This window comes from Polypterus senegalus, chromosome 16, assembly GCF_016835505.1.
Source record: "Polypterus senegalus isolate Bchr_013 chromosome 16, ASM1683550v1, whole genome shotgun sequence".
In the NCBI taxonomy this organism is placed as follows: domain Eukaryota; kingdom Metazoa; phylum Chordata; class Cladistia; order Polypteriformes; family Polypteridae; genus Polypterus; species Polypterus senegalus.
In genome coordinates this window covers 62,402,156-62,474,244 of record NC_053169.1, presented here as the reverse complement: position 1 = coordinate 62,474,244, position 72,089 = coordinate 62,402,156, and the positions used below count along the sequence as shown (strand labels likewise).

Sequence of the window (72,089 nt, the reverse complement as noted above, 5' to 3'; positions counted from 1 at the left end):
CCTTCCAAGGCGGCACAGAGCATGACTTGGCTACATAAAGCGCTTTGCTTCGCTGTCTAACAACATGCTAACTTTTTCAGCATTCCAAGTTTTTTCTGCGCTCTTTCTAAAGGGTAGGCCATTTCTCTTTTTCTTCCACTACGGCAGACAATGGAAAAATACTTTTGTGATTGTTGGTAAGTGTAGATTATCGAAATATGTGCTGTTAATGATCGTCTCTCTCTTCAAACTGATGAAATGATGTTCTTTTATAAATCCGATTTCTGGCCGGTTGGTTGCTCAAAAAGTGAGTCAATTCTTCTTTCGGCTGTACTTTTAAATCGAAATGTTGTTTATAAGACTGCATAGATTTAATACTTTTAATGTCCTTATGTATGTACAAACATTTCTTTTTTAATGGTAATGTACGTTTCATGCTGATTACTTTTTAATAGTAATGTACAAACTTATTACTTATAAGAACGTTCAGGCAAGTTAATTTTTAAATTAAATGTCTTTTAAGTACGTATATACTGAGGTCTTTATATTTTAATTGTAGAAGAATCGGAGGCTGACCTCTATTCTTCTTTACACTTAATGAGCACGCAATTGGAAGAATTAATAGATACCACAGATTGTCTTTTTCAGACAAAAAATCCTGCCTCGGACAAAAAAACTAAAGAGTCCCCAGAGCTCCATAAGTATTACTTTCACCTGAAGGATTGTGTGTATGGAAAATAAAGAGCTGGGGGTTGAATATATAATTTTTAACAGAAAACTTGACGCTTCCGAAGAGTGGTTATTCTACCGAAAGATCCAGTTAGCCTCTAGAATTGACACAAAGGCACTCGGACAGTCTATTATTGAACGCAACCCGGTAATTTGAGCTAATTGTGTGAGTGCACTGCAGATGTTTATTTTTAAAGAAAACTTAGTCTTGCTTGTTTTTTCAGAACCCGCGTCGCCAGGATTACTGACTCAGATACTCGGGGATTCACCGCCGTTTTGTATCATCACCCGGACTTCTCACCCAGATAGTCGCCGAACCCGAAAGAATTGATCCTGGGGCTAAGGCTGCTGAGCTGAAGGCTGAAATAGAATGAGTGCTGTTGGTTTTTCAAAACTCTTAATCCCTTTCTCCAGATATACGTGAAAAGGTTATTTTATTGTACGCTATTTTAGAAAACTTCTTCCCCAAATAATGTCAGACAATATGAGTGGCGATGGTCAAAGCAGGAAAAGGCGCACAAGTGAGGACTTGGACGCTGAGAGCGGTTCTCAGAATGCTGGTTTATTGAATGATATGGTGAATGAACTTAGCTATTCTATTCGGCCCCCAAAAATGCCTACTCCACCACCCCGATATTTTAATGAATTGGAATATATTAATTGGCAAAATCAAAACATGATCCAAATGAATAATATAATAGCTACCATGAGAGTTCCTTCACCTGTTACCATTCCCATTGATTTTAACCAGCTTAACAGCCTTTTAGAAACCCTGCATCCAGTAGACACCCCCAATGAAATGCAAACATTAAATAACTTGTTAGAAAGGTTTCAGCGGTCTTTGAACGAAAATGTGAATGCTGAAATGGGTCATGGTTTAACAAACACTGTGGGTTCTGTAAATGCTCAACCTTTTGTCTCTCAGCTACCCCTTTGGTTACATCCATTTCAGTTATACCATTTGTACCCTCCACTTCTGTCTCGGTCACTGCAACCTCTGTTCCAGTCACTGTCTCCTCTGTTTCTGTCCCTGTAGCTATCCCTTCTATTCCCTCTGCTTCAGTATGTCCCTCTGCCCCCTTTGCTTCAGTCTTGTCCCCTGTTTCAGTCACGGCTTCCTCAGCCCCTATTGCACAGCCATTTTCGGCTACCCCTTCAACCTCTTCAATTGCACCAGTTATGTCCGGTGGTTCTGTGGTATCTAAACCCTCATCCGCCTCTACTTCAGGCATAACAGGTATGGCCGGGTCCACTGCGGTCTCTAGTGATGACGGTCGGAGCATTTTTCAGCAGATCGACAGACCGGCTTTTAATCATACCGAAATAAGACACCCCTTAAATTTTGCCGACGCCTATGAACTAGAGTCTTACGAGGAGGTATTTAACAGCATTCATGAGACGCTGCAAAGAATTCTGGATAGATTTTCAGGCACTTTAAACCTGCAAGATGTTGTACAGTTAGAATTCCGTGCTGATTCCTTACCTATCAGCGTTTTTATACAGATGACTGGCTCTAATATTAATGTAGACGATTTTCTTCAGCATATAGAGAATCTTCTTCAGAGTCATGTGAGTGTGTTAGCAGATGAGTCTCTGATGCTAGATTGTTCAGTCACCTAGCTGGGGCGCTAGCGGTGCTCGCAAGGTATCAGCTCTACTCAATCATGAAATAGTTGGAAAGAAAATGAGGCATTTAATTATTTCTTTTAATTACAGGAATTAGCTCTGTTTTGCCTTTTGTCTGCTTACCCTAATGGAAGACCAGTACAGGCAAAACCTGCAGTTATGCATGGGTGAAGCGGCCAACCTTCAGAGCAGGGCTGGATTATCTGAGCATGAAAAGGTGTCCTTTGCGGACGTTCATAAATTTGAAAACTTGCTGGATATTAAAATTGCTGTCTGGTACAGGTGCCTGAGAAATGAGAAATTTTTAAAATTTGAAAGCTCCCGAGGTAGAAACCCTAAAACCTATTTTATGTTTTTACACGGCAACCATCACTACGGCATTTTGAATTTAAAGGGGTTTCTGGGGTGAAATATTTGTTTGACTATTGTTACACAAGTTACCACTTAATCCTTAGCCATCGTTGTAACGGCCAGTGCAACGTCTGTTTCTCCCCCGATTGCAGGCCGATCCCCGAAGAACTTATCAAGTGTGGTGATTGCAACCGTTACTGCCAGTCCCAATTTTGTTTTATTCAGCATACGATTCCTAAATTCAATGACAAGACCAATGATATGGAAGCGGTCTGTGACACAGCAAAAATGTGTCCCCAGTGTTACAAAACTTACAGTGAATGCCGGCTCAAAACCCCACAAATGTCGGCCCAAGGAATGCCGTGTTTGTAAAGCAAAAAATGAAAATGATGCAGAAAACCATCAGTGCTTTATAGAAACCTTGAAGTCTGGGGATCGGTGTGAAAAATATGTGTTTTATGATTTTGAAAGTCGGCAAGAAACGGGTGTGCACATTCCAAATTATGCATACTGTAAGTCCTTGCAGGGTAAATCCTGGTTCTGGGCAGGTGAAGATTGTGTACACCAGTTCTTCGCCAAATACCATCGTCCCAAGTATCAAGGCTATACCTTCATAGCTCACAATTCAAAATGTTACGATGGGTACTTTTTAATGAAGTATTTGCTTGAAAATGGTGTGAACCCTCGTGTTACCACTCAAGGAAATAAGTTGATGTGTTTCACAGATGATGGTTATCAATTACGTTTTATAGATTCTTTGAATTTTTTAACAATGAAATTGAGTGCCATGCCTAAAGCCATGGGGTTTGAAGCCGCAAAAGGTTATTTCCCCCATTTCTTCAATACGGCTGAAAATCAGAATTATATTGGCCCCTACCCTGAGCCTGAATGCTACAGTGTCCAGAGCATGATGACCAAACAAAAAGAAGATTTTTTTTACCTTGTACAAGAGTGTCAAGCATGGCGTTTTTAATTTTAAAGAGGGGATGACTTTTTATTGTAAAAGTGACGTTGAAATTCTTAGAACAGCATGCATTAAATTCAGAGACAAGGTCATCAAAATTGGCAATATTGACCCGTTTCAATGCATGACCCTGGCCTCTCTATGTATGGCCATGTACAGGCAAAACTGTATGCTTCCAAAGTCTATCGGTATAATTCCTTCTGACCATTACAATACTACAGAAAAACTATTCGAACGCATCTATTCAATGGTTATTGTATCTCTGTGAAACAGAAAAATTGAACATTCGGCACGCTCTAAACCTTGGGGAAGTAAAGAAGGGTTTCTTTTATCTTGACGGCTATGCCAGAGTTAAAGGTATTCCGACCACCTTTGAATTTGCTGGCTGTTTTTATCACGGCTGTCCAGAATGTTATGATTTAAACAGTACCCATCCTTTAACCGGCATGACTTGTACCTTTATGTACCAAAAGTTTATGTGAAAATTGGAAATACTTAGGACAAAATTTAATCTAGATGTGCATGTGCCCTGGGAGCATTCTTGGGAGACGATGAAAAAACAAGACCTCAGGCTACAAACTTTCTTAAAACACTGTGATTTCCCTCAACGTATAAAACCAAGGGACTCATTGTTTGGCAGCCGTAACAACGCCATAAAATTGTACCACAAGGCTGCGGGCACCGAGCAGATTCACTATTATGATTTCACTAGCTTGTACCGTTTGTGAATAAAACAAAAATGTACCCGGTCGGTCACCCCACTATCATTTTTCAGCAGTTTGGCGATCTCGGGCAGTATTTTGGATTAATTAAAGCCACTGTCCAGCCTCCATGTGGTCTCAATTTTCCAGTCCTACCTCTCAGATTTTGTAGGAAATTAATGTTCACCCTCGGTCGCACCTGCGTGGAGACAGAATCTCAGACTGTGGACTGTCGTCACACAGAGGATGAGACAGCTTTAACCGGTACTTGGTGCAGTGTGGAAATAGCAAAGTTCATTGACAAAGGTTATAAAGTGTCAAAAGTATACGAGATTTGACATTACCCTAAACATACTTCTGAGTTATTCTTGGACTATATCAAGTTTCATCTAAAAGGCAAGCAGGAGGCATCGGGTTATCCTGCCTGGTGTACTGATGAGGCTTCCTGAGACCGATATATTTTAGATTATTATCAGTAGGAAGGTGCATTGGACCGCAATAACATTGCTGTAAATCCAGCCAAGAGACAGATTTCAAAGTTGTTTTTAAATCCTCTTTGTGGTAAATTTGGGCAAAAACCTCTCCATCTCACTACTAGCTTAGCCCCTTATCAAGCGGGGTCATTTTTGCTAAATCGCTTGTAATTTGACCTCTCCAAATTAGAATCATTGCTGTTATTGAACTATCTGGAGTATAAACATGTTTTGTCTCTTTGTAAAGGTAACATTCTCTAGTTTCACCCTTAGTAGTCAGAATCACTGTAGGTGTGACTGATCAAAAGTTATGCACATTAGAACTCACACAAAAAATGATTTTTTTTGTTCTCCCCTAAGTTTTTTTGTGAAAATAAAGGCCTCTATAGCTGCAGTAGGTAGGTGGGGACAGAAACACACTATGTACCAACAGAATAACTTGTTAACTACTCACATTTCAAATTTGAAAAGAATACATGTAAAAATGACATTTTTACACCAATTTTTATGTGGGCATATCCAGGTGCTTTTTAGAGGGACCTATGGTTTATCCATTATCCACATTTTGGAACGTATGGAAAAAGTGCAATAACTTTTGAATGCTTCAACCCACATATATCAATGAGGGCTCTACTGAAAGCTTACACCTAAAGGAATCTATATCTACATACAGTGTCACTCTATTAGTTATGGAAATTCATATTCTATAATAAAAACAATAAAAAATACACATTTCAATATAAAAATAGTCAAAACAAGTCTTATGGGCTAAAAATATATATATACATTTTATTTTTTACCTTTTTTTTAATAAAATGCACACAAACTATATACATTTTTTTACAAACTGTTACAATACAGCTCAGCGTTTTTCCACGTGCCACTGATTGTAGCAATCGTTAGCAGGCAGAAAGCACAAGGGCGTGTCACATGTCGCTCTCTGCCATTAGACGTCTCCTGGTACGATCGATAACTGTCACACCGCGTACATGCATCTATTACTTAATCGAGAGTGTATTTACGTTTATCTGTACTTTTATCCATATTTAAAATGCGAAAAAACTAGGTGAAATCACAATAAACAACCACGCACCAAGTCTGCAGACTGGCACAAATGCCAGCTTCAAGCAAGCAGCTCGATCGGTTTTGTTTACAAGTTGGTATTGCAAGTTACATATCTGCGTGCTCAGCTGCTCATTGGCTGTAAGTTTGGAGTGTCACTGACAGCGTCCAATCAAACTGGTAGATTCTACCAGGGTTTGGAGTTGTGCGTCATCGTTCAGCTGTCTGTGACACTAGTTGGCTATGCGAGGTACCAGACACACCCCAGACCCATCGTAAATGGCCAACTTAGGTGTCAATCAGAAGCTAACACTTCCGTGTAACATGCTTTAGCATGGTTATTGCCGACAGAAACAAATTACGTCTGATATGACCAATAGAAATGAAAAAAAATGTCGGAGCTAGTCTCGAGTTAAAAAACGTTTTCTGGAGTTTTTGTCCCTTTGAGGATCTATCGTGTGTTTTGGACCTAATCGCTTTACTGGATTATATTCCCTGGAGCCTTACGGACAGAATGAGATCAATATTGCTTGGAAATATTGATGTTTGACTTGCAGAGAGCCTTCAAAGGTAGTCAAAGGTAGGAAAAGTCAGCTCTTAAAAGTATTTACTTCTCTGTAAAAAAGGATTTAGTGTCAGTGCTGTGGTTGTTGTGTGTCAAAATGGTTTATATCATCGGAAAGACGAGACAAATTTTCATTTGATGTGTAGTATGTCGAGGTGCATGACAGAGGGGCATGCACACATGATTGTGATGTCGTAAAATCGTCGTTATGTACCGGGACCGGTACATGTGCATGTTAAGGGTTAGTCAAGGACAGTGAGGAATTCTTGCAATATATTTTCTCCAAACAGTATAATGTTTCTTATTTTACATTTATCGGCGATGACATTGCTCAAATACAATGGAAGTACGCTGATGAAAAGTACACCCTACCTGGTAGCGTTAATGTTGTCATTGCTGCTTTCACCAATGCCTTATGCCCGGTTAGAGTTGTATGATTTACTGAACAGTCTGGGGGAAATGGTGTTCTACCACAACACCGACTCAGTCATTTTTACTTCTCAACCTGGTCAGTACAATTCTCCTCTGGGTGACTATTTAGGAGAGCTCACCAGTGAGTTAAATCCTGGTAATTATATTACAGAATTTGCATCAGGCGGCCCAAAGACGTATGGGCATAAAACAGCACAAGGCAAAACATGTATGAAGGTAAAAGGTATCACCATCAATCATGAAACCGGTAAAATTATAAACCTCGAGTCACTAACCAATCTAGTTCAGAATTTTGTGACGTCTCATGAAACCCCTCCTCAAGAGTTACTGGTTCACGGTAAGCAGATCCGTCGAAATAAAAAACACTTTACTTTTGAAAACAGACCACTCAGGAAGAAATTCAGAGTGGTGTATAATAAGAGGGTTCTCCTAAAAGATTACAACACAAGACCTTATGGCTACTAAAAGAGATTTTGATACACGCCTTCAACACCTCTTTGCTAAAATCATCTTGGGTCCCTCTTGTTCCGGTAAATCCTATTATATAAAAAAAATATTGGAACATTCAAATCATGTTGTGTCTCAACCTTTTCAAAATATAATGTGGTTTTATAGTTGCTGGCAGAAAATATATGATGAGTTATCAGATACATTTCAGCAATTAAAATTTATTGAGGGGCTCCCAAAGTCTTTATGCGATGACAAACTTCTCCCTCCTGAGAAAATAAATTTGGTCATTATAGATGATCTGATGGAATCAGCTAGCGAAAGCCAGGAAATAGAAAAAGCTTTCACAAAATATGCTCATCATTGGAATCTGTCTATCATTTACTTGGTTCAAAATTTATTCTTTCAAGGAAAGAAAAGCAGAACGATTAATCTTAACGCCAATTATATTACACTTTTTAAAAACCCTAGGGACAAATTGCAGACTACTACCTTCACCCGCCAAATGTATCCGGGGCGCGTTAAGTTCTTTTTGGAAGCTTATGAAGATCCTACAAAATTACCATATGGCTATTTCTTAGAGGATTTAAAGGCACAGACCCCCGACGAACTGCGATTAAGAACAGGTCTGTTTCTGCCCGATTGGCAGGTCGTGTACACCGTGAAAAGATAAAAGAAGCTGTTCTGAGTCAAAGTTACATATTCTGTCAGCATGTCAGCCAGAATAAGCAGAAACCTGCAGCCTCTCAAGGCCTTACTCCACTTCTCTTGTCCCACCGTAAAAAATTCTTGTAAACGCCTCTTCTGATGATTTAATTAATGCTTTGTCTGCAATAGCCTGTAATACTTTAAAAGGTAATATACCTCTTTCACCCAAACAGTTTCAATTCAAGAAGCATAAAACTAACCTTAAAAAAGAAGAAAGCTATTTTGAACCAGAAAGGAGGCTTTTTGGGGGCTCTTTTAAGTGTTGCCGTGCCCTTCATATCCAGTTTATTAGCTTCTAGAGCATAAATATGGAATACGCTCAAAAAATATATTTGGAACTGCAGCAACAAATGTCTCTTTTTTAGCAAAAGTGCGCTAACCCGAACGATCTCTTCAGCGCCACCGAAACTGAACTGGACAAGGAAATGAGAAATGTCCTGCAACGCTGTGGTATAGGGGCTGACGAGAAGGTGAAGCTTTACACTTCTGTCTTATGAGATATCTGACGCTAGTTGAAAAGGCCAATAAAGAAACTAGTGTTCTGACGCTCGTATTACCAAAAGAAGAAAATGTCGAGGGAGACGTTAGAACAGCCAGTGTGTCTGAGGACAAGGTTTGGCAAGAGGTTTTGAGAAGCGCACCTGTAAAAGCAAAGAAAAATGTTGAATTTGTTTTACATAAAATGTCCGTTAATCCCAATCATGCGTTTTGGAATAATTGTGGAGAGCTGCTGTTAGAAGGTAAACCTTTGGATGACTCCAACATGGTGGATTTGGTAGGTAATCTGACAGCTTCTAATACAATACCCGAGCATAGGAGACCACGTGGTTGGAAGGAATTTGTAAACGCCATGGCCGGTTTGAACATTCCATTTTCTGTCGTACCTAATGATGAAACAAGAGAACTCCTTGAAAGTTTTAAGCTGCCCACCGCCCCCCTCCCTGTTCATCAAACAGAAGTCAGTCCCTACCGACGGAAACCGAGAAAAAAAAGACTGGAATGGATTGCTTATTAATTTGTAAAATTGTTTGTTTATTGAATGCAATTTTATCTCATTACAGAGGATTATCATCATTTAACCGCCTATTGAAATATTTATAGGTCTCTGATCTTTGCACGCAAGGGTACTAATAAAAACAGCGTCCCGGTGAAGGAAGCCAGGAACGAACAAGTTTAGAGACCATACTGTAGCATCATTATTGTTCACTTCCTCAGAATACTTTTTTATTACAGAGGTGTACGGGAGTCCTTTTCCTCTCTGATGCAGATAGAACAGGCAGTGTTGACCGCATTTGTCCGAGAACCAACTTTGAAGCTGACGGTTGTTGTAAATGATTTGTTTACAGTTTTTGCTTAAGAAACGGTAAATGTCATTCGGGAAGTAGATAAAGTCTGGAGGATTTCCATAGGAATCAAAAAACTCCCCATTTCCGTCTTCTGTGAGGTAAATCCCCAGCCAGTGTTCTCTGGGTTGGGTTTGACGGTGAGTATTCACTACAAACATGGCCGGCATGCCATTATTTTTTTCCGGTAGTTGATCACATGCCAGCACACCACGGAAATATCTTTTGGTGTAGGGATCTTGGGACAGTAGTTCTGTTAATTGTTTTGTATTCATGGTGTTTATTAGTAGTCATATGGAACATTACGTCTCTGGTTGATTTCAATGATGTTGTCAAAGACCGTATATATTACTGAGGGAGAGGGATGCAGAAGTGTAATTCAAATCTCATTTTCCAGTTTTAACTAATGAAAAATGATCACCGCATTCTTGATCGGGAGTTAGATCAAAAGCGAAAAGAGCATATCCTTGCAAGAACTCTGAACGGCTGATAGACAAAGCTTGATCCTTCAAATGCTTACCAGTGGCCAATACTAGGTTATAGTATTCTCTGGCACTGTTGCCGCTTGCAAAGTCTGGTTGAAAAGGTTTGGCAGGAATCTGTTCACCGTCCATGCACAGAGCCAGGAACTCTACATCATTGTGTTTGAAATTGAACGGATTCCGTGTATAAGATCCCGAAAAGGCCTCATTATTAACCATGCCAATCACCACATACTTTGGTAGTTGACCCAGAAACAGGTTTTCTTGATTGCATACTCGGATTCCCGTGGGCATACTGAATACTTTCATATTCACCCTTTCCACAGGTTATTTAGCATTGGCTGATGTAAGGGTATGAGCGTGCCCTAATTTCATGGCCGGTGAAACTTTTACCTTTTTTACAAACAGGGAGGCTGATGTTATGATTAGTTTGTAACGTTCGGCATCACCAGACATTAAGCAAAATTCATCTTTGTTCCGAACCATTTTAATTTTTACGTCTATGCCATTCAATATTAGTTTTTCCTGGAAAAAGAGATCTGTATGTATTTGCCCCAGAAGTTCAACTGTCCTGCTACCAGTCGTATAGGTGCTTCTTTTATTAAAACCGATGTTTTCTCCATCGGGATCTGTCTCTTCCAATTTGTTAAGTGTATCTTTGTAAAAAAGTCCTGTAGCAAACTGAGAATGAAGAGTCTCCTGGCCTTCTAAGACAGCTCTGTAAGGATAACAATTTGAACTCTACGATATTGGGCGGTCCCCCAGGGTAACATCAACTTGTGAAAACAAACTGGCTATAGGGTAGTTGACAAATCCGACCTGTGTTGTTAGTCCCGTCAGCATTCACTATCTTTCCCCTTAGGTGTAGAAGAGTGTTATTCAAGTCAAGGTAATCTTCCCCATTTCCGGCTATGAGAAATTCTAGCGGAGCTACTTCAGAGAGGGCAGAGAAAGGTGGGACTTCAACGTAAATACTTTTATCTACACTCGTTTGAGTAAAAGGCACAGTAAACAGGTCCAGTTCAGATTTGACACACTCTTTGGACATTCTGTATACGAAAGCCATCTTCCCTTAAAAAATGTCTCTCTTCTTCTTTCTGCTTGCTTTAGTTAATAGTTCGCCTTGTCTTTTTAGCTGGCGGGGCCTCACACAACCCTGGGGGTCTCTTGCATTTTGTCTTTCTCATTACCATTAATCCTGTTCCCTCCTGCTTTTCTAGGACTCCACCTGCTGCATTGGATATAGCCCCTGTGATCACATCTTTTACAATATTTTTAGCCGCAGATTTTCCAGGAGAGGTAAAGCTCTTCTAAACAATCCTCGAAATATACCTTCAGTCCCCCCACCATACATTACAGGAGATCCAGAGAACCCCAGTAATCCATTACTCGCTTGGGTCTGATAATATTGGATGTAAGGTGTCGGGTCCTGGTAAGACCTCATTGTTTTAGTCGTGCATACAATGCCTGAAGGGTCTGAAATGCAACTTCACTATGGCCTTACCAAACTGAAATGGCACGTTTTTGTTCTGGTCCGTCTTTGTTTCAATAGTCACTGTGTCAAAGTGTTTCTTGCTGGCTGGGGCATAATGCGGTTTTCTCGTATGTGATGGTTGTAATTTTATTCGCCTGATCCTCTATATTAACGCATCTGAAAAAAGGGGTACGTAGCTGTCTCTGACTCTCTGATGAGATACCATGTCCTTATACACGTACAACGTGTAAAAGCCAGCCCTGATGTCTGCGGGGAAGGGAGCCTTGTAAGTTAACCCCTGAGTCTGATCAGGATGCGCTCCTAATATTCGACCCAGCTGTCCTTTTAAGTGTATAGTTTCATCCTTTTTGCCTGGTACCACGTAGACTCTTCTTTCCACAGCATTATAACTGAATTTCGCAGGGTTCTCAGAAGGGACAGTTCCAGCTGCAACATCTGTCAAAGTGGGTAGGCTTAAGGTTGTCGAATTCATTTAAGACAGTAGGTCGTGAATACCTTCGTAATAGCCGCATGGAATGTAGTAATATTTTTTTAACCCCAGAGCTGAAACGCAGAATTCGTTATCCGGTTTGTCTATGGTATTCCCTGTATGTGGGTACTGTATTTCTGCTAGACTGACTTCCCAAGAACCTTCTAATTCTATGGATTTAGCAAGCTTCGTCGTGAAATTGGAAATTGTATTGTTAGGGAAAATGTCTGAGGAAGGGCTGCTTGGTAGAGTCACAAAAAAAAACGTTTGCACTCCATCGTATACCGCTAGAGAATGATGAGTCGATTGGGAGCGTTCTGGATTTTATTGAACATCTTGGGTTTGGCTCTCCGGTATCCAGCTGTTAAATTTTTCTGGCCAGCCGAGCCATTTGACTAAAATGAGTCGTTTTTTATTCTTAACTTTCCTAACCAGTATTTTTTCGATCCTGTAAACGTCTGTGGTTTCGACTTCAATTTTCTGCAATTCAGGGCCGTAAAAGGATCCTACAATCTCTTCACCATCGTAGTCTTTCAGTTTGTACACTGCCGGGTGCCCTTGGTACAAGCTCAGATATGGTAAAGATTTCATCTGAAAATGTTTGTTCATAACCTTTCTCAAAAGGATGTCTGGTTTTAGACACCCTAACTGTATCTCCTACTTTGAACTTAAACAACGGCAGACTCGTGGGTTTGGCTACGCCATATAAGTTTTTGAAACCTTTCCAGGAATTTAACATGTTTACATTGAAAGGAGCCCTTTTTATGCTTCGATGATAACTTTTGTTGTAAGAGTATACAAGATCTGTTGATGTAGGTTCTCGTATTATATGAGCTGAAATGTTTCCACATTTTAGATTTTAGTGTGGCAGTTAAATCTCTCCACCACAGAGGTTTTTAATTCGTTTCCTGTAGTGAAATGTTTAATTCCAATCTTCTTTAACAGCTTTTGAAAATCTTGGTTGAAAAACTCTTTCCCCTTATCGGTCTGGAGCTTCTTTGGAGTTTGACCGGTGCTCAGAATGCCTTGGAAGTCTTGGAAGTTTTGTTCTTTAGGGGCCGTACCCACACATACATCGATACAGGTTAAAAAATATTTATAACCCCGGTTATGCTTGGACACATTTGTCATGTCCGCTAAATCCATCTGCCGTTGCAAATCTATATCAGATGCATAAACCTTATTTCTCCTAAAATGTCTTCTAGCGGGTCTGTGAATTGTATAAGCATATTGACTGGATAACCAATCCACCACCTGTTGGTAATTACTTTTCTGACCCGAAACCTCAAGAGCTCTTTTCAAAGAGTCTTTTCCCCCAAAGCTGCCAGGATTTGCAAGGTTATAATAATTTTTTTTCATGTAACCCTCCATCATCGACGGTGAAATAAAAATGTCAATGGTTTTAAAATCAAATGGTACTTTATTTGTAATTTTCAAAACAGCATGATTAAAAACATTAAAATTTCAAAACAGCATGATTTAAAAACAGACAAAAACATTTTATAGCACAGGCACATTGAGTTCAGACACTTCATCTGATTTTTCTATGTCGTATTCCCCGTAAAACCCCAAAGGTGCATCGGTCATGTCAGGTACAGAAAAATGCCATTTAGAGAAAGCATCGGCTATTTCATGTGTTTTTGAGTAAGAGGGATCATCCATATTGTGAAAGGCTTGTACAATAGCCTTGTTAATAGAATGTTCATTTTCCAGGTCGTCGACAGCATTTTGAACAAATGAATGAATCTTGTGAAAAGGCGGAAAGATGTTGAAGCAACCCAGAGTCGTTTTGACCTCAGGAGCCACGGTTTGCAGAAAACAGTCAGAACCTCTTGAAAGTGACCAACCCGATAAACAGAGTCAGGCTCAAACAGACACGTATGCTTTGTCTGGCTGGGGTGATTTATCAAACAACCTTGACAGGTACTTTTTAGGTCCCGATCGACTATTATGTCCAGCAGAGCCGCAATCAGACTCTTGATCAGTTTCAAAGTCTTTTGAAGTGTTTCACCCAGGGGCCCGTCGGTTTGTTCAAGGTCCATGCCTTCATAATCAGCATCCTTGGGTGATGTCTTCCAAGCGGCCAGAGCCCCCACCAGATCATCCATGGCCTCATCTTGACGCATGTTCTGCATGGCTATCTCCTCAGCACCCGTTAGGCTCACCAGAACATCCTCAGCAGTGACAAAAATGTCAGGTACTGTACGGTTCTCCAGGAGACCGTCTGACCAATACATATCATCAGGGGCGGGTAACTGAGGCTCAGGCCAATAGATCTGGTCAGTTGAAGGCATCAGAAGATCCGGCTAAGACGGTTGGTCTGAAGGAGAGTTGTTAGGAGCAGAGTACCCAGAGTTAGGTACAATGTCGTCGGGCCAAAACAGGCAATCGGTGGGCGCCGTCTGTTCCATAGACCAACATCCCTGATCAGAATCATAGCCAGCGAGGTGCTGGTTGTTATCTGACCAAAACACATCGTTGGTTGTCACCATCTGGTCTGCAGCAGAGTAGCGGGGTTGTAGGTTAGTGTCGGTCATCATCATCTCGTCTGGAGTAGAGTAGGCAGTGTTGGCTTGAGGGTTAGCCGGCCAAAACAGGTAGTCAGCTGCGGACATATGTTCCATACCACTGGAGCTCGGTTCTTCAGAGCGCATCAAAGGGTTGAGGACTTCTGCCACCTCAGAGGCCGAGAGAACAGAGAGACGACCGGCCCAGCTAGCACCAGCTTCGGTAAGATAGTTAGTTGAAAACATCTTGATAATGTTTTAGGTTAATGTAGTCTATGAAAAAGACCTCTGTATTTATCTCCACTCACTTAGGGGTGGTTGTTTCCCAATTTTCTTCCTCATCCTCCGAGCATGAATTATTCAACAGGCTAAACTCCTCCTCCAATTTTTTTTTTGATTTCTTTTCATTTGGTCGGACAGTTTTCCTTGATAAATAGCCTCATCAATATTTGGAATAAGAGCTTTAAAAAAGTCCAGTCTTTTATAGAAAAATGAATTTCTCTCACTTGTTCCTTTATCTCATTTTCTTGATCTTCCTCCCCCTTGTCATAACCGACCTCTTTATATTCAGGAAGGATAGGCTCCTTCTTGGAAAATGCCACCGTGAGATGCCCCTCAGCATTTCTTTTTACTTCTACCCGGCTCAAAGCACAATTAGAATCTTACCAGGCAGAGCTGAAGCGTGGGTCCCGTAACTCACTCCTTCTGGAAACCCTGTTTGTTTTCAGTTTCTTAGGAGCGTTCACAAGACCGTCCATTCTGTTTGCTTTTGTGTGTTGTGGCGTTTTCACTAAATGACTAGAATTTTATACAAGAACTCTTTCGTCTCCCCTCGCAGTCGGAGGTGAGCAGGGGTGGAGCGACACGCCTCTCCCCTAACCCAATAGGCGGTTAGAGAGACGAAGGCATACCTCGTGGGTGTGAGTATTGTTAATGGGGCATGATAAGGGTTCGGTTTATGAAAGAACCACCCTAAAAGGGTTTTGGGCCGGGGCTTAAAGTCATCAATAATATTTGGGGCGGGGCTTATGGTCATCAATCATTCATTTGATAGGACCTATCTGATTAACTACTTGTCTTGTATATAATGCGTACCCCAAGTTTTAGCAAATTGTACATATTATATGTGAAATTTTACAGGTATGCTAGTTCAATGGTGATGTTTTATACAGTACGCATACTGCTATGATGAGCATGACCACCTTTTTAAACTAGAGCACCACCTGACTGATGAGTTAACACAACTATATAGTTCTCAATTACTTTATTTGTTCTGTTATTCCACTGACAAGTATATTGGCTTTATCAAAGGTGTTAACAACATAGTGACTGGGTATAATTGCTATTTCCTAATATATAGGCACCACATAATTCCCCAACAGATGCCAGTTGAATAGCATAAGAGTTAGCCAATATGGCTATCTGGCCACTTTGTCATGACATTCCCTACAAAGAGGTGCTCCTTCTGTATATACATTTGATTTAATGGCTTCTTGACAAGAGAGTTAATCGTAATGTGAGTGTCACTGATAACATTAATCACATTTGGAAACCTCATGAATTACAAATGTTTCATTGTCTGCATTTCACATTCTCTTGTTACTCCTGTACAATGGCTGCCAGCAAACTATAGAGACACACAGGTTATCAAGTGGTTTAGTGAAGACGTCTTTACCTGCCAAAATGTTGCAATAAATTGTGGGCTGACCATTAATTCTTATACCAGAGCATGGTGTTGTCTCACTTCCTTTTTAGAAAAAGGAAGTTTGCATCAAAGTGCTGAACAATGGGGTTTCTTTTTTAAATGATATATTTTCTCTGCTTCCTTATCAATTAGTTTAGGAAACAATTTTTTCATCTTTCTTCTTTCCATTGCTTTTATACTGGCTCTTTGCTTCCATAATCAGATAGTTTGGTGTCTCAAAAACACATTATGGATTAAAACAGCAGTTTTTTTGTCATCAAAAGAAACTGGTACTGTAAAGACTCTCTTATGTGCAAAATGCTTTTATTTGCTTTATTGCTGTATTTATTTTGTACTTCTGTTTTTTTCAGCAGTCCATTATGGTGGCCCAGAATGAAAATACAAACAAAAAACAAAGAAAGCTTAAATAGGAAGATGAAAACACAAAGAAAAAAAATGGAAACGCGAAGAAAAAAGCTCCCCGTTGTACCTGGAGGAAAACACATACATGCATGGAGAGACCATCCATACTGCACACAGCTAGATCCCAAAACCGATTTCAAACACAAGATTATAGATCTGTGAGGGAGCAGTACTTAATATCTTGCCATCCCATTTTAATTTCTGTTTATGCCATTTCTGGAGTGTAAAAATTTAAACTTGACTTTAAAGACCATGTCGTGAAAAATCAGACAAGTGATTGAATATAAACAGCAAAAACAGGGCTGCTGTGTTGGTTAGAAGTGATCACTTGTTTATACCCACAAAAGCTTGGCTGTGTGATACTCTGTTAGTCACTGCAGAACAAATTCCTGAACAAGGTTAACTTTTTATTTGTTATTGTTATGAAAAGGACACATACCCATCACAATGGCAGCTTGAGCTTTTTGAGGTGGCACTGTTGCCCTTTTATAAGCAGAGATTCTTGTAAGCTTGGATGCAGCAGATCAGCACGTTTGCTTTGAAGTCAACCTGAGCCAGACACAAGAATGTAATGCACAGCACCGCTGCTGCCCCTGGCTTACAGGAATGTCTGCATGTGAACAAGAAGCGCTACTGCTCAAAGTTCAAGCTGTAATGTTGAAAAGTCAGGGAAGCTATTTTTAGAAGAGCACTCAAATTCAATGAAACGTTGTCCTAGGATTTTATTCTTTCTTGCTACTATTACACCAACTTCCTTTTTTTCTAGCATTCTCGTTTTTATTTTTTTTTTTTTTTGAGTTTTTGTTTACGCTTTCACTTTTGTTTGCGATTTTATGTGTTCTTTGCCTGTTCGTTTTTATTTTATTTGCATTTTGCTTTTCTGGATCACCATAGTCCATTAGTATTCACTTTAATGTTGCTGTCAGGAAAGACTTAGAAGCGAAACATAGTCTTACATCCATTAGGATAGTTCACTTCTTGGTGTTGCATGAAAACTTTTTATGCATGTATTTTGAGTTATTTCTTGTTTTTTTTTTTGTTAAACGAGAATTCATTATGAGGGTTTTTTTACTCAATCTTGATTTGTTTTGCTGAAGTTTATATTTAGTTTTTTCATTTGGTTCCGTTCTTTGATTACATGTGCTAGTACTGCATCAGATGACTGTCATCACTCAGCCTTTCCATTGGATAAAGAAAACACCTCCTATGTGTTAGTTAATTTCTTCTTCTAAGTTAGTCTAGTGTCAAGTATAATTTTTGGTTTTTGAACTAATTTTCTTCTTTGACTTTGCTCCTCAATTTGCTCATTGAATTTTGTTGTTTCCGTATGGCTTTTTGGCCCTGATTCATCTCCTTGTCAGTTTAGGTTCTTACATCACCCTTCAACACATCTGTATCATAACACTTGGTGTTTGTTTAATCTGGGCGTCAACAAAAGCCACCAGTCATTTTGCATTGTGAAGCATTGCTTTGTGAACTATTGCTTTATTTATTAGGCCAAAAAGTGACCATAGAGAGAAGGGAGACACTCAGAGTTACACACAAACAGAGGCTGGGAGAGTTTAGAAGAAGGCCAGTATGCTCCAAAGTCACAACAGCAGGTAGCATTAACAGCTGAGTAAAAAGTGCAAATCTTGTTCTTCATTTGATGACATTTAGAGCCAGGCTAGGCAAAGTGTAAATACTCTAATTTAAATCAGTGCTCAAAGAAGCCCCTTTCCTCCATAAGCAAAGTTAATTGAAAATAGGTATTGTCTCATTGACTGCCATACTTGAGAGCATAATATATATTTTGTTAGAAATTACATCTAACATATGAAAGCAAACAAAACCCAACAATATTAACGATACAAGACATAAGACATCTTAAGAGCGTGCATTGTTGCTTGGTCCTAAAGTGGTAAGAAGATTGCAAGTTTTCATACAAAGAAACTTACATATCTAGTTTAGAGAAAGCTACAAAAGTTTTGTAGTATATAATGGATCTTCCTCTGATTCGTACACATTACATACTGAAAACTAAAATCTTATGAGAATTTGATACTCTTAAAATGTCTGTTGTTATGGAAGGACAGTAGCTAATTTACCTACTATATCACTTACTATCACTTATAACTCTAAAAACACTTAATTTGATAATGTATAGTTGGGCTGTGAAAAATGTCAACTAAAAATCCTGAAGTCTATTTTTAATGCAACACTGCATGATCTTCTGTTTATGTTATTACATACTGAACTGCCCTTCTGTTGTTTTGAGAATGGTGGTTCAGCTGGGAGTTCTACAGTAGGAAAAAGATAGGTAAATGTAGCTATTGTTTAACATTTCTTCACTTCTAAAGGTTTAGTTCACAAATATTCAACTTGTATTGTTCATTTCTGAAAGATAGCTCTCACTGCCTCTGGCAAATTGGTGCAAGATTCTGTATTGTACAATAGATGGATGGATATTTAAAAAGTGACAAGCATGACGATGAAGAACTACGCATGAACTATAAAAATATATGCACAGAACTGTTCTATTAAAGACCTTGTGGAATAAAGACAAAATCAATTATTTAAAAAAGACAGTTGGGGATGGGGCAATGCTGAGATGGTTTAGAATAAGAGTACCATATTACAGTTAATTCATTTATAATAAAGTTATCTTGTAAAATCAAATTAGCTCATATTATATTCAATTATCATGATTATTATTTCATTAGAAAATATCCTTAGATTTCCCAGTGGTTTTGTCATTAACGCTTCAAAATTCATATCCAATGTGGTTAAGAGTGTAAAATAATAGGGAAAGTATATTGTCTTTGAGTCTGTCAAATTCAGAATGATGAAGAGCAGATGAGATTTTGTAGGAGATTAATAATCTGTTAATGGGTTAATTGGTTATTCAAAGACATGGGAATGCTGCCCTACTGACCCACTTCCCCTGTTCCACTATTCATATCTGCCTATCTCAGCTGTTCACACAGTAATGATTTCAGACCCTTCACCAAATCCAGTTTTCTATTTAATTACCAGTCATTATGCTATTTGTTGTAAGGGCTTCATATCCCATCAAAAAGAAGACTAACATTTTTTTCTCTTCTGGATGTAATTCCACTTACTGTATAGCTTTCTCTTATTAGAATGTCAGCATCTTATTTTTTAGGGTTTAAATATATTAGTAGAAACAGTATATATAATAGTATCTAATTTACAGAAAATGTGTAAGAAGTGGCTGTTGAATATGTTACTAAATTCCTCCAATTTTCAGTAAAAATAAAATAATCACTTTACACTCATTTTGTTCCTTATACCTGACTACTGTTCAAAAAAAGAAGTGACCAAGAAATATATTCTCAATGAAATTCAGGCAAACTGCAGTGTTTGTGTGAAAAAAAAAAACAGTAAAAAATTGCATTAGAAGTTTATTTTTTTCTTCTAGATGCACGGTTTTGCCTTATAAACTGAATACATATTTTCTACAAAACCTTTTTTTGTTGTCTTGATTAATTTCAGACACAGCAACTAATAGTGATGATGAGAAATCCTGTGGTTAACAAAGTGAGCTTCATACATTTACTTTATGTATTGAGAAGACTTCAAAGTGGGAAGAATCGCAACTCACACTTAACAGCACTTTGATTTTTCACATCAATATACAGTAAAAGCTTTATTGACTAAAAGATCCATCTTAGAGATATGTGTTTGCAGTAGTCTAACAAAGCATACTTTATTATTTTCTGAGATGTCAAGTTCAAGCCTTTGTATATATGCAGACAACAACAAGGAATAAGACTAGCAATAAGACATTGGTACATTGTTATTGTTTTGATTTAGTTCTCTCCATGGGGCATTCAGGAATAAGCATAAACCATTAAAATTGTAAAAAGTGTCATTGGCTCTAATATGACAAAATAATAAATGATAATGTTTTGTGCCTGATAGCATGTCACTGGGCCATGGACAGAAATTATAAATGAGTAGAAATTATTTTATCTCTATGAAAAAATAAAATGATATGATTCCAATTATAGTATGCATAAATGTTATTATTTCATTTTAGGATTAAGCATTTTTGTCCTAAATAACTTGAAAGAGGTCCATTGCCTCTGAAGTTGAGGAGGTTAATAACGGCTCACACTTTGACTTTTTGGGATGCTGTTTAAAATTAAAGCTATCATAATATTCTCAGCTCTGTTCAGCTAATTCAAGATTTTCATTGGATTTTGTGCCTGCCCTGGCAGCAATGGAACCAGCCCTGGAATGAGCACCAGTCCACTGCAGGGTTCACTAAATTAGTACTGATCTAGTGTTACCAGTCTATATACCATGTGTGTCATGAGGTATCTGGGAGAAAAACCTATTTAGACAGCCAGCATGTTGGATCTGTGAGACAGTAGCGGTAACCACTCAGTCTCCATACCACCATTAGTTAAAAAGAGAATATATATAAAATTCTAATGTTGCTGCTGAATGCCTTTATGGGCCATTAAATATTTCATAATATAGATGTGGGATGCCCATACCCACCCTGTACCTAGCAATGGTTCCACCATGGGTAATCAAGTATTTCTTCTGAGGATAAACCAGGTGACAAAGAGAAACACAGACAAGAGGTACAAAATTCACAGTTCTTTAATGAAACAATGTGATATCAAAATATCAGTTTTTATCAAAATTTGAAATAAAGCGAGTTATGTGAAAAAAATTACAATAGTAAGTCCATCACAAAATTACAGTACATGGAAATAAATAAATATGATAAAAAACAGAGAAAACTCCATGGATCTAGTCCTGTTCCCCTCTCCCTTTTCAGGCTGATATAAGGGACCACCAAGGACTTTTGGAATCCAAAACAAAAAATCAACTAAAATTCAAGTTCTTTTCCCTTTTCCTTCTTTCTAAGGCTGTTTCAGGAGAAAAACAGTTTATTCCAAAATAAACAAAATACAAATAAAGCAAAAGTCCAGCTCATAATATCACAATGACCCTGGAGGGCTATGGTAAATGCAGGTTTTCATTCTAACAATTTACTAATTAATGACTAGTTTTTGCTACAAAGCAACTTCTTTTGCCTTCATTGTTTCTTTTTTCCTTGATTAGCAGCCAAACAATAATGCGATACAAAACAGAATACATAAGTCTGGCTAACCTGTGTCCATCATACAATATCTGAAAATAAAGAAAAGTGAAGGTCTTAGTAATGTTGATCTGCTCAGGCCCACAAAAAATTCTGATGGGTCTCTTAGTGAGGGCTCTTAGATAAATTAAAATTAACTTCTTTGGAAATGTCTGCTGAGACAGAATGAGAGTACCAACAATCCATGGAAATTAAATAACAAGTTTAATTAACAACAGAATCAGCTTCTAATTAAGAAACGAGCGGGAGTAAAACTGATTGGAGTTTGAGACCCAGACTTAGACTGTCATCTGTTGGCCTCACTTCATATCTCATTTTTTGTTTGGCCGATCTTTAAAAGAAAAAAGGAATGGGTCTTAAAAAACAGATGCAATAACATAACAGGAAAAAGGTAAATTAAGAGCAGTAATTTGTCACTGATGAAGAACGTGGCCAAAAGGAAAATCTGCAGCTACGGTAGCACTCCATGATAGAAAATGGACACACCTGCAAGGAATAAATAAGAGTAAGAGCACCCCTCCTTTCCTTGTTCAGAACTCAAGAGTTCCATGGTGCACCATCCACTAATGACAGACTCCACTGCCAATGAAGTTGACCTTTGCTGTCCATCTTTCCTTTCTTATATAACCCTATATATGCAGTATATAATCTAACATATATATATATATATATATATATTGTCAGGGATGCCAGGGGCCATGACCCGGCCGGGATGACATGAAGGACCGGATGTGGGTCTGCATCCACCCTGGATCACGTGGGGGTCGCCTTCCTGGTTGCTCTGGGGGCCACGGGTACAGGGCATGTTACCCCAGCACTTCTGCCACACCAGGAAGTGCTGGGGGGAAGAGTTAGGACGGCGCCCGGAAAGCTGCCGGGAGGACAGCCGGCACTTCCGCCACGCTGGGGCGTGGCCAGAGGAGGCATGCTGGGAACACCTGGAGCTCATCCGGGGACTGTTTAAAAGGGGCCGTCTCCATTCATTCGAGGCTGGAGTCGGGAGGAGGAAGGACGAAGCACAGAGGAGGTGTTGAGGCGGCCCGAAGACAAGGCATTGTGAGGCCAGGACTGTGTTTGTGGTGTTTGTGCACGTGAGTGGGGTCTGAGTGACCTTTGAACTGGGGTCTTAGTGACCAAGTATTTGTAAATATAGTGTAAATAAACGTGTGGTGGTGTTTTGACAAGATGTCTGTGTCCGGGCTGGGTTCACAATATATATATATATATATATATATATATATATATATATATATATATATATATATATATAAAAGGATGCCTCACCTGGCTTTCTCTAATTACCAAGCACACTTATACATACTCTGTTCTACACGCTGTAACCCAGAATGAAGCTTACAAATCCATACCCGTGCTCATTCATGTGTGAATTTTCATGGACACTACAGCTCCGCAGCCTGGTAACTCGCTCCAGCGTGCCTCCTCATGACCTGAGTGAGTTGACTGGCATAGCGCTCCACTGTTCACATCCACTGAATTGCCGTGGTCTCATGCATCCATGCAGATGCCTTGCGATTTCTGTCTACAGGAGTTTTCATGGCAACACCTTTCTAACCTCAAGGTAAGCCATGCTGTGTAACAATTTTAGCCCAATGAAAAATCTGTAAATAGTCATAAACATGTATATTTCACACAAAGCAAATGTCATTACCATATCATGACCACAAGACAGTATTTAAATAACATACTTTATGGTTATCATTAAGAATATGTGTCCTTAGGTGTATCTGTGGTCTTTCTTTTTCATTCTAAATAAATGCTGTGTATTAGATTATCTTTCTAATGTTTTTGATTTGCTGTTTTTTAAATAATCCATTCCAATGTACAAAAATCAAATTATCTGGAAAAAAGTTGTATATTTAATCTATACTAATAAAAGGCAAAGCCGTCACTGACTGACTGACTGACTGACTGACTGACTGACTCACTGACTCACTCACTCACTCACTGACTCATCACTAATTCTCCAAGTTCCCATGTAGGTAGAAGGCTGAAATTTGGAAGGCTCATTCCTTACAGCTTCCTTACAAAAGTTGGGCAGGTTTCATTTCGAAAATTCTACGCGTAATGGTAATAACTGGAAGCTATTTTTCTCCATTTACTGTAATGGAGTTGAGCTCGAAAGCCGTGGGGGCGGAGTTTCATGTGACATCATCACGCCTCCCACGTAATCAATTGAACTGACTGTCAACGCAGTGCGTAGAAAACCAGGAAGAGCTCAAAAAAGCGCTGAAGAAAACATGCATTATATAATTGAGAAGGCAGCGAAACAATAAGAAGCAAGCGAGTGACATATACAGTACAACCATGAGTGCTGCTACTTCGGAAACAAAGCAAGGTGTAAACCTAAAGTTTAAATTAAGTTCATAGACAGGCTGCCGCTGGCGTTTGTCATGCCCACAGGTAATGCGGGATACAAGCTTAATGAGAGGACGCAGGATATAAACGACAGTTTTGATCACTTTGTAACAAAATTAAAATTGCACGTGAAGGGCTGTGCTTATGCAAATTCCGAGAGACTGTGTTTGTGGGGGATTGACAGTTAAGGCGGGTGGCGGAGTCACGTCATTCCCCTCCCATTCACCTCATTTCGCTCTGAGCTGAGCTCCGCAGCTAACACACGCAGTGTTACGGAAGCGACTTTGTGACGCTGCCACCAAATAATCACAGAAAAATCCACAAAGTAATACACATGCTGTCTCTACAGTTTCTCCACACTGAATCCTCCAGGCACTACTTACAAAAGGTTACATTGACAATCGTGTTACGTTATTTTTAAAATATTTCCTTTTCTTAGCACAAGCACAGCTGAGAAGCTTCGATGCATATGCTCCATAACGCGTTAAATATCACACATTTAATCACACTTTGCAATACAGTAATCCCTCCTCGATCGCGGGGGTTGCGTTCCAGAACCCCCCGCGATAGATGAAAATCCGCGAAGTAGAAACCATATGTTTGTGTAGTTATTTTTATATATTTTAAGCCCTTATAAACTCTCCCACACTGTTAACATTATTAGAGCCCTCTAGACATTAAATATAACACCCTTTAGTCAAAAGTTTAAACTGTGCTCCATGACAAGACAGAGATGACAGTTCTTTCTCACAATTAAAAGAATGGAAATAGATCTTCTCTTCAGGAGCAGAGAATTTCGGAGAGAGAGAGAGCGCTCGCAAAGAAAAGCAAACAATCAAAAAATCAATACTTGTGCTTTTAAGTTTGCCGCGGCATTCTTTAGAGGAGCGTCAGTATCTTCTAAGCAAACAGCCCCTCTGCTCAGATCTCCTCCGTCAGGCGCAGAGAACGTCAGAGAGAGAGAGAGAGCGAGATTAAAGCAAACCATCAAAAAATCAATAAGTGTGCTTAAAGCGATAAAGCGGCATTTCTTAGAGGTGCGTCTGTATCCACTAGGCAAACAGCTTCTGTGCAAACAGCACCTCTGCTCACAGCCCCTCCGTCAGGCGCAGAGAATGTCAGAGAGGGTGAGATAGAGGCAAAGACAAGCAAACAATCAAGCTAAGCGCGGGATGCATATCTTATAGCATTGAGGAGTTTTAGTTAATATGTAATACATGCTCTGATTGGGTAGCTTCTAAGCCATCCACCAATAGCGTCCCTTGTATGAAATCAACAGGGCAAACAAACTGTGGAAGCGTGTAGCATAAATTAAAAGACCCATTGTTCGCAGAAATCAGCGAACCAGCGAAAAATCCGTGATATATATTTAGATGTGCTTACATTTAAAATCTGCGATAGAGTGAATCCGCGAAAGTCGAAGGGTGATATAGCGAGGGATTACTGTACAAGGAAAGGGGAACTTCTGTCAATGCATGATTTCATGGTACACCGATTACATTGATCAGCGCTTCCCGATTCATTTTACCCTCGCACACCCTTGGTTTGAGAAGAAGTATGAAAAAATATGAGGTTAACACAGAAAAACAGATCACCAATTGAAGCTTTATGAATAATCGATTCACCATCAATAATTGTTTTGGTAAAGCCATACTCAGTGTATTCATTAGATGAAAGGTAAAAAAGAGCAAGGGAGGGTGACTTATTGGGGCACGCAGGCAAAACCACAATAGCACGCGGGCTTGATGTAGTGCGTGTCAACTCGATCTGAATTGCAAAATCACATTCGAAAAAATATATCTTTTCAAGTTCTATTTAGTCCATATGTGTCAAACTCAAGGCCCTCGGGCCACATCTGGCCCGGCGTGTAATTATATCCGGCCTACGAGATCATTTTATATATTATTGTTATTAATGGCCCGGGGATATGAAGCGCTGGTAACACAATAAACTACAGATCCCATAATGCAGCGCTTCAGCTGCCTTGCTAACACTTACGCGTTAATCAAGTCTAGCTTATGATGCTGCAAGTTATTGCGAAGCTAGCCCACACGATGCCAAAGAGAAAAGTTGATTCTGAAAATAGAGCCTTTAAAAACCGATGGGAGGCTGAGTATATGTTTACCGACATTGCCGGTAAACCTGTGTGTCTCATTTGTGGAGCTAATGTGGCTAAAATTACAGAATTTAATCTAAGACGACACTATGAGACAAAACATCAGGATAACCTGAAAGACCTGAATGCAATGCAGAAGATACAGAAAGCAGAAGAGTTAAAGAAGAATCTGACACTTCAGCAGACGTTTTTACCCATGCAAAATCACAAAGTGATTTCAAGTGAAGCTGCTTTTGTGGGAGACACAAATGCACCAGTGCAACTTGCCCCACTTTCCCTGTTGCCAAGTAATGTTGAACCAAGTCGGCAACGGTGTTCCCAAATACGCACTTTGCTGATAAACTGAGCGCACTGCGCACTGAGTTCACATGGCGCTTTGGTGACTTTGAAGAACAAAAAAAGAATTTTGAGTTGTTTCGCAACCCATTTGCCGTCGATGTGGACACTGCACCTGTGCAGATTCACATGGAGGTGATTGAGCTGCAGTGTAATGGCACACTGAAGGCAAATTACGATACTGCAGGGCCTGCACAATTTATTCACTCCATTCCCGCAGAAATGCTCCAGCTCCATCTACATGTGGCTCAAACCTTGTGCATGTTTGGTAGCACATATCTTTGTGAGAAGCTCTTCTCAGTGATGAAGACTAACAAAACAGCACACAGGAGTCGCCTCACTGATGAGCACCTGCAGTCCATCCTGAGAATCTCCACAACACAGAACCTCACACCAAACATAAACAAACTTGTTGCCAAAAAAAGATGCCAGGCGTCCAGCTCTGATAAAATGACATATGAGCAAAGACAACTGAATGATTTGATTTGTTATTGCTGAAAACAACACATTTTATTTATATTTCCAGGTTTTGTTATGCAGCATGTTTATATTTGAATTTGTATAATTTTGACAGGATATATTTTTATGGAGAGCAAAATCTTTAGGAATATTTAAAATTTAAGTTTATTTTTTATATAAAATTACATAAGAGTAAAGAAATTTGAATGTTTGTTCTTTTAATGTTTACTTTATTTCTAACTTGTATAATTTAGACAGGATATATTTTTATGGAGAGCAAAATATTATAAGTTATTTAAGGTTTGAGTTGATTTATTCCGGAATAATATTCCTGTCTGTTTTTATTCATGTTCAAAAAAGTTAAGTTTTAAAAGTTTTAAAGTTTTAAAAGTTTAGTTTAAGTGTGCTCAATAAATGTTTATCCTGTTCGGCCCGTGACCTAAAGTGTGTTTTGGATTTTGGCCCCCTGTGCAATTGAGTTTGACACCCCTGATTTAGTCGACACAAATATCTTTGGTAGGAATGTAAGGCGAATTTACTCTTTACATATGTATGGTGAAGAAAAATTTATGCAATGATGCCTACATTTAACTTCCATTCCTACCAAAGATATTTCTGTCGACTAAATAAAAATTCCTTCTATTTAAAATTTAAATAGAACTTGAACAGATATGATAGTTCATAATATCCACGCAGACTTGCGTAAGAGCAGGAGTCACCCGTTTTAACAAACAGCGTATTGCACTGATACGAAATAGCCTGCCCATTTAATTATTTAGGAATGGATAAATAGATTAAGATTTTGTACAAATAATGTTTTTCATTTTTCTTCCTTCATGGATTCTGCCACCCCCAGCAACAGTTGTTCGCACCCCAAAGAGTGTATGTATGTGTATATATATATATATATATATATATATATATATATATGTGTGTGTGTGTGTGTGTGTGTGTGTGTGTGTGTGTGTATATGTATATATGTAGATATGTATGTATATGTATATATATGTTTATATGTGTGTGTGTGTATGTATTATATATATATATATGTATTTGTGTGTGTATATATGTGTGTGTATGTATGTGTGTATATGTGTACTTGTACAGTATATATGTATGGATATGTATATACATATGTTAATATGTGTGTGTGTGTATATATATATATACTGTATATATATTAGGAGTGTGACGCGAGATCAGATTTGTCTGGCGAGATGCGTCTAGTCTCGCGAGAACATTACGATATCCTTGCATTATTGGCATGATGGAGTGTGAGGAAGAAGTAAGGATAGAAGATGCGCCTGCGACATTTAAATCGTTGGTGTGGCAATATTTTGGATTCCTTGTGGAAATAAGAAATGGCGAAAAAATGAAAGACAAGACAAATACAATTTGCAAACACTGTAAGAAATTAATACCATTTTCTGTGGTGGAAAATCTGGGATTTCGGCAACTCATCCACACACTGGAACCAAAGTATGCCATCCCGTCACGCGCACATTTTACTTGCATGGTGGTCCCGACCCTGTACAAGGAGTGCAAGGTAAACATTGTATAGGCTCTGAAAGAGGCAGAAACCATCGCCATAACTACTGACAGTTGGACTTCTAGGTGTACACAGAGCTATATCACAATTACAGCCCACATTATCAACAGTAATTGGGAAATGGTACATTTTGTACTGCAGACGCACCCACTTTTTAAATCACACACAGGGGCAAACGTCGCTGAAGTTTTACAAGAAGCTGTCACACAGTGGGGTCTTAAAAAGCCAAACCATTGCATCGCTATTGTAACAGACAATGTGCGTAATATGGATGTGGCTGTGTGCGAGGCAGGATTTGAGCCACACATCAAATGTTTCGCGCACACAATAAATCTCGCTACACAGGCTGGCCTCAGTGTTGCGCGTGTTGCTCGTTTGCTCGGGCGGGTGAGACGTGTAAGTGCTTTTTTTCACCGGAGTTCGACAGCTGCCGTGGTACTAACATCTAAGCAGAAGCTGCTACAACTGCCAACGCACAAATTAATAATGGACGTCACCACCTGATGGAATTAATCATTGGATATGCTGGTTCGTTACCTGGAGCAGCAGGCTGCTATAGCACCAGCGCTCACCAGCCCAGAAATAAGACAAAATGCCTGAAACATTGACACACTGGATACCTGCGACATTGTCAATGCCGAATTTCTTGTGAAGCTGCTGAATCCTTTAAAGACAGCTACCACTGTCTTGTGTGAAGACAAGAGGCCCACAGTGTCTCTCATCGTGCCACTGAAGAACATGATAGAACAAAACATGTCACCAAATGACAGTGATTCCCCCACTGTGGCCGACACAAAAAGAGCAATTCTCAGCAATATTTCAAGCAGATACAGTGGGGATGTATACAACTACCTGCTGGAGAGCACTGCACTGGACCCAAGATTCCAGTCTCTACCGCAGCTAGACTGAAACCAGCGTGAGGCAGCCTTTCAGAGGATACAGAAAAGGGTGGAACAGTTACAGCAAAACCAGGTATCATTGACTTGATTTTTTTTTCCCTAGAAGATTTATGTTTCCAGTACCAAATTTTAATGGATTTAATAGGTTCATGCTGTATTTGTGTGTGTGTGTTGTAAACATGAGAGCATCAGAGTGAGTGTATTTGTGTTAAAAGAGAGAGGGAGACTGCTTTGCTGCTTGCTAATGTTAAAGCCAGTGTTTCTGCTGCTTAAAGCCCACAGATGAAAAGAGTATGGAGCGCAAGGAAGAGGCATCAGTTCATTTTTCCACACATGGGGGCGAGGGGGCTCTTGAAGCTGAAGGCAGAGCTGAGTCAGAAGAGGAACCTACTTCCAAGAAGACAGCACTTGAGGATCTGCTAGGGGACTCTTTCTCGAAGACAGAACAGCCCAGCAAAGGAATTGAGAGGGAAACTGAACTTTACAGAAGAGAGGCATCTATCCCACTTAGTTACTGCCCTCTGACATGGTGGAGAGAAAACAGCTCCAAATATCCTTTGCTGTCTCCACTTGTCAAAGAATATCTTTCCATTCCTGCGACCTCTGTTCCAAGTGAGCGTGTCTTTTCAACTGCAGGAGACATAGTCACTGCCCAGAGGTCACAATTGCTGCCAGAAAATGTAGACATGCTTATATTCTTAAAAAAGAACATGACCATATCTTAGGCTGTTCTGTATAGGTCATTACCTCATTACCTAGGTCTTAGCTCTTTTTCCATGCTTAAGAAAATTTTGTTCATTGTTTTGCACTCTGAGTTTTAAGACAGCACTACTTTGATAGTTACACTAATTATGGTTAATTGCACGTAAAGGGATATTTGTGTTGTTTATTATTTATTTTTATTTATACTATTTAATTTTATTGTGCAATTAATTGTCTGTCAGTTTGTGGCAAAATATTTTGCAGTGTTTACATGTTATTACTGCATATCATTCATCAAAATAGAAGTTTTATTTCATAAAGTTGATTTCAAAATGGACATGCATTTTTTGTATTTTGTGTTTTTCAGTTAAATAAAAGGCTGTTTTTGCTATATATTTAAACATTGAAGATTTCTTTAAAAAAATGTCTAAAAGTCTCGTCTCGTTCTCATGAACCCAGTCTCGTGTCTCGTCTTGTCTCGTGGGAAAAGCGTCTCATCACACCCCTAATTTATATATATATGCCAGCAACACTCATGACAATGACAACACAATTACATTGTCAATCATGTTACATTATTATTAAAATGTTTCCTTTTCTTTTTCATTACTTTTTTAACAAACTACTTCTCCGCTGCGAAGTGCAGGTATTTTGCTAGTATTTAATAAGACCCAATACCCATATTGCACATAATTGACAGTCCTCTGATTAGAAACTCATTTAGACTAATGCAAGAATTTATGATTATACAATATACAGTTTATTTTCATGCAATACTCTATATAAATATTTTTAATGTTTTCACTTTGGTCTATCTTTTAATGACACAGACACTTAACTATTAGAAATCACATGTTTTCCAAGAAAAGACTTATTATTCATGTTTGAGTTCACAATGGCAAAATATAAAAATGGGCTTATAAAGGCTGAGATAGTTTGCATAATATAGCAAAAAACACATCCTTCCACAGCTTCCATTTATTTATTTATTTTTTTTTTCTCCAGCTTTTGGAGTTTTTTTTTTTTTTTCTGTCCACCCTGGCCATCAGACCTTACTTATTCTATGTTAATTAATGTTGACTTATGTTTATTTTTTATTGTGTCTTCTATTTTTCTATTCATTTTGTAAAGCACTTTGAGCTACATTTTTTTGTATGAATATGTGCTATATAAATAAATGTGGATTGATTGATTGATTGATTGAGCTGTCAAGATTAACGGTTTTGTTTAGTCCATTTCATACCCTTTACTTTGTATGGATAGTAGCTACCTTGTATGTCTAATACAGATAATGAAAGAGTTAGATAATTTAAGAAAAACAACTGCTCATGTGATCTCATCATCTTTATCTTTCAAAGCATTTGCTTCAAACACTTACTGTATAAACATAAAACAATGGAAATTTCCCTTATAATCATATTATCAATTTTCGCATTCTGCATCTGAAACAATTTGATTAATATATTATTTTTAGTTTTCAAAGAAATTTCTGTGTCTGTTTCTGTTTTAATGTCTACTTGTTCTGTTCTGCTTCTCTTTTCTTGTTCATTTAGGTAAAGTTTTTTTTCTTTTTCAGGGCACTTAGGGGTCCTAACAGATTCGGCACCCATGTCCTCTCCAAAAACATCTCTCTTGACTCTGTATAATTACTTCTAACCCTTTCTGTAATGCTTTGCTAGGACACTTCAAAAGTGCACTGCATTAATACTCTAATAACTAACCTCAATGCATGTAAAAAATCTAAACAGTGCAGCATAAATATGAATAATTTAATTACAATTACACCTCTAGATGAACAATGTATTAAAGCTGTAAAAGTAGACTAAAGATTAAATAAAAAATACGCACAGAGTGGCAGTATTACAAATAACTATCTCGAATACCCATAACACTCCTACAATTCAGTCCTGCTCTTCCAAGACATATTAAATGTTAGAGCATTAACAAACAAGACGTTTTTCATCAACAATCTTATTAGTGATAGGAAAATCGATTTTATTACACTAAGTGAAACGTGGCTTAGCTCTGATGTTGCAGCTGTTTTAATCGAATCTGCACCTCCAAATTACAGATTTACTCGTGTGGATCGCCAAGGTAAGAAAGGCGGCGGTTTAGCAAACATTTACTCGAGCCGGTTAAAGTGTAAGCATGTTGACTTTGGTAAATTCAAGTCCTTTGAGTATCTTGCCATTGTTATTCATGGAGTTTCTCAGTCTCTAGCATTGTCCGTGTATAGACCCCCTAAATACAATGCATCATTCTTTGAGGAATTCTCACACTTGGTGTCAATTGTACTTACGAACTATGACGCATTCCGAATAGCTGGTACTTTAAATTTCCTATTGATAATTAGTGTAACCCAAAAGTAAAAGTATTCATGAACCTCCTGGACTCTTTTAATTTGAGTCAACATATTAATCAGCCAACATATAAAGCAGGGCATACATTGGACCTAGTAATTACTAAAGGACTAAAAGTTGATGTGAAGCAGATCATTGATATTGGTTTATCAGACCATTTTATCTTACTGTTTAATATAGAAATAATGATAGAAAAAATTTCACGAGAGGCATATTGCTTCTTTGATACATCAGTAGCTTCAAAGTTTACAAACATTCTAAGCAACCAGTCTGTTTGTAGTGCTTACTACACTAGTGGGCATAATGTGAATTTTATGGTGGAAACTTTTAATACTAAGTTAGAGCTGCTGCTGACATAGTCATATCTGAAATGACAGTTAAAAACCTTCTAGCACTATTATACCATGGAAGACTCAAAGAGTGTCTAATCTAAATAGAACATGCCAAAGAGTGTAAATGGAGAAAAACTAAACTGATTATCCACTATAAGTTATTGTAGGCTAAAATAACAGATGTGGCGAAGGCGCTATGTAGGCGCCAAACCGACACAGACTCACAACAGAAGCACATGAAAATAAACAAAAAGATTTATTTTCTTCAGCCGTGGGGCACGTCTTCCCCGTGTCCCACAGGCCCTACATAGTCCCCAAAAACACACAAAAAGAAAACACCAAAACACTTTTCTTCCTCCACTACTCCTAGGCAGCTTTGTCATTCTCCTCCCGACTCTGGCGCCTAAAGTAGTGGCGGCAGGCTCCTCTTATAGCCCACACATAAGTGCTCCAGGTGCTTTTTGACCTGCTTCAAGCTGCACTTCCGGGTGTGGCTGCATCACAGCCCACATGGGCTCAGGAAGCCGTGCAGCTCCCACTGGCGGTGGCCACAGAGCCCAACAGGACTGAGCTCCAGTGTTCCATGATTGTGGTCCCAGTGTAACCCAACGGGGCTGCCACCAAGCGTTCCTGGGGATGTAGTGTGCAGCCCATGTCTGCTCCCCCGGATTCAGTGCCAAAGGGTGTGCCACACAGAATACAACAATATATTCCATCTTATGGAGTGTTATTTCTCTAGAATTATAAATAACAATGTTAGTAATCCCAGAGTCTTATTTTCTACAACTGATCGTCTGCTAAACCCAGGTCACTCAATAGAATGCCTCCAAAAAATTCCAGCGAAACTTGTGAGGCTTTTGCTGTATTTTTTAATCACAAAATTAATGATATTAGAAATAATATAGTACTTCCCAATACTAATCCTCTTAAACCCCGGTACTCCATTTTAAACAAATTAAATTCTTTCACCAGGATAGACTTACCTGATTTATATAAAATAATTTCTCAACTGAGACCATCTGGCATGCTAATTGATAGTATTCTTGACATATTAAATTCATCATTAGATATGGGGGTTTCCCCAGATTGTCTTAAGACTGCTGTAGTTAAAAAGAAAAATAATCTCAACTCCTCTGCTTTTGAAAATTTTAGACCCATTTCTAACCTGCCTTTCTTAAGTAAAATCCTAGAGAAGGCAGACATTATGCAGCTAAATGACCACCTCAATAAACATGCTATTTTTGATAAGTTTCAGTCTGGTTTTAGAACAAATCACAGTACAGAAACTGGACTCATTAAAGTAGTAAACTTATGGGTAAATTCAGACAGAGGCCATTTATCTGTTCTCATCCTCTTAGATCTGCATTTGATACCATGGACCACAATATTCTTAGAAATCACCTCAGTCAATGGGTGGGCCTCTCTGGCAGTGTCTTAAATTGGTTTGAGTTCTATCTGGTAGAAAATGTTTTGTTAGTTGTGGTAATTATATTTCAAAAACACATGATATTCCATATGGTGTTTCACAAGGCTCTATCCTGCGTTTGCTGCTGTTTTCGATTTACATGCTTCCTTTAGGTCAGACTAGCAAAATACCCACACTTCGCAGCAGAGAAGTAGTGTGTTAAAGAAGTTATGAAAAAGAAAAGGAAACAAATTTAAAAATAACGTAACATTATTGTCAATGTAATTGTTTTGTCATGTGTTATGAGTGTTGCTGTCATATATATATATATATATATATATATATATATATATATACTAGACATTAAGCCTGTTAAAATAACGCATAAACATGCATAAAAATGCATAAACATTTGTATGAACAGTCTATATTAAATGGCAAGGGACCTTGTATGTGGCTGTAATATGTGTCACTGTATTGTGTGCCTTTAATTTTCTCTCTCAGTAATACTGGTTTGTATTTCCGTGAAATGCCTGTAATTTTGCCTGAGAGTAATACAGTGGAACCTCGGTTCATGACCATAATTCGTTCCAAAACTCAATTAATACAATTATACAGTTAATACAAATACAATTAATCCGTTCCAGACCATATGAACTGTACTGTATGTAAATATATATTTTTTTAAGTTTTTAAGCACAAATATAGTTAACTATACCATAGAAAGCACAGCGTAATAGTAAACTAAATGTAAAAACATTGACTAACACTAAGAAAACCTTGAACAACAGAGAAAACTAACAATGCAAGAATTTGCGCTATAGCCTTATGACCCGCTCGCTAAAAACTCTTTTTTTAATTAGTTTTAAGCACAGGGGAAAAAATGAACATTTGAAAAATCTGTAATTTAATAAACAACCAAGAAAAGTAACATTGCAGAAATGCACGCGCGTGCCTGTGTTCGTGTGTCTCTCTCGTGGGCCTGTGTGTGTGTGTCTCTCGCGTGTGTGTCTCTTAAGCACGCGCCTCTGTGTCTGTGTGTGTCTGTCTGTCTGTCTGTCACCTGTGTGTATGTGTGTGTCTGTCTGTCTCTCACCTGTGTGTATGTGTGTGTCTGTCTGTCTGTCGCACGTGCCTGTGTGTGTGTGTGTCTCGCATGTGCGTGTGTGTGTGTGTCTCGTGTGTGTGTGTGTGATGCGCACGTGCCTGTGTGTGTGTGTGTGACGCGCACGCGCCTGTGTGTGTGTGTGTGACTCTCTCTCTGCACAGGGAATGCACAGGAAGAGACTGAACACGTGCTGTGTGGCCCTGCGCATGCGCACTTCTCCAGAAAACACACACACAAGGACACTGGACGCACACAAGGGTTTTATTAAAGAGGATGATATATATACACACACACACACACATATAAATATATACACATATCTACACATAAACATATCTATATATATATACATATACACATCTACATATATATACAAATATATACACATATCAACATATGTATACACATACATATACATACATACATACACACACACATATACATATATACATACATACACACATATATATATATATATACACACATGTATACATATCTACATATATATATATATATACACATACATAAATACATACATACATATATATATACTGTATATAGCAAAATCCCTGCACTTCGCAGCGACGAAGAACTGCTTTTAAATTTTTATTAAGAAGAAAAGAAAACCTTTTTAAACTGAGGGAAAATATACCAATAACTATCTGTTAAGGATCTCTTTGTATACCACGTTGTCAGTTCAGCAGTCCGGTTGTAATATGACCAAGCTGTGTACTGAGATTACTTTTGAGAATGCAACGTATAGTTTTGTCCAGGAGGAAAGCAATGTTGCCTCAAATCAATGGCAACCTTTTGTAGGGTGTGTCCCTGAGACTTATTAATTGTCATCGCGAAGCAGAGCCTTACTGGAAATTTGAGGCATTTGAATTGAAATGGGAGATCAGAGGGTATAACGGTGATACGAGGTGTAGCTGCCTTCACACAGCTTCTCCGCTTCTTTATAAACAAATGCCATATAAGGCCGTCGTTTCTCCTTGCTTCGCAGTTCTGTACTGTTTTATTGTTCGTTTATTACAATTCTTATAGTTATTGTGTAGCTATTCGAGACTTACTCTACTGTTCAGGTACCCATTTCCTTTATTTAATCCAGCGGCATGCGCTATTTTTGATCGTTTATTACGATTATAGATATTTATTGATTCCCTTCTTTAGCTGACTGCCTGCTCATATAAGGCACTCCGCTGTTTTTTTGTGAAGCAGCCTTTACACAGCTTCTCTGCTGTTTTATAAACGAACGATATATAAAGCCATCCTTTTTCCTTGCTTTGCCAAGGAAGCTGCCTTTTTATTTAATCCACGGGTTCTCCGCCTTTTTATTGTTCATTTATTATGATTATTATAATTCTTTTTATATATCACGTTGTCAGTTCAGCACTCTGGTTGTAATATGATGAAGCTGCGCAAGCTCACTCTTGAGAATGCAACGTTTAGTTGTCCAGGAGAAAAGCAATCTTGCCTGAAATCAATGGCATCCTTTTGTAGGGTCTGTCCCTGAGACTTATTACTTGTCATCGCGCAGCAGAGCCTTACTGGAAATTGGAGGCATCTGAATTGAAATGGGAGATCAGAGAGTATAAAGGGGATGCGAGGAATACATTGAGTGTGGAGAAACTCTAGAGACAGTGTGTGTATTAATTTGTGGATTTTTCTGTGAGTATTTGGTGGCAGCGTGACAAAGTTGCGTCTGCAAGACCGCGTTAGCTGTGAAGCTCAACTCAGAGCATATTCTTTTCCTACTTTGTCAATTGTTTAATGCATTTTTTGAACAGGTTTGATACATGGAAGTGATCACTCATACTGCGTTCAGTCAGTTCACGTGAGCTGCTCTCTTGTGTGATGTTGCGATGTCCACGGCTTTATTTAATGTTAGCTAAGACCCGGCACTTAAAAGTTTCTCGCTACAGCAATTTTAACTCCGTTACAAAGTGATCCAAAGTCTTGTTTATACCTTGTGTCTTCTCTTAACACTATCATTAACCATTCTCACCTCTCCGTCAGCCTCCTTTGTCCTGTAAATGTGCTGATAAAAACAAACTGTAAGCAGCCGACTATTCCATCCCCCCACCGACTAAGAACGTGCACGAACTTCTCCGAGCTCATGTCTCGATTATCTGGGAGTGAAGTGGAGTTTTAGAGTGGAAATAGTAGATTGTTACTTGGAACACACGCATTTCGTGTGTGTTCCGTTTCTACAGTAATCTGTGTAAACACAATGTTAAAACAGAAACTTTTTCATATTTTAGTAATAAATGTCACAAAATGTAGACATAAACTATACAATGTGTGAAGCCTGACAGCCAAAGAGCAAATACACTTTCATAAAAGGTTAAAGACTTTTACAACAGCTTCTGTGGCGTACTGATAAGATATTGTCACTTAAAGCGCAGCAGACTTGCTGTACCTTAAGAGATCCGAGTTCGATTCCCCACTGGGGAGAAAATGTATTTATTTTTAACCTTCGCTGTTCTGCCTGCCTGAACTCCCAGTCTATCTATATAGTAATAACAGTAATTTTATTATTATATAGGAGCTTCCCTGTCTGCCTATCATATAGTGCCTTTCCTTCCCACCTATCTATATATCTATCCCCTTAGCTGTTTTATATATCTATTATACAGTGCCTTCCCTGTTTATTTATATATCTAGTGCCTTCTCTGCCTGTCTGTCTGTCTGATTGCATATAGCGCTGAACTTACTGCTCTGTACTATTCTGTCCTCTGCATGTCCTGGAGTACAAAAGAAACACCACCATACAGCAACATGTGCGAACTGGCAAGAAAAAAAACACGCGGCCACTGATTACAAACCGCAAGATGAATGAAAGAGACAATATATGTAAAAACATCATCGCACTAATGCAATATTATTTGAAAATGAACACCGTCAGATCGGGTTTGAATAGGCGCCCAATCTGACGCTGTTCGTTTTCAAATAATATTGCATGTACTGTGCGTTGAAACTGCTGCAGTGAATAAGCTGACACCTTCTGTAACAGCGTCAGCGTGTATTCAAACCCGATCTGACGCTGTTCGTTTTCAAATAATATTGCATGTACTGAACTATTTTAGAATAAAAACATACATTTGATTTCAGTCAGTCTGTAAGAGCCAGTGTAAATGCATGATAATTGTAAAGGTTAGCTTTTTTTTTTAATTCTGTTCCATTCTCTCAGTCGCGTTCACGATCCCCCGAATCTGACAATGCTGTTTTCACATAAAGACGCGCTATAACTCAAATGTGATTTATTTGGAGATGCGCTATACTCGAATGTGATTTATTTGGAGACGCGCTATACTCGAATGTTATTTATATAGGGAAGAAAGTACAATGTCAGGTGCTCATTCAGTGTAATAGGAACCATAACACAGATAGATGTGTACACTGCAACAAGTACACATTTCGTGAATGTAGGAAGGGTGTGTGGGAATTGTTAATATTTAAATGTGATGATTTTGTATAGCACGGTCGTATCAACCGCCTACTGTAACTTGCTTTATTTTTTCTTCACTTATAGTCTAGAATAAAAGTGCACTTGTTTTGTTATACTTGCACACCAACATATGTTCCTGTGTTTGAGCGACACGGGCATGCTCAAAAAAATAGATGTGTAATGCCACGAAAAGTGCACGCGGGCACTTCAGTTTGCAAGCATTGGTACGAGAATGCAGTCACAAGTACACTTTATGTGAAAACAGCATTCTCAGATGGGGGGCGGGTGCGGGGGAAGGATCCTGAACACGACTGAGAGAATGAAAAGTGAATAAAAAAAAAAAACCTAACCTTTACAAGTATCATCGGCTGTTACACACTGAAATCAAAAAATGCATGTTTTTATTCTAAAATAGTAAGAATAAGAGCAGTTTACTTCTCAAAACTGAATCATGTAGAATCAAACTCATGACCTTTGGAATACTAGTCAGCAGCTGATACCATTACACTATCATGGCAACTGTAGAAAGTATGTGTCAATGTGGCATGCTAAGGCGGCTTTTTTCTGCAGTTATAATTTTGAATAAAAGCATGTTTTTCCTGTTATATTTGTACCTTTTGTGAAAGTGTTTGATATTTGGACTTCAGGCTTCATACATTATATAGTTTATGCTTACATTTTGTCATTTACTACTACAATATGAAAAACGTTTCTGTTTTTAACGTGATTACGTGGGAGGCGTGATGATGTCACACACAGCTCCACCCCGAATAAAGTACGCGTTTTTCCATCGAGCTAACATCCATTACAGTATATGGAGAAAAATAGGTTCCAGTTATGACCATTACGCGTAGAATTTCGAAATGAAACCTGCCCAACTTTTGTAAGTAAGCTGTAAGGAATGAGCCTGCCAAATTTCAGCCTTCTACCTACACGGGAAGTTGGAGAATTAGTGATGAGTGACTCAGTCAGTCAGTGAGTCAGTGAGTGAGTGGATGAGTGAGTGAATGAGTCAGTGAGGGCTTTGCCTTTTATTAGTATAGACTAGTAGAATACCCGCACTTCGCAGCGGAGAAGTAGTGTGTTAAAGAAGTTATGAAAAAGAAAAGGAAATATTTTAAAAATAACGTAAGATGATTGTTAATGTAATTGTTTTGTCATTGATATGAGTGTTGCTGGCATATATATATATATATATATACAGTGGAACCTCGGTTTACGAGTAACTTGGTTTACAAGTGTTTTGCAAGACGAGCAAAATTTTTTAATAAATGTCTTGCAATACGAGCAGTATGGATACACTTTGTCTGCTGAGCGTCATGTGATCACAACTGAGCTGATGGTTCTTCTCTCTCTCTCCTTATCTCGCTCGCTTGCCCAGCACCTCTCTCTCCTTATCTTGCTTGCTTGCTCGCCCAGCGCGTCTCTCTGTTTACAGCGCGTCTCTCTCTCTCTCCTTATCTCGCTTGCTCGCCCAGCGCGTCTCTCTGTTTACAGCGCGTCTCTCTCTCTCTCTCCTTATCTCGCTCGCCCAGCGCGTTTCTGTTTACAGCGCGTCTCTCTCTCTCTCCTTATCTTGCTCGCCCAGCGCGTCTCTCTGTTTACTACAGCATTGTGACTGTGTGTGTGTGCTGTGAAGTGCGAGTCCCCATCTTGCTCCCCAAAACACGAAGCTGAGTCTCAGTACTTTAACACTAGTTTTATTCAGCTTGAAACAGCAACAGCGCTGTTATTTATTGCAGCGGGATCTTTATAATGTTCCTTGTATGACCCATTGACGACAGGCGCTTATAGCATGTCTGCGATCTTTTTGGATGCGCTTATCGCGAACTGCTACAGCGCTGGGAGACTGCGATTGCTTTGGGACACTCTTCCGCGTGTCTTCCTGTTGGGTGGAATCCCACATGAGTTTAGATACTCACACCAGCCATGATTCTTTTTAAAGGTAAAGTGCAGGTTAATTTATATTATGTATTTTACTTTATATTTTGTCTTAATCATTTTTATATGAATAGTTTTGGGTTGTGGAACGAATCATCTGAGTATCCATTATTTCTTATGGGGAAATTTGCTTTGATATATGAGTGTTTTGGATTGCGAGCATGTTTCCGGAACGAATTATGCTCGCAAACCGAGGTTCCACTGTATATATATATATATAAATATACACACAGAGACACACACACATATATAAACATATATATACACATCATATATATATATATATACATATATACATATATATATATACACACACACACATATATACATATATATACACATATACATATCTACATATATACTGTATATACACATATATATACAAATCTACATATATATCTACATATATATATTAGGGGTGGGACTCGATTAAAAAAATTAATCCAATTAATTAGAGGCTGTGTAATAATTAATAATTAATCTTGATTAATCGTATGTAATCGCACACGTAAATTTGCCCCAAATCGCAAATGTTTTTTTTATTTAAAAGGGTTTTAGTGGGCGACAGAATCAAATAATAGACATGGACATGAATATTGTAAACTCAAGCTCTTTTAATTTCTAAAAAAAAAAGCTTTTAAACTGCATTTGAATTTAAAACAGAAACAAAAATATCATCCCTGGTTAAAATTGGGCAGACTTAAAAATAAAGTGGTAGTTTAAGTACTTTAAGTACATTTTCAGAATGGTAATGTAAGTTTCAACATAAAGTGCAGTTTTTCTTCTTAAAAAAATAAGTCAGAAACATAAAAGGTAATTTGACCAACTTAATCTTTAAACTCTGAGTAACCTTAGCCAAAATTATTTTGTACATTAGGCTAAAACAGTGTGATCATTGAACATTTTGTAATTAGATGTAATTAGAATTACTAACGGTCACGGAAGTCCAATGATCCCCAGTAAGAGCCACAAAGTCCGCTTTCTGTAATGCATCTAACTTTGCTTGCTTTTCAGTGTGCACAAAACCATGCTTTTATCAAGGCTTCGCTCGGGTAGTGTTTTGAAATGAAATTTTCCTCTGATCAGTCGTAGGAACGCGCTTCATTCCGATTCTAACATTTTTGTAACTGTGATGTGTGCATCAGTGTAATCGATGTACCAGGAAATCATGCATTGACAAAAGTTCCCCTTTGCTTGGAATTGAAAGTGTGATTAAATGCGTTATTTTTTGTTATGGAGTACATGCATCGAAGCTTCTCAGCTGTGCTTGTGCTAAGAAAAGGAAAGATTTTAAAAATAACGTAACATGATTCTGCGTTAACCGCATATTTTTTCATACGTCCCAAACCAAGGAGATGCAAGGTTAAATTGAATTGGGAAGCGCACATACATACTCAGTACATCCCCTCTCCGGAATCGAACCTCGGATGTCGGTGCTAGAGGCGAAGCCTCTACAATTGCACCACGGCATGTGGCTTGTTTATTTGAGAGTATGTAGATCGGAGTATATATATATATATTCGCAGGGGAGAAGTAGTGTGTTAAAGAAGTTATGAAAAAGAAAAGGTAACATTTTAAAAATAACGTAACATGATTGTCAATATACAGTAGTTGTTTTGTGAGTGTTATTGAGTGTTGCTGTCATCAAGGATTTGATTATCATTATTTGTTTCAATCAGGGTCGTATTTGTATGATGTGTTGTGTTCAAGTTACATTCCGTGTTTGTCAATCGTTGTAAAGATAAGAGGTTTCATTCATCGATTCGTTTCTTACTGCATCAATAAACAGCCTGTCTTCCTCTTTATCTGAGATGTGACACACTGCATGCATGGGTTTTCTTTTACACTGTCTTCCTTTAGCGGGACATTCACTTTTTCCACCGTGTGCTTTGTTTCCGCAGTAGCTGCACTTATGAATATGCTTGTATGTATCAGATGCTTCATATTTTTTTGCTGCCTTCTCAATTGTGTAATTCGGTTTTGTTCAGCACTCTTTGGAACTATTGCTTTTTGTCTGTGCACTGCGTCAGTTCACGTGAGCCACTTGGTGTTCTTGCATCGAAGGTTCCCAGCTGTTCTGGTGCCATCTCGTGTGATGTCCACGGCTATATGTAATGTCAGCTAAGACCCGGCACTTAAAAATTTCTCTCGCAGTTTCACTGAGTTTGTGCCAAACACCACCCTGACCATCTCATCTTCCTCTGCATAAGCACAGTCCTTCACCCATAAATATTTAGCGCCAGTGTTTCTATTGAATTGCCGCTGACGGATGGCCTTATATGGACAGGCACTAAATTACAAACACCAGCGGCAGCCTGTCTATGAACTTAATTTAAACTTTAGGTTTACACCGTGCTTTGTTTCCGAAGTAGCAGCACTCATGAATATGGTTGTATATGTCAGTCGCTCGCTTCTTATTGTTTCGCTGCCTTCTCAATTATATAATGCATGTTTTCTTCAGAGCTTTTTTGAGAGTCAGTTCACGTGATTACGTGGGAGGTGTGATGACGTCACACGAAACTCCGTCCCCCATGGCCATCCAGCTCAACTCCATTACAGTATTACAAAATAGATGAGTTGTAATTTCTCAAACTAAATAAAGAGAAAACAGAAATTTTAGTGATTTGCATCCATCCATTATCCAACCTGCTATATCCTAACTACAGGGTAACGGGGGTCTGCTGGAGCCAATTCCAGCCAACACAGGGCGTAAGGCAGGAAACAAACCCCAGGCAGGGACAATTTAGGATCGCCAATGCACCTAACCTTCATGTCTTTGGACTGTGGGAGGAAACCCACGCAGACGCAGGGAGAACATGCACACTCCACGTAGGGAGGACCCGGAAAGCGAACCCGGACCTCTTAATTGCAAGGCAGCAGCGCTACCCACTGCGCTACCACGCCACCTTAGTGATGTGTAAAAATGGATATAATGAGGATATTAGAAATAAACTTGATCCATTAGGATTAAAAGTCAAGACAGAGGTAAAGAATTTTGTGGTAACTATCAACTCTGACCTGAATTTTAAATTGCATATTAATCAGATTACTAGGACAGTATTTTTTCACTTAAGAAATATAGCAAAAGTTAGACCTCTTATAGCACTGTAAGATGCTGAGAAATTAGTTCACACTTTTGTTTTCAGTTGGCTAGATTACTGTAATGCACTCCTCTCAGGACTACCCAAAAAAGACATCAATTGATTGCACCTAGTGCAGAATGCAGCTGCTGGAATTAACTAGGAAAAGAAAATCTGAACACATCTCTCCAGTTTTGACGTCACTACATTGGTTACCTGTGTTATTTAGAATTGACTTTAAAATACTGCTTATGGTTTACAAAGCCTTAAATAATCTCGCACCAACCTATATTTCAGAATGTCTTTCACCTTACACTCCAAATTGTAACCTTAGATCTTTAAATGAGTGCCTGCTTATTATTCCAAGAGCTAAACTTAAAAGAAGTGGTGAGGCAGCCTTCTGCTGTTAGGCACCTAAAATCTGGAATATCTTACCAATATAAATTTGCCAGGCTAATACAGTGGAGCACTTTTAAAAACTTCTAAAAACACATTACTTTAACATGACTTTCTCATATCTTCATTTTAGTTTAATCCTGATACTCTGTATATGCATTTAATTATCATTATCATTCGTGGTGGCTCAGAAATCCATTCTAACCCATACTTTCTCTTCTGTTCTTTTTCCACTTTTCTGTGGTGGAGAACAAAGCACCGTGATGTCCGTACATTGATGGGTTAAAGGTCAGAAGTCCAAATGACCATCATCATCAAGTTCTTCCAGGTATACCCTGAATACAATGAGGACTGATTGAGGTCTTTAATGTTAGGTGAAATGCCTAGACGGGGCTGGGCGGTCTCATGGCCTGGAACTCCTAACGATTTTATTTTTTTTTTTTAGCCGTCTGGAGTTTTTTTTGTTTTTTCTGTCCTCCCTGGCTATCGGACTTTACTTTTACTCTATGTTAATTAGTATTGCCTGATTTTATTTTTTATGTATTTTGTTTTTTTTTTCTCTTTCTTCATCCTGTAAAGCACTTTGAGCTACATCATTTGCAGGAAAATGTGCTATATAAATAAATGTTGTTGTTGTTGTAGTAGTTAAATAGACAGATTCCCAAGATGACTCTGAAAAATCAAGGGGAAAAGCAGGATCTTGCAAGTTCACAGCATTTTTCTGTTTAGCTCTTATTTTCAGGCTAGCTGTAAGGCCAGTCAGGGCTTTCACACCACAAATGCTTTTCTCCCTCTCATTGCTAAAACTTAGCTACTTTTTGGCACATTACTACAAATGTATTTACTTTACTTTTTAAAATCTCTTGTGTTAATCAATGCCATTATACAGTAAAACTGTATTTGCTGTGCACGTGCAAATAGTAGTTGTGACTAGAGACAATAGCAAGTAGAAGGCATAAATGAAATATTTGGAATGAATATGTTCTTGAGCGTAGCATGTCACTGCTAGGCACAGCTGTAGAGTTGTTTGAAGCCCATGGCCTCACCATATATGATAAACGTAGTCCAAGGCTGTACTCTTTACAGGTGACATATGTTTCCCGTCCTGCTGCTCAAAAGTCAACCTAGATAGTGAATCTGAATAGGCCATGTGTCAAAGAAAAGTATACAGACTAACGCATAAACATAGAACAATGAAAATGTCCCTTACAATTAGATGATCAAGTTTTCTATTTTGTACTGGGAACACTGGATTATATCATTTAAGTTAAAATTATTTTTTTTGCTTCAAAGAACGTCCTTTGTCTCTGTCTGTTCCTATTTTTCTGGCTACTAGTTCTATTTTGATTTAAAAAGTATGACCATTATTTTCTTGCCAAGGCAGGGAAGTATTTCACTTTAAAAATATTAACAAATCCATTCCTTTTTTAAAACTGATTCTCTTCAAAGCCCTGCTGAGCTCTGCACTGTCTCAAAAATAACATTTTTTTAAATTGTGGTAATAAAATTCATTCAGTTAAGCTAAGTCAGTGTATTTCCACTTATTCTCTAAGAACAAAATACCAATAAAAAAGTTAAACAAATCAATTTGAATCTGAAAACAAACTTTAAAGCTCCCTAAAACACTAATGTTAAAAAATGAAATAAATAACAAATATTAGATTATAACATGGAATCTATATAATAACTCACTAAAACAAAGAAAAAAGAATAGCAATTAATCCTATTAAGGTTAATGTTTAGTAACCATTACCAGACTATTTAAACACAAATGGACCTCAACTGCCAGAGCATTTAATTTGCTACAACTGTGTGCTCCAAAATACCATAAATGTAAGGAAAGCAGCCTCCTCAAATGAACAAATGCTGGTCAAAGGTTCTTCAATTTATATTTTATGTGATTAGAATAAACAGGGCTATTGAACCTGCAGACCAACGTGTGTATATCTGCTCCAAAATGCAGGATAGTGCATCCACACATACTGCTCTTTAAAGACAGGTAGTGTCCTCAATCCTTTACTGTACTACATTTATTATTCATTTCTTTTGATTTATACCTTAAATTGCAGTAAAAAAAATAATGGATAAAATAATTTTAAAACATTACTAAGAAGGTTCTGCAGCAGATGTACTTTTTACACCAACTGAAGAAATTGCATATTCTCCAGCCCTTCATATTATAATTTTACAAAGACATAATCAAACGTGTGATCATATCCTCACTGTTATCAGGCTTGGTTCAGCACAGTCCACTCCAAAAATAAATTAAATAAATTAAAAATAATTGTCTGTCCTCATCCATCTGTTGCAGACCTGTATGCATCAAGTGTCATTAAACCATGTCAAAAGAATCATGAGAGACTCATCTTAGCCGGTTCATCACTTCTTTCAAAAACTCCCCTCTGGTAAATGCTTTAGTTCAATAAACACTAAAACTAAAAGACATCTGAACAGTTTCTTTATCAGAGCCAAAGCACTGTGAACCAGTACTTTTGCCTGTTTCTTGGCTTACTCGTGTGTTATTTCATATACTGCATGAAGGTGTGAGTGTGCGTATGTACAGTATATATGCACGTGTATGCGTGTGCCTATGCATCTTACACATGGACACTTTTCCTTTGTATGTGATTTCCATGTCATCTTTATAATTACACTATTCTGCAACTGTTCATAATGTATGCCATTTAATTTATGTTATTTATGTTATATGAATGGGATGTTATGTTATGTTATAAGCGGCTCCAAAGCTGCTGTACTCCTGTAAATTAACTATTAGCAAGTAAAAGTGATTCCAATTCTGATTCTGAACACATTTGTCTACATTTAGCAACTGCTGAAGGGTTTAAAATTTTTAATTAAAAAAACTGGTATTGTTTAAAATGTTTAAAAAACACTCAGGTTTTTTTCAGAAAAGATGATTTTGAATAGTAATATAAATACTAACTCTGTATCTTCATCCTAGCTCTCAATCTTCTGTCTCATACAGTATGCTAGACTGAATTTCAATCTTTAATTTCACTTAGAGAGATCTGTTTTGCATTCACATTTCATTACTTGGAATTCTGAGGCTATTAGGTATTGATTAGTGTGTTTAATTTGGCAAATTACTTGTTTCCAACTTAATTGTTATGGTTGCTGTTATCTTGTAATTATTACAAGGCTGACTTGACACAATGATATGCTGATATTGATGTCACAGACATTGTATACTGTAGATAAGGAATGCCTGAAAAAATATTCAAGATGTTGCATTCATTGAAAAAGTCGTGTTGTGCAATTACAATAGTTAACTAAAATTTATTTCCTACCAAATTTGCAACTAACTAAAAATGATTACTTAATCTTCTGTGTGAAAAATGTGATTAGGTTAACATTTTAGGTCAGATATCTATAAATAAAAAACACATTTACTTCAAAAACTCATTCTATTTAACATTAAGTTCTTGTTTTTCTTGCTTTTTCTTCATATACACATTAATAGGTGAGTGATTCTTGAGAATATAATTGGCAACTGTGAGTACAAAGCTGCAAACCACACTGATTACAGACTAAGTACCTTAACAAAACTTTAATATATTTCATCAATGCAGTACAGTTCACACAAGTAAAAGCTTCTATTCATACACATTTATTTTTGTATACTACTTTTCATTAAGTACAGGCTCAGAGAGTTTGATGCTATAATGTACTAAACACACTAACAAAACGTCTTACACCATTCATCATGTACATACACAAACACAAACATTAGGTTAAACACACAATGCAACAGGAAACTCTCAATTTTATCAACATAAACAACTATGAAAGTATACATTTTTTACATTATAAGTGAGATATGGCCACTTGACAATGAAGGAGAATAAAATAAAAATTGCTGGAGAAAAGTTACAAAGTCACAGTGAAAGTTAGGCAGGGTCACAGTTCTGGTGAACTAGGCCAATTTGTAACTCACGCTCACCTAGTTATTCTACAAATTATAAGTATGGGCTGTGCAATGTAATAAGTGAATTAAATCTTTTATTTTTTGGATTCCACAATATCTTTGGAGTTACTTCTTACATGCTGGTGTAAAAGCTTGGCAAAACAGCGGTGGCACCAGATACCACAATTAAGGATACAGAGAAGACAAACAAAACTAAGGATTAGTGAAAGTTTATAGTGGTTGTCATGCCTATATTTTTGTACAAACAACAACCAAAAAGACATGCAAAATGAACTGCTAATCAGCAGCTCTAATCAATTGTTTAGTCTAGACACTAGACTCAAATAATGAGTCGTCAGCCTATAATCTGGTATGCTAGACTAAAATTCTGAGTCTTCAGCCTTGATATCATTGCTGAGACCAATGGGGCGTCTCTCACACAAATTGGCAGATTATTACAAAGCCCTGAGGCCATGTAGGTTAAAGCTCAACACCCTACTGTTGTTTTATTAATTCTGGTAATTTGTGGTATATTGGCATTTTGAGACTGTAAGGCATATTCTGGTATGTATTAAAACATACATTACACATTTATATAAAATCTGTTTTTTCCATCATAAAAATATTGGAAAATGACAGTAGTTTCTAAATTTGGAGAATCATTACAATAACTAATATGTACAACAACAGAACTCCAGCTGTTAATTATTTACACTGATTTACAGTTAAACTGATAGCTAATTTCAAAATCATTCTTCTTAGAAGTCTCTATTATCAAAAAATATCTTGGAAGGAGATGAGATATGATTTTCTCGGAGAGACACTTATATGTCCTGCGAGAAAGAGATTTAACCACTCCCGGGGCCAGAAATAAAGGACAAAGAGTAGATGACAAAGTAGAACGTCATAAAGAGTTAAAAAATGTTGACGCGGTACACATGCAGAGCAGGTTAGAGATTATGGAAGCACGAAAATTCTAAAGTCTCAAAAAAAGGATAGTTAAGATCACATTAGCGCAAAAACACTGAAATTATTACTCGGTGAAATAACGGAACATCGAAAAGAGATCAAATATATTTGATATATATGTTCGGATTTAAACTTTAAGTTGGAGACTTGTAGATTGTCTAATTCATGTTGCCAGCGAGAATTAAAAGATTCCAAAAATCTCAGAAAGACAGAGACTTTTAACATGAGATTCTTTCAAGTCACGCTCTACTTACAACTATTTTCAAACAAGACCATGGTCATCTAACCTCACTAGTGTTAATGCTTTTTTCAGACACAGTTCCTGTGCTCTCAGCTCTTAGTTGTGTGAATGCTTTTGGCAGACACACTTCTTGCGCTTTCAGCTCTTATAAATTTTATCAGGACAATAATTTTATATGTTCTAGATGACACGTCAACAACAAAGCGAAGAAGACAGAGCATGAACAAACATTCTAAAAAGTAATTTTATTTATTAGAGAGAAAGAAACGATATTCACTGACAGGCAGTTATACATTACGCTGTCACAATGTAAGTCCAAACACGGAATCAAAATTCAATGCGATCTTGAAGAAAAGGTAATTCCAAATATTGTTTTAGAGTAAAAGTGAAAATAATGCATATGTAATAATTCCCATGAAAATAACAATCTCTTTAAATTGTATATTTAGTAAACCAAACCCAGGGGTGTATAAAACCTTAAATGGCCAAGGCTCAGCCTATCTACCTAAACTTACCTTACATATAAACCAGAGCACGCATTAAGAGTTTATGAGATTGCCAGGATTAATAAAATAACAGTGGGAGGTCGAGCTTTTAGCTAAAGGGCCCTGTGGAAAGCTGTGGAATGAGATGTCCCTTCATTCTCAGTTTTTAAATTCAGGCGGAAGACTCATTGCTTATGTCCAGTATATCTAAATTAGAGCTGCTGGGTAGATGTGCATATTGTTTCTCTTGTATATGTAAAAAACACAACTGCAGTAGAAACCCAATTATTCATGGTTTGATTTACTCCTTATTATCCATACCCCAATTTACTGAGGTTCTGCATTATCTGAGAAGAATCTGTAAGTGTAATATATTAAGTTTCTTATAATTCATAAAAACTTTGCCAAGAATTCTGTACCAAGCATGTAAATGCTATACTTTTAACTTTCAATATTCTGAGCAAGCTGTTGAGGAGCTGGTGACTGTGGGAATGAGGACATGACTCATTAACTCCTCCCCAACTGCACTCCTTGGCTATATTCAGGGTGTCACCAGCACTGACCATGTACAATGTTATGTACTGTTTTGTTCACTTACACTTTTTGTGTTGAAATTTGTAAAGTAGTTATTGCATCTTAGCTGTGAAATTAATACAGTGCATTAAGTGATGATCACCTGAAAAAGCACTAAGATTAGAAGGTGATTCCAAATCACAATAATGCTGAAGAATGCTCTCCTCACCATCACGTTTGTTTATTTTAAATGTCATCTCCAATTGTGTGTGTGTGTGTGCGAGTGTGCTCTTCAATGTTAATGTTTCCTGATTTGAACTCCAGATTGTACCAAATACTTCTGAATCTCACAAATGTATAACGTTGTTTCAGAAATGACATAGATCTACAGCATCTTCTTATATAATACGCTACCATGGCTGTTCATTTGTCTGTCCAGGATTTTAAATTAGCTGTAGCTCACAAACTGTTTCACCTATTGACTTGAAATTTGGTACACATATACTATGTGACGTCTACTATCCACTTTTGGGGTGGTGGTTTTTATTACTCTTTTTATTTTTATTTTATTTTATTGTAGATTCAACTCTCGACAGCGCGCAGCAGAGTGGCTGTGCGGCGCATGCGTATGGGCGCTGTTCTCATTCCCTACCACCTTCGTGGTTACTTCCCCTACCTCTTCATATCTTTAATCATTCTTGAGGCAGATTGAAGACTTAAGTGGCAGCTTAAGTGAAAAATTAAAGAAAACGTACTAAGTAATTACAACACAAAAACTAACTTAATCAGTTTTAACGTGAAAAGATGCTGACGGAAGAAGAGAAGCAGCGGGCCGCTATGGTGGAGAAAAGAAGAGCTGCTCAGGAAGTAGCAAGTGCATCAACCTCTGAGCAAACGAATGCTAAACATACAGAGAAAGAGTATGAAAACTATGAATGCTCAAATCAAGCGTATTCAGTGTACGTTTTCGTGCAGTATGCCGTTACTGGTATTATATAATAGGCAACATTTATCACATCATGCTGTTGGTGCAGTACAGCATACAGTTTCTGTATTTGGTTAGCTGTTAATTTCACAAAAGGATAAAAAACTTAAATTCTGGATTTTTCTAGAGCTAGTTTCTCTCTAATTGCTTTTTGTAAGAACTGAGCACCTAATCAGTGGAAACCTTGCTTTATCCTTAAGAACCCATCGGAAATTGTTGAGATGTCTCAATGGTAACTTTGTATAGCATTTGAACATTGGAAACCGCCATCAACTTTTTTCAAACATAAACCCTAGTGACAAATTGCCATCTGGTGAGTGCTGGCTCACTGGCGGCAATTACTTGCAGAAATATAATTTGCAATTAGTAAGCCAGCAGCAACTCTGGCCATGGGTGCCATGCAACATTTATGTAGGTCCAGTTGTATCTTTACTATAGGCAAAAAAGCTCAAATATTTGTATCACAGAACAGACAACAATGGATATGTGACCTAAGATTGGACGTAAGCTGGAAAGAGTTGTCAGTTTTCTTTTTCTCTTAATGGCTACACTAGACTCAAAATTCAGTGGCACCAGCACTATTTGCTAAAGCCATTAACCTGAAAAGAGATTAATGTTCTATTATGCCCAAGCAACAGAAGAGAAAATAATAAAGAAATTTGTATTATTTTAATTCTTCTAGCAGTGGCACAGTGTGTGATTTCTAGTATCTCCATATAAAAACAAAAAGAAAATCTTCATACAATTTAATGAAATTGAATGAAAAAGCGCATATGGGCAGGTATCACTGCCAGGACATGTTCCAGTCCACTTCCTGGCTAGGAGAGCAGTGGAAGAAATAAGCAGGATAAAAGGAAGGATGTTTCCTCCCAGACTGGTTATGCTGGTGTCTGTGTTGGGACAGGTTCAGGTTCCTTACTCGGCTGGGAGGCCAATATGAGTAGAATGTGGGGGTTAAACTTCTCAGACTGTTTACTCCCTTAATTCACTAGAAGGCAGAATCCCTGGGTTAGGAGTCTCACTAAGACAGCCTCCAGGCATTCTACAGTAGAACCTGTAGTCCCATGAGACAGTCCTGTGGGGTTTTATGGGGCCACCAGAATTTGTGATCCCTACTTTCAGGGACTTCTGTCTGACTTAGATAAAAGGAACCTCCTAGACTCATCCAGGTGAATCAGAGTCAGGTGGAAGAGGGACAAATCTAACCAGGGAGGAGTGGAGGAAGAAGGTAAGAAAGAGAGAGAATACTTGTATGCAACGGCTGACACATCTTTGTACGCTATTTGTTGTAAGAAACCTTATGTTTGAATCCAGTGCAATACAGTGCCCCCCACAGGTCACAATATATAGACAATGTAGTATAAATCATCAAAGAACATTGTGGGGGCTGTGACAACTCTATTTTGTTGTTTAAGCAACTTAAACTAGTTTTTGTGTCTCTATTTCATACTGCTCAGCCACTGCCTTATCTTTCAACATTTCATAATCAAAAGGGCAAACATGTTCACTCTTCTTGCAGTGCTTCTTGAGTCAAAGTTGAAAGTTTGCTGTCAGAAGGTAATAGTCAGACCCAGCATCTGTACCTCTTTGTAGGTCTCACAGTGCCAATCTCTATCATTGGCTGATGTAGATGTAGTTGACTCAAGTCTTGCCTTTCGATGCTTGGCTGGTCTTTTATGGATGATCTTGTGGCAGAAGTGGGTGTCAACTTATAGGTTGTTTGTACTTCATAGAATCAATAGTCTTTTGACATTGTTACTAGTCTTTTTTGGTAATCTGTGTGGTCCAATCAATTTTCCAATCCACATTGATTGCCAACATTTTGTGCATTCAGATTACCATTCAGTTTGGGATGTTCCTAAGGGCATCTTGTAGTTGGCCATAGAACATGTGCAATTTTTAATTGCTGTATACTTAGATAATCATCTCTTTTGAATGCTTTGATTAAAATCTTGTTGTGATAATACGCTTGTTAACTGGCTTCCAGCCAAGAAGTGCATTTGTCGCTTCTTTGCCAAGGATCAAACTGACCCCACATATATGTTTGCTTTTTGTTTCCAGTATACAGAATTGTCTTTCCTTTGTTGCACACCTTTCCATTTCCTATCCACAGAAATTCACTGATAGCCAAGATGTCTAGTTAATAATTCTCCATTTTACATAAAACATGCGCTAAATTACCACACTGATAAAAGTCTGTACACTGCGAGCATCAATGCAGGTAGGTACTGTGGTGATGAAAGTGTTTCACTGCATGATGTGCTGGACACATGATTGAGATCCCGTTATTGAATGGTCATCACTTCTTCATTTTTTATCTCTAATTTATTGATTTCAGCTCACTGTTTCCGTAGCATGTGTCATTTTCACTCTGGGCTTGGGACCGTCTGTGGCAGAGTTTAGATAAAAGTAAAAAAGAAAAACAGATGAAACAATGACAAAAAACAAATATAAATACAAAAAACACTGAATAGAACACATAATATATCCATTAAACTGGTTAAAGTATTAAAAAAATGATTAAAAAGTTACATGACAATGTCAGTTTGGAATACATTTTGCCACATTCACTCATTCTCTTTGGCTGCTCAGTCCAGAAACCAGCCACTGACAAGGTTCCTGCCCATCACAGGAAACCCTCAGGTTAAAATCTACAATCAAAAAGTTCCCACACAGTAACCTGAATACCTGAAATATCTCCTGCAGACACAGAGAAAATTTGCAAGCTGTATCCGCATGAGGATTTGAAACCCAGGACAGTGTCAAACCTTACTAAAGTGTAAATGTATCTTTGCTTATTATTTTTACATAACAAAAAGCAGTAAAATATACTTTATATACAATAAATGTTTAGGAAAGAGTTCATAACACGTTAACCTGGCAATTGGCATTTACTGTAAATATGAGAGAAACCTTATTGTTTCTTTGCATTTCTATATATTTTGACACAAAGCTTGACTTCAAGCAATAATTCATTTACTTGATGTAGTTTGAAATATTGTCAATGGAAGTTTTGATGCCATTGTAATATTCAATCATTATACATTTTCTTTAAATATTTTGAATGCCTGTGACCCTTGTCTTATTTAGAGGAGACAAAGTAGGAATATTGCCTTTATTTCCATGGCAACAGAAAAGGGATAGTAAAATAAAATTCACACAGCCTTTGAACTTCTTCACTACATCTTTTAAGTATGAGTCCCTTATCTGAATTGTATTTTATTTGATGTGCAAAGTTTATTAAATTACTGTTGCAGTCAAATGTGGGTAGACATAAGGTAATAAGAAGGATCAAAGTATTTCTTAAACCATATTGACATTAATATGACATTTTCAAGCTGTCCCATGTACATTCATATTCATTTTAATGCCATTCTATTGATATGAATTTAGTTTGATAGTTATCAGTACACTTCAGAATATGCAAACCAATATTGTTAATAAAAGGTTTTTAGAGAATATTCTTGGATATGAAAGATTTAATTTGTGTTATAAAATTATACCATATTCATTGTGGGTTTGTTGTGAGCAAGAGAGGGCACAGGATCCCTGAATCCACAATGATGCCAAGGAGACCAGATCATCATGGCCACAGGGTTTTCTATGGAAACTGAGGTTTCTTGTTTCCACCGTCAAAAGGCATGTCTGAGTTACCTGACAGCGTTTCCAAACTAACGCCTATAGATGTGTACTGGAGTGTGCACTGTGACTCTCATGGCATCCTGTGTACAGTGTACAGGATTGGTTTCTGCCTAATGTGTACTGGTGCCTTAAAAGGTTTTAGCTGCCTGAAAAACTGAAGTAGAAAAGAAAATAGTGCAAAGTTTTCTAGTGTTACTTTCATTACCATGAGTTATATTTCCATCTGTCCATACATTTTAATCACTGACTTATTCCAGTGTAGGTTTACAGAGTCAGGACCTAACACAGAAGCACAAGGTCACGTGAGGAACTGACTCCAGAAGGGACAACAGTCTATTGCAAGAAGCGCTCACACATATAACCAAACTCACACTTTATTCAATTTCCAGGGGAAATTTCACCTTTTATAGAAAGAGAAATATATAAATACATAAAAATGTAGATAAGTGAGTAAACAAATAAAAATATAAATATCAGTTCAATAGTTTGTCTAGTTAGTTTTCTTCAGGTACAGTACTTACACTTATCATTTCAGCATGAAAGCTGTATATCAGGAAACAAAAGACTTAAACTTTTATTTTGCACTGAATGTATGATGGGGATTTCCAAAAGTAATTTTTGCAGGCAATCTATTTTATGCATTTGAAATTTACACTTCAGTAAAATTTTCACATTAATAAAAAGACAAGGAAAAACTGTTTGCTTTTTTGTCTATATTAATCACCTAATTAATTATGCAGGTTGAATTCTCTAACAAATTTCACTCTCAAGTGGTTGGATTTATGTTTGTAATTATGATTGTATTGAAGGTCAAACATATTAATTCATTTCTAAATGAAAACAGTTGGTGATCATTAGAGGTGTTTTTGAAATAGAAACTGTGCGATGGGACAAAATAAACAATGACGTGTCTTCTCCAATTTTTACAAGTGAAAAGGATTTAAAGAAAAGTATTACATTTGTAAGAACAATTTGAGACTAGTTGCACAGTGGTGCAATGGGTAGTGCTTTGGCTTCACAGTTAGGAGACCCAGGTTTGCATGTTCTCCATGGAATTTGAGACTATTTTTATTACACTTCATGCATTATATTAATTTTCCTAACTTTGTTATTTCTTCCCAATCTTCTCTCTAAATCTTGCTATTTGCCCCACCAAGGGCATTACCCCACTCTAAGGTTGAAATGTAGCCTGATGCAATTCACTAGAAGTTCTTTTGCTTTGTATCGATCAAATTATTTTCAGGTGAGTGCAGGTGTGTGATGAATTTGATTTCTTATTCTTTGATTTTATTCTGAAATAAACATATTCCCTATATATTTTATGGTTACAAGAGGTCGTTCAAAGATACAACATTTGCTTTCTTTTGCACTGACATGTTCAGCATACTAAACCTATCAAAACGTTCAGCTGGAGAAGTTCTGATAATAGTTTTGCTGCTACCATCATTTAAGAAGAATGCTGCCATTGTACTGACTATCAAGCATGTAAACATGGGGAGCATCATTATGACTTTAAAAAGGTAAGCAGTACCACCTCGAGTGGTGAGGATGTATAAACTCAATAATGCCATCTGTTTTTTTACCTGCAGTTCCGGCGTTCACCAGCCAGACAACACCTGACTGACTCAGTGTCTGTATCTGCCAAGATGCCCCGTTCCTTCCGGGACACCAATATAAAAACAGCACTGCCATTGGAAGGCTGTGTTCATTGAAGACCACCATGTGATGTGAATATGCTTGTTTGGGTCCAGTTGTAGTAGGTCCAACGTGGAAGCCATGACCTAAAATGACTTAGTATTTCCTAGATGAATTGAGCAGCCATGAAGAGTTGCAGCTTCACACAGTTTTCTATGAAAAATAGGTCATAAGGAGAGACACCAAAAATAGTTTGAAATGAGCATTTTGTAGGGGCAGAACAATTTGTCCATAATACAACTTGTTCTTATTCTTGCTTACAGGCAGCAGCTCAAATTGGAGAATTCAGTTCCCACAACAGTGAAAAAAATGGCCTCTTAAAAGCTATAAAACATTACAAAACTGATTGGGATGCATTCAAAAGTATGAAAATACAGGAACATGTGACATCATACATCAGTTTATATGAAGACAGCTGTAATTCTACAAATACATAGATTGCATACAACAATAATAAGCTGTGGTTGGTTTTTAGCTGAATTCAGGCAGCTCCACCAGAAAAAACAGAAAACTTACAAGGATTGGGCAACACATCGTTTTCAATCTCCATCTTCAGATCACTTGCATCACAATCGGAGTCCAACAAGTCAGAATATGATTCGGCGAGTAATGTCGTTCATTGAGTATTTTGGTTTGTGCATTCCCTTTGGTCTCTTGCAAGATGTTGATGCCATTTTAGAGGTTGTTTGCTCCTTGCTACTCATGCATGTGCAGGTAATAGAGGTCAAATCAATGAAGCTAACTTTCCTTCTAGCAAAGAGAGTTGAACTAAAATATAACAGCGAGTTTTGTCACCATTTATGGCTGATTACTGTCATCTAACCCTGAATTTCAACAAAAGTCGACATCCACCCTGAAAGAGTTAAAGTAGCAAACTAAAGAATAATGAAAGTAATCTGGATTGCAAAACAAAATATTCTGATAAACTAATACACTGTACTCTTCTCTCAACTAATGGCCAGTGTTGGGGAATGTTAGTTGTAAAAGCAACTTTGTTACATAACTCATTACTTACAAAAAAGTAACTAAATAAGTAAGTAAATAACTAAATATGTTATATAGTTACTTATTGTAAAATGTAATGAATTACTAATAGTGCTTTACTTTTGCATTGCTTTTTCTTCTTTTCTGTGAAAAAACTGTGCACTGTACTGGGCAGCATTTGCCATTAAATCCCAAGCCCATATATGACCCTTCACGAAAATGACCAGAAACACATCCAAATGTGATATTATTCTTGTGTTTTATAAATTCCTTTAGTACTTCATGAGCTGTAGAGTAAATAACATCTCTCTCCTTCTTACATTTCTAGTGTGAAAAACTGAAGATTTGTCATACAAACACTATCCGCTGCACCACCAGATCATGCTGTTTTAAAATATGTGCAGCAAACAGCTGGATAAAAACTAAACTGACATTTTATTTTGAGGTTTCTGTTACTAGACTGCATGCAGCACACTCTCTTCTGCTTGGTTTTGCGACTGAGCCCTGCAAAAGCTGGCATGCCATCCACCACTTTTGCATCCTGCCTCATTCCAGTGGTGCTGTGTAAATCATTGGCTCCCTGCAGGAGCCAATGCAGGATTAAATTAATATGAATATTACCTTTGATCAGTTCTTTTCACTTGATAGTACTCTATGCAAGTGTTTAATCTTTTCCTTTTCCAATTTCCAAGCTATATAGAGTGTTAACATAATGTTCAATTTCTGGGTCAGCATTAATGCTAATAAAGACCTCCTTTTGTTAAATTAAAATATTGTGGCTTTTTTTTCCTACAACCTTTACAATAATACCTTTTCCGGAAAAGTCTAAAATGACAGAGATGTACTGTATAGCTATAGCCCTGCCATTATGAAAGACTTGTACTGGCCAACCATAAAGCTACTACCAACACCCAGCTGGATTCTTTACAGTTCACCTATAGAGCAAACATGTCTGTGGAAGATGTGGTCAATAAGGCCTTGCATTTCATACTTCAACATCTGGGCTATTCAAGGACATGTGTAAGAAGTCTTTCTGTTGATTTCAGCTCTCCATTTAGCAACATCATACTTGAGCTTCTGTAGGTCAGGCTCTCTCAGTGCACTTTGCCTGACTGTATTTGCATATGGATTAACAACTTTCTTACTAACTGGAGGCTGCAAGGAAAAATAGGGTAAACAAGCACAGGACACATTAACCTACAACACTGGAGCACCGCAGGTCTATGTGTTATCGCCTCACACAAATGACTACATTTTCAAGGAACACTCTGTTCAATTCCTGATGACAGCACGTTGATTGGTTGTACACATGATGGTGGTGAGTCTGCTTATAAAAGGCACATTGAGCAGCTGGTTTCCTGATGCAGTCAAATCAATCTTGTCCTTCTTACTGAGAAGACTATTGAAATAATCACAGACTTCAGCAGCAGTCCCCCCACCACACCTCCCATTTTTATCTGAGGTTCAGTAATCACCACTGTGGAGTTCTTCAAGTTCCTGGATATCATAATAATAATAATTTTGGAATTTCAACTACGAACATAACATCAACTCCATTGCTAAGAAGGCTCAACATAAAATATATATATTTTTAGAGACACCAAAAGAAATGTAAACGGTCCATACCATTGTCAATCCAGTTCCACACTACCATTACTGAGTCCTTCCTTAGATCCTCCATAACTGTAAAATTTGGATCAGTTCCTTTTCCTGACCATTAGATAGATAGATAGATAGATAGATAGATAGATAGATAGATAGATAGATAGATAGATAGATACTTTATTAATTCCAAGGGGAAATTCACATACTCTAGTAGCAGCATACTGATAAAGAACAATATTAAATTAAAGAGTGATAACAATGAAGGTATAACAGAAAGACAATAACTTTGTATAATGTTAACATTTACCGGGTGGAACTGAAGAGTCGCATAGTGTGGGGGAGGAATGATCTCCTCAGACTAGCTCCTTGGTTTTGCTGGTGTTCAGCTGTAGTTGGTTTGAGTTGCACCTTTTAATGAAGTCCTTGATTAGGTTCCTATACTCCTCCTGCCCACTCCTGATGCAGCCCTCGATAGCAGTGTCATCAGCAAACTTTTGCACATTACTGTTCCACCACTATTTAGAAAATGATTAATTATTAAAATTATTATTAAAAATATATATATATATATTATTATATGCTGCTAATTTAAGCAGCATATAAGAATAAATATTTATATTTTTTAAATCATAGTGCAATCCAGACTACGTCAAGTTCCGTTTTATGAATGCAGTATGAGATTAGAATCCATGTCCAAAAGAACTGCCCTGATTTCTATATGCTCAAGCATATGCTGACCACCTTATTAAATGTATCAGCTGGCAAATCAGCTTATTATTCCACTTTCATTAGTCCTGGACTGGGAAATCCTAAAACTCCTTTTTGACAGTTAACAAGCTTCTGCAGTCTCATTATAACCCTCCTTTTCTATCTCCTAAGAAGTTTGCTGTTCTTTTTTTTTCCATTTTTTTCCAATCCAAAACTGATGCCATTCGCCGACATCTGGGCACTATATCACTATCTTTGCTTAAATTCTGGATGAATACTGCCGCTCACTTCAAAGCTTATTTGTCTGATTTCTCCCCAGTCAATGATATTTCAGAATCTGGGTTGATCCATACATCTAATTCATCTACATGTCAACTCGACCCTATTCCTTTTGTCTTAGATAAAGGTTGCTTAATGTTCTGCTTTTCACTGGGATTATTAACTCTTCCCTTTCCTGAATGTCTTAAAGTTGCTGCTGTCAATCTTTTTATATAAAAGTGTTACTAGCAATCACAATAATTTCTAAATATTTCTAATTCTCAATTTTTTGCCATCATTTTAGAATGTGTTGCTTTCCAAATACAGAACAGATTTCATCCTAATTATCTTTTTAAAATCTTTTCAAACTGGCTTCCATTCTGAACATGTCATTGAGGCAGCATTTGTAAGAGTCAAAAAATGATTTCTTCGAATGCTGATGTTGCAGTACTACACATTTTCACCATTCTTGATCTTAATTCATCATTTGATATTATTTCTCAAATGCTACATTTGGAACAACTGTCCTCTTTGAGTAGAATTGATACTACTTTTTTGGGTTTTAATCTTGTTTAAGTAACAGATTTTAATTTATTCAGCTGAATACTTGCACTTTTACATGTTTACTTGTTGCCAGTAGTTTGCTGTAGATATCATTACTTGGCTCCTTACTTTTATTTACTTACATTTTTCTTCATGGATCAATTATGCATCATCATGGTATTCAGTTCCATTGATATGCTGATGACATTCAGCTTTACATATCCATCATAGCCTCCGTAGTTTATAGTTTGATAACAAAATCTCAATGATACTCTATCTCTGCAAGCTTAACAGTAACAAGTCTCAAATTGTCCTTATGGTCTCAAAAGGTACCTTTTCAAAATGTGGTCATATTTACATCTGCATCTATGGTACATCAATTCCCCTACACTCCCAAGTTAAAAGTCATTTTGTAGTTTTGACAGCACTTTGTCTTTTAAAACCCATTTTGATTTTACATCACCTTTGTAACATTTCAAGGCTTTGCTTCTCGCTGACACAGATCATGAATTATGTTTGTTACTTTAAGGTTAGATTGTTGTAATGCTCTCCTGTCTTGTATTCTGGGAAAACCTATAAAAAAGCTGCAATTGGTTCACAATTGTACTGCATGTAGGCTGAGTCAAACTAATCACATCATAACTGTAGCTGCGTTTTCCCAACATTACCAAAGTTCAGCAGCTTCAACTCAAAAAATGGGATTGAACAAAAGCCTGGCCGCAGAAATGATTCCACAGACAAAATATCTTCGTTTTTGAAAGTTTAGTTAAGTTTGAAGTAAAACAATTCACATGAAAAAATGAAAATTAAAATAGCAAAAAAGGAAAACTTAATGTTCAGAAAAGTTCAGTTCTAAGCTTAATCTTGTTACTTCGCAAATCGTTACTATTTACTTAACATTTCTGAACCATTTCAAAACGGTCAGAAAACTGTATGCTTATCCCATTTCTAACTTGAAAATGGGTCTTTCAAGTCCCTTTTTACTGGGACTTGTTCTTACCACAACTGAGCTTATTATCACACTGTTTCTCAGTTACAGTAAGAAGGTTCTATCTCTTGCTAAGGAGAAAAGACTATACCATAAGTTATGACTATGAAAGAAATTTATATTGTATTCAATTAAGCAAACATTAATATGAGTTTAACTCATAACTTTAACTTTCTGAGATTGGCTCTTATATTTTCGGCCCCTAATTGGCTATGCAAGAGCAGAGACAATTACTTTACTTTACTTCAATATGAGCCAATTACTTTTATATTAACTATTCTTTTCAAATCACTAGTAATAACACTGCAAACAAGCATTTTAAAAATTTCATATTTCAAACATTGGCTGTTTCTTGAAGCAGGCACAGTTTATTCACGGGTCTGTCCAGTGTGCTGGTTTTGGTCTGCACACAAACTCTTCTGACTGCGCCTTTGGCATCTGGCATTGTCTTGATGACTCGACCCATTACCCAGGAATTGCGAGGTGTAGCTTTGTCTACAATTAAAACAATGGCCCCTGGTTCGAAAATTTCTTCTTGGTGCAAGCCATTTTTGACGTTTTGAAGTATTGGCAAATACTCTTTTGTCCATCTTTTCCAAAACAAATCAGCCATGTATTGAATTTGTTTCCAGCGTCTTCTTGGGTATGGTTCATTTTCTGAAACGAGTTCAGGTGGTATTTCAGGTTTTGTCTTCAGTAATAACAAGTGATTGGTTCCAAATCATTTGGGTCATCTGATGTATTTGTAAGGGGTCTGTTATTGAGTATTGATTCCACTCTACACATCATTGTAGGAAGGTTTTCATCATCGAGTGTTTGTTGGTTTAGTGTTGAATTTAAATCTTTCTTATGCTTCTGATTTGTCTTTCCCACACTCCACCTTGGTGAGAGGCTGATGGTGGATTAAAAATCCATTTGATTTGTTCTTGCATCATAGCATTGCTGATTTTTTTGTGTTCCAATTTTTTAATGGCTTCTCGTAGCTCTCTTTCTGCTCCAACAAAATTTGTTCCATTGTCTGAGCGCATGATTTTAACTTGTCCTCTTTTATCTGTAAATCAGAGTATGGTTTGAATACAAGAATCAGTGTCTAAGCTATGTGTGATCTCTATGTGCGCAGCTCTGGTTGTTAAACATGTGAAGATTACTCCATACCTTTTGACTAGACTTCTTCCTCTTTTGACTAGGAAGGGCCAAAATAATCGACTCCAACATTAGTGAACGGTGGTTGGTTGGTGCTAGGCTATCTTCTGGCAAATCTGCCATTTTTTGCTCACCTGCTTTCGCATTGTATCTTCTGCATGTTGTGCACTTTGAAATTATTTTTCTGATAGCTGAATTCGCTTGAGGTATCCAGTATTTCTGGTGTAATTGTGCAAGCACATAGTTGCGTCCACAATGTCCGATACGTTTATGAATGTGCTGTAATATAAAAGAAGCAACATGTGAATGCTTGTGTAGAATTGCAGGATGTTTAGCTTCTTCGGGCATTGCAGCTTTGCAGAGACTTCCTCCAACTCTGAGTATTCCATCTTGTATGATCGGGTCAAGTTTATAGATTTGACTGTTCTTTTTTAACACAAGTCTTTTTCTTTATAGCTTTTAATTCTTCTGGAAATTTTTGCTGTTGACTTACATGGATAAGCTCCGTTTAAGCTTTAACTAAGCCATCTAGAGAAATTGGACTTGGTTTTAGTCTGTTTGTACCTTTTTTTAGTCTGTTTATACCTTTTCATGTGCTTTGTGATGAGTGATTTTGTTCTTTGGATTACTTTAGTCTGACTGGCTTCTAGCTGAAATGTTTTTCTTCCATTTGTTAAGTGCAACAGTATGTCTTTAAACTTGAGGAACCAAGCCACTGCTTTCTTCAAGCGATACCAATCTGAAAAGTAAGTGATTAGTTTGTTGATGGATTCAGTTGCCTCTTCTATTTTTGTCATGTTAATTATACAAATTTTAACTTCTGGATCATCTTCAAAAAGTGAATTGTTCAGTTGATCTGGTATTTTTGGCCACTCACATTCTGACCTCAATAAGAAACTTGGACCATGTGGTGCTCTTGAGAAAGTTTTATATGCTTAGCCCTCTAGAAGCTTGATCAGCCAGATTAAGGGCAGATGTGACATACCTCCACTGTGAAGGTTGTGAATGATCTCTGATCATGGAGATTCTGTTGGCAACAAAAGTCTTGAATCGAGTGCTTTCATTTGAGATGTATTTTAGCACCATGGTGCTGTCAGTCCAAAATGTAGATTCTTGTAAGGGCATTTGAAGCTCACCTTTAAGCATTTTGTCCATTTTTACTGCCACAACGGCTGCTCTCAGCTCCATTCTAGGAATCGTGACCTGTTTCAATGGTGCAACTCTTGACTTGCCCATCAGGAATGAACAATGCCTTTTGCTCTCTTCATTGGTTAAGACAAGGTAAGTGACAGTGCCATATCCATCTTCACTAGCATCTGCAAAATGGTGCATTTGTGCTGTCTTTATGGTTCCAAACCCAGTAGGTTTGAAGCATCTGTTCACTTTATAGTCTGTAAGTAACTTCAAATCATCCATCCATTTTTTCAATTTCTGAATGTGTTTAACTTCTACTTCCTCATCCTACCCGAATTTCTCTTTGCATAAGTCTCTTAGAATAAGCTTTGCTGGCAGTAAGACAGGTGCTAGAAAACCAAGTGGATAATAAACTGAGCTAACAACAGACAGAATACCACGCCTTGTAGCGGGCTTGTTTTGTAACTTAATCTGAAATTTGAAACTGTCAGTTTCTGTGCACCACTGGATGCCCAGGGCACGCTCTGTGGGAAGGAGACTGTGGCTCAAATCTAAGTCCTTTTGTTCATGAGCTCTGTCTTCTTCAGGTATGGACAATAAAACTGCTCTGTTGTTACTCACCCACTTAGTCAAATGGAATCCCCCTTTGAGGCATAGAGCTTGGAGGTCCTTTGCCAGCTTTATTGCTTGTTCTTCTGTTGTCACTGACCTTAAACAGTCATCCACGTAGAAGTTGTTGAGAACGGTGTTAACAGCTTCCTCAGGAAATGTATCTCTGGCATCTTCGGCTGTTCTCATAAAGCATAAGAAGCACAACTGGGTGAAGAAGTAGCACCAAAAAGATGTACTGTCATTTTGAATTCTTCTAGGTCTTTACTTAGATTACCTTCAGGCCACCATAGAAAACGTAAAAGATCAGTGTCTTTGTCTGGTATCTTAACTTGGTACAACATTGACTTAATGTCTGCCATTAAGGCTACTTGCTCCTTTCTGAATCAACCAATACATGGTAGGTCAAGAAATCAAGCATCAACACAGAAACAGAAAAACATGTACAGTATAACAGATGTTAAGTATGGGAGCAAGATTTCAGATTTAATCTTCAAGTTTAGTGCCAAGGAATAATATAAATGCTGAAAAACCTAGACTGGTTGATGATGGTGTTTAGGTTAAACAGTCATTGCATAACCCTTGGGGGTCAGTTATTGTTCTTAAATTAAATCTTTAAAAGATCCACATAAATTTTCACTTTCACTTTGCGTATGCCAGGCAAACAGTTTCATTATCCCAAACCATTTTTGACAAGCAGTATATTTTTCATGAATTAAACACATAAGCAAGTCTTATTCAAGTTAACATGGCTCAGAGTTGGTGTATTATTATATGCAAGATAAGTGTTCTCTTGATTTCTCCATGCCCCAGGCTTGTTCAAAATGGAATAGATTCCTGAGATATACCACTGCCAGTGTAAATGCTTACTGTAAGCTTTAGTTAAGCTGAGAGAAATAAATTAGTTATATAGTTCATATCGAGGAGATGATATTTGAAAGGATGGTCTCTTAGTCATTTGATTTATATTTTCAAATGCACTGAAAAAAATGGCATGTCAGATTAAAATAAAAAGAATATGTACTTGGTTGCACATAATAAAATTGTTTTTATCAACAATAATTTAATTATGCTTAATGCAGTTAATTAATATATTCTGAAACAACATGATATTTTTATATAAAATGAATTAAACTTTTTCATTCTCTTTTAAATTAATTATGTTATGTTGAATGAACATGGCTCATATCAACAAAGCATAATATTTTAACAATTGTGTTAGAAACCTTTAAAAAAATGCACATCACTGAGTTACTTAACTATGGCCTTTTTAGATTGTCAATTATTATGTTCCAGTATCATTTTATAGTTCATGTTCAAAGTTATTAATAAGAAATAAACAGGTCTGCTTATACCACAACTAGTTTTATTTGGTAAAAATAATACAAACCAACAAACATACAAAAGATTAGTATTCAAAAGCTGAAATGTACAACAGTTGGACAAGAACACTGCTTCTTTGGCTGTGCCAGAATGCCATGACCAATGTATACCTAAATATGAACACAAAATTCAAAGTGTTATATTATAAAATAAATTTATTTATATTTATGTAACTATATATAATATAGAATAAATATTAATAAAATATAAAGTGCAAAAATTGTTGCTTGGCACCTTCTTTCACTTTATATATATATATATATATATATATATATATATATAGAGAGAGAGAGAGAGAGAGAGCATATATATAATGAGCAAATTCGGCAACTGCATTGTATTGTATTCAGGTGTATTATTTGTCTGTATTAATAGTATTTATCTGGTTGAGCAATGTTATAATAATACTAATGAACAGCAATGCTAAAAGTTGTTGACCCATAATGAAAGTCAGAACTTTTGTTTTTTCAAGTATATAAACGTACCTGTAACTAAGCGAGTAAATCTAGACAACTTAATAGGACCTTTACTGACTTGTGATGGTAGTTACTGAGCATAGTTTGATAAAACATTAAAAGAAAATATAAGGAAGAACGCAAAATGGAGTAACGTTAGTCTGTGTGATTAAGTATTTTAAATGAATATCTGAATATTTCTCGTGTTTGTATTTTTATTTTTTTAACTTTTATTTCACTAACCTTTTGCTCTTAACCAGCAACAATAACTCAAAGGTACAACCTGTTGCTTTACTGCCAAGTTATTCAACCTCTGTTGATGATAAATCCATTTGGTGTCTATTCATTTCCGATGAGGACTAAATATAACTATTTTGACTTCTACCTGAATGACTGAAATTAGTATATTGCACATCCCACAAGATTCAATAAATTAAACATGATCGAGTTATGTTCAAAAGTGGAACATAAATAATACATGTAATATAAAGTAAATAATTTTTTGTAAATGTAACATCCTGCCATTTCCTTTTTTTTTCAGTGTGAGCTCCACCACTCAAAATACATTCTGCTAAATTTCATATCATTTTCTAACCTGCTTAATCCAGACCAGGGTCGAATTCACCAGATCTCTCTCCCTGTGACTTCTTTTTGATCCCAAAGTTAAAATTGAGACTGAATGGAAGACAATTCACTACAATAAAAGAAATCCAGAAAATAATCACATGAGGCTCTAGACATGGTAACAAAAGATGAGTGTTGGAAATGTGTCCAGGAGCGGAAGAAGCAGCTGGACAAGTGAGATACATCTCAAGGGGTACATTTTGACGGTGACTCAAATGGAATTGCTATAAGCCATATTATATATTTTTTTTAACAATTCCAGGAATTTTTGGGTACACCCACATGTATCTAATCATGGACAGCAGACCTGGGAAGGTGGTGAATTTTGCCATATTGCATTCTGTGTTATTATAATTTACATAATCCATTGACTACATTTGTCTTTGTGCTTTTGTCCCCCACTCTTTGTTCTTGCCACTTTGTGGGTCAGAATTGGGCCACAGCCTGCATTTTGTAATGCAATCTTTAAGCTAATGATTTGGAAAGAATATTGCACAAACCAACAGTTGCATTTTCAGTATGACCTTTGGAGGGTTATCAAAGAGTTATCATCCTAATGTGACTCAACAGCAGAACAACAAGATAATGCTAGAGAAGCAAATCAGACCCACAAAATAATTAATATCAGCATGAAATAAAAAAAGGAAACACAAAGGGTAAAGAATAATACACTTGATTATGTCATCATTATTTTGCACTATTAATAATGGAGATGGTGTTATCATATTTTGATGTAAAAATCTAAAATTAGGAGCAAGAACTGTAGAAATAGCAGAATGGTACATTGAAGATATATGTATCTGGAATGACCAGAATAGATGAAGATACTTCTGGAGAACTGGATTACTACAGCAGACCATGCAAACACTTACTTAGAAATTTGTCTAAATTGAAATAGTTAATCACTTCGCTTGCCTTGAAAAGCTCCTTTCTTAAATGGTGAAAAAAGTTCCTTAGGAAATCAGTTTGTATTAAGGCAGTTGTACTTCTAATATTTACTAAATGCAAATTACTGAACTTAGGTCTGAATGTATATGTGCTAATGGGACATGGAGTTATAAGCACTTATGCAGAGTAATGAAACATTTTTTCATCCTAAATTCCTTTCAGACACTAACCACTTTTGTTCAGGTCAGGTTTTGTCAGATTAAACCAGGATCCCAGAGGTAAAAGGCCAGCTGACACTTATCAAGAGATAAGATCACTGCATGTTGCCATTGCAGCCGCATGTGCATGCAAACTACTTGTAACTCTCAGAGGTTCTTTCTTTTTATAAAGAGATTTATTCCAGCTGCACTGAATGCAAGGCTCCATTATTTTACACTAGTTTCAGTTTAATTAAAATGTGCCAGTGGTACATGAAATTCACTTCCTGCTTAAACAAAAAACCATCCAGATGTATCAAACATTATGATTCTTATTACATATTGCAAAATTGAATATTCATGGTGGGACCAAATGTTAGCGTAGCAATTCTTAATAAAGAATGAAGACTTGACAATGATTTTTATATTTCAAGAGCCCTTTTTTCCTGAAACTAATCATAAACTGTTAAATATACTGCTCAAAAAATTAAAGGAACACTTTTTAATCCGAGTATATCATCAAGTCAATGAAACTTCTGGGATATTGATCTGGTCAGTTAAGTAGTAGAGGGGGTTGTTAATCAGTTTCAGCTGTTTTAGTGTTAATAAAATTAAAAACAGGTGCACTAGACGGGCAACAATGAGACGACCCCCAAAACAGAAATGGTTTAACAGACGGAGGCCACTGACATTTTTCCCTCCTCGTCTTTTCAGACTGTTTTTTGACTAGTTTTGCATTTGGCTACGGTCAGTGTCACTAAAGGTAGCATCAGGCGATACCTGGACCCTACAGAGGTTGCACAGATAGTCCAACTTTGCCAGAATGGCACATCAATATGTGCCATTGCTAGAAGGTTTGCTGTGTTTTCCTGTGTGACTGAGTCAGTTTATTATGTTTTATTTTAGTGAACATTCTGTACAACAGTTACATGTGTTAATTGGTGAGTTATGGAGCCAGATACCATAGGTGAATCCACAGCCAGCTGTTTGCTGGCTAGTCATCACCCACTCACGCCAAGTCAGCAACCACCAGCTGAGTCAGCTTGGGTTGAACCACCTGTTTCATTTAGGGCAATTGCTCCCTAGTTGGAATAAGTTCTTTTAAATTGCGGCATTTTAAGTAACCAGAAACTATATAGATATAATGTAAAAGGTGATATTCCTCCCATAGTGATACGGCGGTAAAAATCACATGACGATTTACGTGGCATAACAGACGAAAGGAAGCCATGACAACATTTTGTGTATAGTTTGGCATTTTTGTCACTGCGCTGAAAGGATTTTCCGGACGGATGACATAATCCATCCATCAGCTTCAAAGTGTTTGGCTGTAGTCCAAGCCTTTTTATACTGGTTCCTCCACATGTAGGCCTTTCCTTGGTTTCCAAACAAGGTAATGAAAGGATTCAATTTCATCTCTAACATACAGGAATAGTACAGGGTGGGCCATTTATATGGATACACCTTAATAAAATGGGAATGGTTGGTGATATTAACTTCCTGTTTGTGGCACATTAGTATATGTGAGGGGGGAAACTTTTCAAGATGGGTGGTGACCATGGTGGTCATTTGGAAGTCGGCCATTTTGGATCCAACTTTTGTTTTTTCAATAGGAAGAGGGTCTTTTGACACATCAGACTTATTGGGAATTTCACAAGAAAAACAATGGTGTGCTTGGTTTTAACGTAACTTTATTCTTTCATGAGTTATTTACAAGTTTCTCTTTGTGTACAGCCATTGACATGTCGCAGAGGTTAACACGTGAGGAGCGGACAGAAATTGTGTTGATGTCTGGTGAACGCAGTAACCAGGTCATTGCAGCAGATTTCAATGCAAGACACCCTATGAGACCACCCATTTCCCAAGCTACAGTTAGCAAACTGCTTGCTAAGTTTCATGAAACTGCTTCAGTGTTGGATTTGCCAAAATGTGGACGCATTAAAACTGTCACTAATGAAGAAACATCAGTGGCTGTCCTAGCTTCATTCAGCAAGAGCCCACAGCGTAGCACTCGCCGCATGTCACTGGAGAGTGGCGTTAGTCGAACATCCCTTCGGCGGATATTAGCTACTCACAAATGACACCCTTACAAACTCCAGCTACTGCAGCATCTCTACGAGGATGACCCAGCTAGGCGTACTGAATTTGCAGAATGGGCAAAACAAAAATTGGAACATGACCCTCAGTTTACGCAGAAGATTTTGTTTAGTGATGAGGCAAACTTTTATGTGAATGGTGAAGTTAACAAACAAAACCACCGCTATTGGTCTGACACTAACCCACGTTGGATAGATCGCTCCAAGAATGGTGGAACAAAAAAATTGATGGTATGGTGTGGTATATGGGGTACAAAGATAGTGGGGCCAATCTTCATCAATGGAAACCTCAAGGCCACTGGATATGCGAAATTGCTACATGATGATGTGTTTCCCTCTTTATGCACTGAAGCTGGCACGTTCCCTGAGTTTTTCCAGCAAGATGGTGCACCACCACATTATGGGTGTCAGGTCCGAGCATTCCTAGATGAACAGTTTTCTGGAAAGTGGATTGGTCATCGTGGGCCAGTTGAATGGCCCCCAAGGTCTCCCGATCTGACCCCCTTAGACTTTTATCTTTGGGGTCATCTGAAGGCAATTGTCTATGCTGTGAAGATACGAGATGTGCAGCACCTGAAACTACGGATACTGGAAGCCTGTGCTAGCATTTCTCCTGCGGTGTTGCTATCAGTGTGTGAAGAGTGGGAGAAGAGGGTTGCATTGACAATCCAACACAATGGGCAGCACATTGAACACATTTTATAAGTGGTCAGAAACTTGTAAATAACTCATGAAAGAATAAAGTTACGTTAAAACCAAGCACACCATTGTTTTTCTTGTGAAATTCCCAATAAGTTTGATGTGTCACATGACCCTCTTCCTATTGAAAAAACAAAAGTTGGATCCAAAATGGCCGACTTCCAAATGGCCACCATGGTCACCACCCATCTTGAAAAGTTTCCCCCCTCACATATACTAATGTGCCACAAACAGGAAGTTAATATCACCAACCATTCCCATTTTATTGAGGTGTATCCATATAAATGGCCCACCCTGTACAATGCCTTTGCAGTTGTCCCCTTAATTCTCCAAATTGCTAGACTAGTGGTTTCTAAATGTTGACTAGCCCCATGTGTGCTAACTTTGGCCTGCACATGTGAGCTCTGTAAGCCATGCTGTTTCTTTGAAGGACAGGTGATTGGCATGATGACGCTGGACTTCGTCCTATATCCAAACGGAGCCATCTTTTGCCTTTACAACTGGTGCAGCTGCATTTTTCTTATAAGTGGATGTTTCTTGCGGGGAGGGCTTCTGTTCTCTTTCTCTGATCTGAGTTCACCTCTGTTATAGTGAGTCTTTATTTGAAAACAGCAGTGTCAGATCGGGGTGAGCGTAAACACGACTGAGAGAATAAAACTGAATAAAAAAAAACGCAAACCTTTATAAGTACCATACATTTACACCGTCTCTTACAGACTCAAATCAAATGTATGCTTTTATTGTATAATAGTAACAATAAGAACAGCTCACTACTCAAAAGATTTGTTTTGGGAGGCGTTAAGACTCAAACCCAGAACCTTCTGAATTGGTGTCAGCAGCTCTAACCAGTATACTACCCGAGAAGTCAGTACAATGAGCAACACTAACCTGATTTCTTTATCTTCGGTTATAGTCTTAGGGGGAAAAAAGCGCATTTGTTCTGCTTTACTTGTATATTTTGTGAAAGTGCTCATTTGATATTTAGATTTTAGTCTTCACACATTATACACTTCATGTCTACATTTTGTCGTTAGTACTAAAGCATGGAAAAGTTTGTCTTTTAGGTTATGTGTTCAACATTTACACTTACACAGATCTTTGTGGACATGGAACACACATGTGAAATGCATGTGTTCCGAATAACAATATATCTTTTAGCCTAGGTACCTGACTCACTGATAAACAAGACTTCATTTGGGAGAGACTTTTGCAGTTTCTCAGGTGGTGGAAGGATGGTATAGGAGGCTGCTTGCT

General features: G+C 37.6%; 1 protein-coding gene across 1 annotated transcript; it reads left to right on the top strand.

Moving 5' to 3' along the window:
• The first annotated feature begins 29,543 nt into the window (after positions 1 to 29,543).
• On the top strand, positions 29,544 to 30,154 carry LOC120516341 (zinc finger BED domain-containing protein 4-like). Its single transcript, XM_039737945.1, has one exon. It carries the CDS (start codon positions 29,588 to 29,590, stop codon positions 30,017 to 30,019), a length of 432 nt encoding a protein of 143 aa, XP_039593879.1. The 5' UTR covers positions 29,544 to 29,587; the 3' UTR covers positions 30,020 to 30,154.
• The last annotated feature ends 41,935 nt before the right edge of the window (positions 30,155 to 72,089 follow it).

Excerpts from the sequence above, each read along its gene's own strand:
- LOC120516341 (XM_039737945.1), top strand. The coding sequence starts at position 29,588 with ATGGAGCGCAAGGAAGAGGCATCAGTTCATTTTTCCACACATGGGGGC.